The following is a 72,089-nucleotide window of genomic DNA, read 5'->3' as shown; positions in this document are numbered from 1 at the left end:
AACTTGAAGAGATTATACTATCGCATGAGCACAAAACATGAGACAGAGGCAAGATAAGAATGTATAAACAATTCGCACATTCAACATTTTCTCAAGGATTCTACCCTCATAGATAAAGAACAGAGGAAACTATGGATTACCAAGAAAACATTTTATGTTCTTTATCTTCTCGGCAAGAATCACCAAAAATGGAATAATAATTTCGCATGAATAGAGGCAATACTTATTATTCTCATTCAAGGACGGATACTTCTTATATTTCTAGGATTGAATATTTCTTATACTTCATCAAAGATACTTCATGCTTCTTATACTTCTTCAAGGATACTTCATACTTCGCATACTTCAAAAGATGATACTTCTTATTTACTTCGCAACATTCCGGAACTTCACAAAAGAATAGAGGAAAGTACGTACTTCTCAAGTCCAGTATTCTTTCGCTCATTCCTTTATCAACAAAGATCAAAGACTACTCCAACAACACGTATCTCTCTCCAACAACTACAACAATGAATTTTTTTCCTGAAAATCGCTCTTCAAGCAGTATTCAAGAAAAAAAAGGCAAGATGTAGGATCACAATTTCACGACAACGATACGCTCGCGAAATTGTTAACAACGCATTACAAAAATGTCGCAGAGCACTTTGAGAAACGATACAATAGGTGATATTACCTTAAACATAAGAAAAATGTAATAACTTTGCGAAGATTAGAAGATCTGCGAAATTAACATTTGTAAGCTTGCGATATCATCGCAAGCCAAATCCGAAATTAGGGGAAATCTTAGATTATATGAGCTGTCATCCACTATGTAAACACCTATATAAAGAGAAGAGCAAGAGAGAGACACATTTTAGAATGAGAGAGGGAGACACAATTAGAGAGAGAGAAAACAGAACTTGTATGATTATTATCTTCTTATTCTTCCCAAAAAACCAGAGAGAGAGAGCTCCAAATACTCATTAATGGAGTCTCAATTGTAATTCATATGTAATTACAAACAATCATGGTGAAACCTAACTCCGTGGATGTAGATCAAATTGATCGAACCACGTAAATCTTGTGTCTTATTTTCTATTTTCATTATTTTTATCATTATTTTCATATCAAATAAGTTTAGATCTAGAAATTATAGTCATGATAATACAAGGGGTGTGTTGTGGGATTTCCTGCAACTACAAGCAACATGGAAACTCGGGTCAATTTGAGAAAGGACCTCATCCCTTGAAGCTTTGTCAACGAGAAATTCACGTAGAAGCTTTCTTAAAGCAGCACAGGAGCGAAGCCTGCAAGGATCATCAGTTAAATATTGGGCAGAGTTGATGACATCAGATAGAGTTTGAGCAGCAAGTTTTACACTATCCAAAGCTTTTTTATTCAAACGAAAAGAATTTAGTAAGGAAAGAGAAGAAGGAGTAGTAAAATCTCTTGGGACGGGGGATTTCTTTTGAGAAAGATTCGGATGAGATCTAGAGATAATGGGTGAAGGAAAAACTTGATTTGAATGCGATGGAGTCGCAGAGGCAACATGAGGAGTGTTTTTTATTATTTGGATAAGAGAAAACTCCTTATTCGCAGGAGACTCTTTAAAAATTTCGTCATAAGTAACATAGGCATTCTCATCCATAAGAGGATTTGTTGGTGAAGGAGTAGCAGGAACATTCTTCTCAGAAGCCTGGGGAGATATATGGGTAATAGAAACATCTTTTTCAAGAGTTTGACTTATTGTCGGAGTGATAGGAGGACTAGTATGTGAAGGCTGAACTGTGGATACAGGAACAACATCTATAACACTAAATTCTTGAATAGAAAGATTTTAAGAGAGTGGTATGTGTTTTCCAGACCTTTTAACTTTATGCTTCTTGCCATCAACCATCTCAGCATCGGAAGCTTGCGAAAATAAAGTAGATAAGAAATAGAGGCAACAATATTGTTTTAAGATAATTGGGTATTTCTTACTTCTTTATTGTGCGAAGCCTTCCTCTTGTGAGATTCCTTATTTTGAGATTCATTATCAATGCTTGGTTTCTTCTTTTGCGATTCTTTATTTTCACTTGAAGAAGAGTTGTATTTTTGCATGATTCGAAGAGCGCTAATGGAAGAGCTTTTTATGCGAAAGTACGGGAATTAGATCATAAAAAAAAAAATTAATGGTTAAAATCAATAATCATCATGAAGAAAATAAACAAACCTTGATTCATAGTTCATGGTGGAAGAACAATAGAAGAAGAAATCAGTGGCAGCAACAGAAATGGGTAATAGCAGATGAAGATGAATAGCAACAAGAGAGAGAAGATAAATGATGAAGAAGGAAGAGATTCTTGTGGAAAAACCATTGAATAAGCGAAAATAAGTAACCGGTTAAAGACGGTTCAAGCCGATAAAAAGTAAGAAAATCGACACGTGTAGAGAGGAGCTTGAAACCCGGATAGCTGTCGACCAAGTAAAATGGAAAAAGATGGGCATGTGGGATTTGCAAATGGAGAATTTCTCATATCGCTCACTCTAAAGAATAAGCAATATGAGAAGAGGCAAATGTAGGAGTTAAATATCGCACACGTTAATAACTACGCGAAGGGAAGAATACAACATACGCGAGGAGCATCGCACACAGCAAAATTGAGATAACGCACCAGATGACGTCAGCAAAATCACGAGTAAAGTGTGAAGAATTGTACGAAGAAGTAAGTTATGCGAAGATGAGCGATTGTATATGAGAGAATATGTCGCATAGTGATCCCGAAAATAAAGGGATTCTTAGCTGTCATCCACTATGTAAAATCCTATATAAAGGAGAGAGTCATTGTTTCTGGGAGAATTTTAGAGTAAGTCTTGATTAACAAATAGGGAGAGAGAGAAAGTGAATTTAGGTCTCAAGTATAATTATTGTAATACTTGAATCTATTTTGTAAGCAATCTTAATCTTCAGTTAATAAAACAATAGTTCATAATGATCACCTAGAGATTGGATCAGATTGAGTGGAGTGTAGTTGTGATGCTTTTGGGTGGTCTGAAAATATTAATGCGGTCTTTGGTTTTGTTCTTCGTAATTGGACAGGAACCTTTAAAGGAGCAGAATCAGGGATCTTCAGGTCCTCCACTGCGGAAGAAGCAGTAGCCCTAGTTCTCCTTCAAGCAGCTAAATGGGCCAAATTACATAACATACAACATCTGGTCATAGAAGGAGATAACAGGGCGAAAATTCAGTATTTACAGGGAAAGGAATAAACTATTCAATGGCAAAGCATTGCAATCCTGGATGAAGTAAAGAAGCTGGTAGAACAAATGGTATCTTTTTTGGGTTTCCAGTACGTAGACAGACGAGCAAACAAAGTGGCAAACCAGTTGGCAAAGAAAGGAGAAAAAATAACACTGCAATTTCTTGGTTAGACCAAGATCCCTTATTTTTTAATTCCAACAATTGCTTTTGACACGTTCAGAGCTTACGAATATTGTAATATAAGTAAAAACCTTGTATCAGTTCAAGAGGAGGCTAATCTTACAAATTCAGTCATCAGCAGGACAACTCTATCTGAGCTTGCTCCTAATGAGACTGAATCAAATGCTTAGCCTTGTCTATTTCAAGTAATATATATCTATTTTCAGAAGGAAAAAAAACTGCCTGGATCCAAAAATGACCCTTTGGGATAGAAATGTGGAACCTTTTTCAAGAGCGGTGGTTCCAAATTAAATGTCACGAAGAAGTAAAAAAGTTCTATGTGAGAGGTGGTTTTGGAGTGATTTTAACTTTGGATGAGGTGATCTGTTATTCTGTTTAAATAATTAAAATGAGGCACATCCTCCTATATTACCAACAAGTACCGAATAGCTTAATTGGACGAGCAACTTCATTAACTTCTCATGAAAACTTATATCAAAGTCATACTCTTAATTTTCAAAGAAACTTGGTGCTTTATTGGAACTTCGTTCATCTATTTTCGGAATCAAACTGTAATGATAAATTATTTTCAGAAATTCAAATAAATTGTGACAACATTTTCATGTATATGTTCTGATACATCCAGAATGCAATAATTGTAATCGGTATATTGTTATCCTCTTTTATCACCTATTGAACGTGGGTGGAACATCAACCATCCTTTAGCACCCGATTCCAAGGATATTATAAAAGCAAGTGGTTAATTTGGGAAGTCCATTACTTAGGTTAGCACTCCAATGACGTCAATTTCACGAGACCGCTCTTGACATTTAGCCAAGACTTGTAAAATATGTTATGCGTTGGTATTTGCTATAGCTTGTACTAGAATTAAACAAAACTTAGATAAAAATGGGTTTAGTTAAGTGAAAACTACAAACATACCCATTTAACAGATTCTACCCACTGTGAAACCCACGCTCAGAATTTCTCAGGCGCGCACCCATTTTCAGTGATAAAATTATGCAGAGGCCCATAATTTTGAGAATTATGTTTTTGTTTTTATTCTTTCCAAACTAACCTAAAATCACCCGATTCATCTCAGATCCCATCTTCTCTGTTCTTCTCTTGATCCCAACAGTTGCATCACCATCTTAATCTTCAACCTTTGCATCATCTCAGAGAAGATTTCAACCTTCTCTCGCACCACAAACACATGAACATTTCAATTTTCTGAATCACCACTACCATCGTGAGATTGATAGGGTTTACAGTTAAATGAGCTCTACTGATTCGTCGTAGGGAGAGACTGATGAGGTTTCTGGTTGCAATAGAAAGTTTGGGTTCGTATGTGATGCTCGAATTCAAGAAAGAAAATGGATTTGCTGTTACGTGGTGTTAGAATTGGTTTTGATATGGTTTTGCTGTTGAAAGAGGAAATTCAAGTTGTTGATGGTTGAATCCAAGATGGGTTTTCCTTGAAATCGAAGTATGGAAGAGGATGATGATTGCGAATCTGGTAATATGGATATTGATTGCTAGACAGAGATGAAGAAGGAATTGCTGTTGTTAGTGAAGATGAGATGCAGATTAAGAATCAGTCCTAGAAATGAATTAGGGTCTGATATTGAGACGGTTTTTGAGCAGAGAAGAAAACCAATTGGAGAGTGGTGGTTTTGACCAATATTTGTGCTTAGAAGATTGAGGCATTGACGATTAGTGAAGATGAGGCAATGATGATTAGTGAAGTTAAGGTTGGTATTGAACTAAGAACTGAAGATGCTGAGATTGAGAAGGAGATTTTGGAGCTGATGGTTCTGTCTCTAGTTCGAGATTCAGTGTACACAGAAGAAGAAAAGAGATGGATGCTACTGATAGCAGATGGGTTCAATAAGGCTACATGAGATAGTGATTATCATGTGTTGTTTCTGATGGTGGTGTTGTTTTAATGGAGTTACATGGTTGAGTTTTTGTTCTTGAGAAAGTGTAGATGAATTCTTGGTAGTTCCAGTTGATTGCAGGTGATGGATGTGAAATGGATATGCTTGTAGAGGTGTTAAGAGTCTGCAATGAAGTTAGAGATTGTAAGAGATTGCAGGTAGTTTAGTGTTGATGTTGAATTTGGGTTGAAGTTGAAAGGCTTAAAGCATTGCAGGTTATAGTGCAACTGCAGTTTGAATAGTAAAAGTGTTGAAGTTGGTGGTGTTGTAGCTCAACTTGTAGATGCTGGTTTCCTGAGAAAGTGTTGTTCTTGAGAAAGTGATGCATAATAGGTTATGCATCTACAAAATTTGTTGCATAACTTTTTATGCATTCTCGAAATTGTTATGCATCTACTTTTTTCTTAGTATTGAAATAAGCAAAAAATAAGGTTGCATAACTCGTCATGCACCTACAATAATATCTACATAACTTGTTATGCAGTCGTGAAAAAGGATGTATAACTTGTTATGCGTCCAAAAATATGACTGCATAATGCATTATTCATCGAGAAAATTGTTGCAAAATCTTTTATGGATCGAGAAAATAGATGCATAACCTGATATGCATCCGTATAATGCATTATGCATCAATTGTTTTTATGTACGCACTAAAATCAACCAAAACAATGACTACATAACTTGTTATAGATGCATAACTTTGTTATCCAAATGCATAATTTGTTATGCAGTGGAGAAAATGGTTGCATAATTCGTGATGCGTCTGCATAATGCATTATGCATCCTTTTTGGTGGCTGCATAATGGTTATGTATCAAGTTTTCGAAAATTTTGCTTAAAATGATGATCACCTCCGATTTTTTCGTGAAAAACAAAAATTTGATATTCTTGTTTGTACTTGTTGCGTAGCTCTCTTAAAAAGATTTCCAACGATATAAAATTTGTAAAATTCCAAGACGCGGATTTTTAGATATGTTATATCCAAGTTGCGTTGCCAATTATGCCCCTGATGCATAACCTGTCATGCGGATGTATAATCACTGATGCGTACATTTTTAATAATTTCTTATAATTATGGGTGTCAAGGTACCTAAAATTAATTGTGGGCTTGATAATAAGAATATTATTTTTTTCGGGTCTCCCCCTAATTTTCCCTTTAGTTAAATAGACTCGGGATCAGGTTAGGCCTTAGAAAGACCCCTACTTGGCCAACTTATAGTACTAACTAATATTGGCACCGGCCCGGGTCATGATCAGGTTAGGCCTTAGATTTACTCTGTAATTTAACATGATAATAGAGGTAAATGAAAGGTCGATATAATCTATTTTCTCAGAATGATTTCTCCTCTCAAAACCATTTCTATTCCGTAACCTAAAAATTTAGGTGGTCTTCATTTTATAGATCATAAAGTTGATCTTCCAGTTCAATTTTAAGCTCATGATGAATTTTGATCTTAAGGGGTCTTCATTATCTTGATCTTATAGTTTATGTTTTAATCGAAGTTCAAGGTTATGATTGGTGGTGACAGGCTGCAAAATTAGTGGTAAACTGGAATGGAACATATAACTGGAATCTGTTTAAGTAATTGTAAAATTGAATGGGTTAGCTTTTGGAATTTGAATGATTAATGTGTTATATTTCTTCATTTAATCTGTATGGTTAATTTTCTTCTTTCCGGAAGAGAATGAATGTCTAGGATAAATGTTAGCTAGTACTAAAAATTGTAACCCATGATTAATGGCTTAACCCAAAATCTACCAAGTGAATTAAGCCCTAGTTCATGAACACAAACTCAATTTTGTGATCTAAGAATTTACATCTGATAACTCGGATTAGGGAAACGAGTTCCTGTCTCGCATTTGTTGACAACTGACAACAATTTTTATTACCCCATTGGTGGTGCTGTATCGAAATATATATTTGCACCAAGTGGTCTAGGTATGCTTTTATTTGTACATCTGTGGTACTTTGCATCATTGCGTGGTATTTATTTGTTACTTGATTGAAAAACAAGAATAAGTAAAAGCTTGAGATACTCCAGTTGATAATTTATGTTTTTTTGTTTCTTGTTAACCAGTTTATATACATCTTCTAGATCTAGATACAAAACTCATCATACATCAAAATAAGTAATCATACATAACAAAAAAAAAAAACAGAATTGTCCACCATAACAGTAGAGATATAACAGATCTCCTCCGATATTCATCAACTACCCCTGCTAAATAGTATCTATCTCTTCTAATTCTTCTTTCCTTTCTTGTTCTTCAAAGAGTAAAAGTTAAATAACAAAGAATACCGGTTCAAATCTACCGCTGTTAATTAACATGGAATTTTGCATTTTGAGAGGAAAAATCATAGTGCGAAGACATTTTGTTGTTGTTGTTGATGTTCTGTTGAACATTTTCTGCCATTATTTAGCTAGATGGAGAAGCTGTCGTTGTTTGTTTCTAGGGTTAGGTTTTGCTCTTTTTTTCTCTCTCTACCGAAACGAGAGAGGCGCGTATTGGATATCTAGGGTTATGAACAAGTAGAAAACTTTTACTACTTATAAGGGCGAGAGATCTGCCATCGGTTTTGGTATTCGCTTATTATCGTTGATTTTAATTTGATTACTTGATCTACCGGTTGAAATGTAATCCTGTGGCTGACCGGATTTTTTGGATTTGACCGGAGTAGACGGTTCTAATTATTTTTTTGGCATACGCGGTGGATTTTAATGGTACTTTGAGTCAGTCTAGTAGTGCATGATTGGACAATATCAAAAAATGAATGGTAAACTGTCCAAAAGATCACTTCGAAACTGGCTAGATCAGAAAACACATCTTTGGGATCGGAACGTTGAACCTTTTTCTAGAGATATGGTTCCAAATTGAATGTCACGAGACACTAACAGAGTATGGGCGAAGCGGCCTTGGAGTGGTTTGAACTTTGAATGAGAGGGTATGTTAACCTGTTTTATCAGTTAAAATGAGGAACATCCTCCATATTACCAACAAGTATCAGATGTCAATTCATATCGATAAAACACAAAATTTGTTAAAAAAACTAAAATCAACAATTCCTGGGTGAAAAGGGCATTTAGATTTTGATACTATTTAAATGGACGAGAATATAAAAATAGTAAGATGTAAACAGTTTCATCCTACCCATTTTCAAATATTTTTTTTTATTTTTAATTTACATCAGGATGCATCCAGTTTCATCCTCGCTCTTTTTTAAATTTAAGTTAGGATGAACCCAATTTCATTCTTGCTATTTTTTGGTGTCCATTTCACCCATACTAATTTTTAATCGTCCATTAAATATTTAGACAAATGACCCATTTTCCGAAAATGAATGGTAAACTGTCCAAAAGATCAAATGGTTAAAAAGTCCAAAATCAACAATTCCTGGGTGAAAAAGACATGTAAAAATTTGATACTGTTCAAATGGACGAGAATGTAAAAATAGTCATGATGTAACAGTTTCATCTTACCCATTTTCAAATACTTTTTCTTATTTTCAATTTACATCAGGATGCATCCAGTTTCATCCTCGCTCTTTTTTAAATTTAATCCAGGATGAATCCAGTTTCATTCTTGCTATTTTTTTGGTGTCCATTTCACACATACTAATTTTTAATCGTCCATTAGAGCCATGTTTTTAAAATATTTGGACAAATGACCCATTTTGTGTTTATTATTCATCGTCATTACCATCAGGTTAACCATGTGGAATTCCAGCATTAAAGTGAAATATTTGGATAAATGTCAAAATCCACCTAGAATACACATCCATTTTTTCTAAAATCATTTTCCAACCCTGATGTCTTAAACCAATGTATAAATGACTTTGGGTAGACATTGTCAAGGTGAATGTCTAGTTTTAAACAATCCCTTTGATATTGTCTACTATGTTAGTCAGCTTTTACTTAATTGAATTGACTTGAATATATTAACTAACTATTTTTAACTCTAATAAAATCTTAATTATGGAAAATAAAATTTATACTAATTAAAAGAAGATGTTACATGCAATCCTGTTAGAGATGGATTTTTTTTTCTCTCCCCAATTTTAAGGAAAAATAGATTGAGGATGTATTATTTGTGTTGCCACATAGGAAGCACACATAATGACCATTGGAGATCCTCTAATAAACCACCTTGTATTTTGGAAATTTGAGATATGTGTATGATTCTTATTATTTTTTACTATGGTTTTATAATTATTTGAAATTCTATATTAAATGATGTATCGCCTGTAAAAGCAGATATTATCATTTGTATAGGTGTATAGGACCCGACTGATACGATACCGATACGCGATATTAACTACCATGGTAGTGATAAATCTCACTACTACACCCCTTAGATAATCTATCTAACAAACTAGGAATTCATCATGAAGAACACATGTATGAATCTTATTAAGTTTAGAAATCAATACAGAAAAGAAGAAGATAAAACCCTAACTTGGGGAGTAAATAACTTTCTCTCTCCTGTAGTTCTACCTCAACTCTCAAAAAGATCTCCCTCAACACAAGGTTGGTTGGTCCTATATATAGCAGTTTTACATAGTGGAGGACAGCTAATAAAGCCCCTATTTTCGGATCTGACGTGCGATGTGTTCGCACCCATGTATCAGATCTTGTCGCACGTACTCTTGAACTTCGCACTAGCTAATAAAGCCCATATTTTCCATAATTAAGATTTTATTAGAGCTAAAAATAGTTAGTTAATATATTCAAGTCAATTCAATTAAGTAAAAGCTGACTAGGATGGTAGACAATGTCAAAGGGAATGTCTAAAACTAGACATTCACCTTGATAATGTCTACCCAAAGTCATTTATACATTGGTTTAAGACATCAGGGTTGGAGAATAGTTTTAGAAAAAATAGATGTGTTTCCTAGGTGGATTTTGACATTTATCTCCACACACATGTCATTGGAGAAGCTCTTAGCCAACATTGTGATTGTCGTCCCATTATGCCAGTAAATCTTTTTTTTTTATCCTTCATATTTATCTTTCATATTTCTCCGCCTTGCAATTGAAATACGGTTTTCATCTTATATCCTGTCATATAGTCATTGATTTTATATTATAAATAATTAAATACATTACGGCTTTTTACCTTCTCCAATTGACGTTGTACTTGTCTATAAAGACTAGATGCATGTTGATGAAAAAATTGTTCACGAAACCGATATTATCGGTGTACAAGTAAAACCGATATATCGATCTGTAACGTCCTGTACAACCGATAATATCATTTCGTCTTTTTATCGCCGATATTTTCGATATCGTATAGGCAATTTCCGATATCCGATAAAAACCCGTAATATCGGTCCGTACAACCGATATTGACTACCTTAATCACTACTACAGATGATATGCTCTTGACATTTCTGTTTTGCGCCGATATTTGCCATAACTTGTATTAGAATTCAACAAAACTTTGATAAAAATCGGTTTAGTTAAAGACTTAGGTGATTGGGTATGGTAAACATTAATGAACTACTAGGCCCAGCTTATAGTACTTGCTAATATTGGCCCTGGCCTTGGCTCTGTCCCTGTCCCTGATCAGGTAAGGCCTTAGGGTTTAGAATACTGACCACTATATAAATATCTCTCTATCACTTTCTTGTTCTCTCAACTCAACAAACAAAAAACCTCGCCGTCTCCACTTCTCGTTTCTCTGTCTCTTTGTAGATCTACTAATCTTGTCATTTGAATTTTTGCTGTGCAAAACGATCATAGAAATGAATGAGATCTTGATTTTATATGAAGAAAATCCTCCATCACACATACAATATAATCCGTTTCTCACACGATTTTTCCTCTCAAAACCATTCCTTTGTTTTCAATGTAGCTTAAACATTTAGGTGGTCTTCATCTCGTGTATTTTCAAGTTGATCTACCACTTCAAGTTCCATCTTGTAAGCTTGGGGTCCTCGGTTACGGATGTCTCCGCTATTGCCTATTGTAGGGTTGTGCTGGAGAGGTAGTCGTTGATACAAGAAAATACATTAAGCTCAATCCATAACGGTTGACTTGAGATTTGAAAAAGGTAGTATTACTAATAGACTCTTGATTGATTGGCTGCAGAAAGAATTTTGTAGAAAATTTTAAGATCTGTGGTAATCTGGATTTGAACTATGTTATTAGTATATGTAATAGGAATCAATTGAATGGGTTAACTTCTGTGATTTTGTATTGTGAATTTGTTGTAATGAAAATTCAGGACTTATTTTCAGCACCGTTCTCCTATTTCCGGCATTGAATGGAAAGACGTCAGATTTAAGATTTCCGTTGATTAAACAGGCAGTAATTTAAATTATGAAGTTATAATTGTCTTGTTGACACGTATTGCAATTGTGACTAAATTTTGTAATTAGACTAAGATGATATTATGATGTTATATTTTTTAAGTTCGACGGTGATGAGATTAGGAGGACAATGGTGATCGGAGATTAACTACAGTACCATACTCACATGATAACTTGTTATGGGTCCTCCTGGAAAAGGAAGTATTTTATTTTCTTGATTTATTTTTGGGGGTCACATGCCCCAGATTTCCTACAGTCTAAAAATGCAAATTTAATACTAACCTTTTACCAAAACATGTGAATGATCATTTGGTCAAAAAAATTTAATACTTCCTTGATCAAAATGGTGTACTTACCCGCGCCTGGATGTTCTACGTAGTGTTAGCAAGTATTTATAAAATTTAATACTTCCTTGATCAAAATGGTGTACTTACCGGCGTCTGGATGTTCTACGTAGTTACAACTACACTTCACTAAAACTGATCAATTTCTAGGTGATCATTATGAACTCTTGTTTTATTAATCAGAGATTGAGAATGCTTACAAGACAGATTCAAGTATTACAATAATTATACTTGAGACCTTGATTTACTCTCTCTCTTTCCCTATTTCTTTACTAAGACTTACCTTAGAATTCTCCTAAAAACAATGACTCTCTCCTTTATATAGGATTTTACAAAGTGGATGACATCTAAGAATCCCATTATTTTCGGGATCACTTGGCGACACATTCGCTCATATACGATCGCTCATCTTCGCATAGCATACTTCTTCGCATACTTCTTCACACTTTACTCGTGACTTTGTTGACATCATCTGGCGCGTCATCTCAACTTTGTTGTGTGCGACACATTCGCTTAGGTTGTATTATTTACTTCGCGTAGTTAATAACGTATGCGATATTTAACTCCTACATTTGCCTCTTCTCATATTGCTTATTCTTCAGAGTGAGCGATATGAGAAATTCTCCATTTGCAAATCACACATGTTTGTCTTTTTTCATTTTACTTTGCCGACAACTTTCCATATTTCAAGCTCTCCTTATGTACGCGTGTCCTTTCAACCACTCATCTTTCGACACGTCCTTTTTAACCGTATGTTTTTATCCATTCGTTTCTTCGTATTAATGAGAATAAATCTTGAAAAACGGGCCCCTCTTTCCTATATATTCTCTTCTACCTTATTCCTTTTATTTCTTTCATTCTTCTTCATCTTCTCTGAAATTTATACTTTTCATTCCCATTCTTTAATCACTCCTGCTGGTAAAAAGATGGAGATCGAATTTGACAGAGTGAAAACTGACTTCAATCAGAGGGGTTATGAGATCTCCCTTCCTCCTTCATATAATTTCGCATCCAAACTCAATCTTGATCTAATCAAATCTGAGCAGTGGAATAACCGAAGAATCATCGTTTCGTTAGGTCAACTTCAATTTCTGCCAATTCCTCTTTGGCTTCTGAAGAAGAGGTATTGATTGATTCGTATCGTAAGAAGTTATCCGATATTTTTTCTGGAGATGCTCTTGATACTCTTGAAGATGTTGAAACGCAACGTGCTTTCAAGATGGTCTCAAAGATCTGTACTGCTTCTGATTTGGGGGATCGATCTCTTCGCGGATCTGCCTCTGCAATAAATCCAGATTTTCAATTTGCAATGAATGGCTTGGTAATATTCTGCAACATTTTACTTTTATCTTTTCCTTATTATTTCTTCTTTTTCTTATGATGTTTTTATTTCCATAGATTGCCCGCATATCTTATGCAATTTCTTTAGACAATGAGAGAAAACTTCGCAACTTGCAAGATGAGAATACTACACCGAAACATGAGAAGGCTATTCTTTCAGATGCGAATACGAATCTTACAAGAGAGAATACAAAACTTAGAAATGAGAATTTAACTAATTCTCAATTAATTCTCCAAGCTCGAGAAAGAAATAAGGAACTCATTGGTATGTAACTTATACTTCCTCACTCCTTTTTTTTTATGCGATCGTTCGCACTTCTTACTTAGTTACTTTTGCAGACCTGCATGACCTTTCTGATGAAGCGGATAATCTTCCCGATGCTGATTATTTTAGAGCACCTCAATTCCTCTTTAAGTAATTATCCTACTGGAGGATGTGAAAACCTTAGCTCGGAAGAACTAAGATTAAAATATACTACCCTTAGAGAACGCCATAAAAATGCATTATCCGCTGCTAATAATTTCAAATGACGTTTTTATGAGGAGAGAGAAGCAATTCAAATATTGGAGGCGAAGAAGAAAAAACTTATCATTGAGAAAGATGAAATCGTTTTTAGGGTTTCGAAAGCACTAGAACAATTTCAAGAATCCATTATTGAGGTTAAGATAGAACGTGATTCAGCTTGTCGTGAGAGAGACATTCTTATTGAGGAAAGAAATTTAATTCGATCTCAACTCCTTATAGAAAGTGAAGCTGAGTTTAAGTGGGATGCTAGAGTTCTGAACGATGCTAGAAATAATTTAGGTGTAAATATTAGCCTTCACACTGAGCATTATACACTGGTCGCAGACATTATTTCCAATTATGAAGGTCATTTGTTGTTCTTTGATCTTCATTCATATTTTGTAAGAATAATTGTCTGTTATCTTAACTCTTCTGTTGATGCTTCGCAGAGAAAGAAAAGGAATATCAAAAGAAAGTTTCAGAGCTAGAAACTCGCTTGGCTGCTAAGGAAGAAGAATCATACGCTCGTAACTCAAAATACCAGCAATTGAAGGAAAATTGGTTTAATTTAGTCAAAAACAACAGTAACGATGCTAATCGCTCTCGCGAGGCTGCTGTTAAAAGAGTTTGTTTCGAGAATGGTATTCCTTTGTCGAAATACAGCTTTCCAGCGATTCCTGAAAATGTACCCATTCCTGATATCCAAGTTACTGATCGAGAAGAAGATTCTGAAGAAGATTCTGAAAAAGAAACTGGTGATTCTGAGACTGAGTGAAATGAGAGAGATGAAAATTGATTGCTTCTTCTTGTTGTAATATACTTGTAGTGATGGTGGTTTTAGACAAGGGGTAAAATCGTAAAACCTTACGCATAGCATGACGTCACCGGTGACGCTAAGCGTATTTATTAGAACATTTAATGCACTTATGTAAAAGATTACCAGGGTATCTTTTTCAAATGCTAAACTAGGGTTTCGACACACAAAACCCTAAGTCGCACAATCGCTGCGCATCATGGCAAATATGCCAAAACAAAGACGAATACTCGCTGCGCATCACGACAACTATGCCAAAACAAAGACGAATACTCGTTGCGCATCACGACAACTATTCCAAAACAAATCCGCATACTCGCTGCGCATCACGACAACTATGCCAAAATAAAGCCGCACACTCGCTGCGCATCACGACAACTATGCTAAAACAAAGCCGCACACTCGCTGCGCACCACGACAACTATGCCAAAACAAAGCCGCACGCTCGCTGCGCATCACGGCAACTATGCCAAAACAAAGCCGCACCATCGCTGCGCATCACGACAACTATGCCAAAACAAAGCCGCACACACGCTGCGCATCATGGCAACTATGCCAAAACAAAGCCGCATCATCGCTGCGCATCACGACAACTATGCCAAAACAAAGCCGCATAATCGCTGCGCATCATAGCAACCGTGCAAAATTCGAGCCGCGCAATCATTGCGCCACACGCGCCATTAGCACATGCCAAGCGCCGCTTGCAACCTAGCATGCCAAACCGTGCAAACCTAGGGCCAAGCCACCACACGCGCCATTGGCACATGCAAAGCGTCGCTTGTAACCTAGCATACCAACCCGTGCAAGCCGAGTGACATGTCGCCACACGCGCCATTGGCACATGCCAAGCGCCGCTTGCAACCTAGCATGCCAAGCCGTGCAAACCTAAGGCCAAGCCGCCACACGCGCCATTGGCACGTGCCAAGCGCCGCTTGCAACCTAGCATACCAAGCCGTGCAAACCTAGGGGCAAGTCGCCACACGCGCCATTGACACATGCCAAGTGCCGCTTGCAACCTAGCATGCCAAACCGTGCAAACCTAGGGCCAAGCCGCCACACGCGCCATTGGCACATGCCAAGCGCCGCTTGCGACCTAACATGCCAAGCCGTGCAAACCTAGGGTCAAGCCACCACACGCGCCATTCGCACATGCCAAGCGACGCTTGCGACCTAGCATGCCTAGCCGTGTAAACCTAGGGCCAAGACGCCACACGCGCCATTGACACATGCCAAGCGACGCTTGCGACCTAGCATGCCAAGCCAGGAAAACCTAGGGCCAAGCCGCCACACGCGCCATTGGCACATGCCAACCGACGCTTGCGACCTAGCATGCCTAGCCGTACAAACCTAGGTCCAAGCCGCCACACGCGCCATTGGCACATGCCAAGTGACGCTTGCAACCTAGCATGCCAAGCCGTGCAAACCTAGGGGCAAGCCGCCGCACGCCCATTGGCACATGCCAAGCGACGCTTGCGACCTAGCATGCCAAGCCGTGCAAACCTAGGGCCAAGCCGCCACACGCGCCATTGTCACATGCCAAGCGACGCTTGCGACCTAGCATGCCTAGCCGTGCAAACCTAGGGGCAAGACGCCACACGCGCCATTGGCACATGCCAAGCGACGCTTGCAACCTAGCATGCCAAGCCGTGCAAACCTAAGGCCAAGCCGCCACACGCGCCATTGTCACATGCCAAGCGACGCTTGCGACCTAGCATGCCTAGCCGTGCAAACCTAGGGCCAATCCACCACACACGCCACTGGCACATGCCAAACGACGCTTGCAACCTAGCATGCCAAGCAGTGCAAACCTAGGGCCAAAGCCGCTACGCGCGCCATTGGCACATGTCATGCAACACTTGCATTTTGGCATTTCCACCTCCACCCGATGCGCAACGCCTACATCCAAGGCATTCCACACAAGTCATTGGCACATGTTATGCAACCCTTGCACTTTGGCATGCCGCGCCTACATCAAAGGCCACGATTCCTCTCAAGATGCAAAATCTCGACCGTCGAAGGTCGCCACTGAGCCGTCACATTTCTCTATCTCAACTTATCAAATACCAGCGACATGCTACACGTTTTCCACGAAAACACTCGAGACATCAATACATGTCACAAACTGGGGGATGCTCTTTAGGGTTTTGGTTTAGCGGTTTACAGCGTGCGGCATACACAAATGCCCGTTTCAAGACAGTGTATTAAGAATAAAACGGTTAGTAAATGCAGGAAGTAATGGTGAAACGCTATTTCATTATGGAACATCAATTCCATCAATACCAGGCGTTTCCACCTCTTCCCATTTAACTCATCGGTTTCTTTTTCTTACGAGGCTAGAGTACGTTTCACTTAGACTTGTATAAATAGGTCTTACCTATTTCCACCAAGACAACAAGTTTTTGGTCAGGAGAAATACAATACTCAGAAAGGAAACTTTGCTAACTTTCCCAAAATCTTTCACCTTGTGATACAAGTCAAGTACTACTCTTCCAGAACTGTTCTGGTCTCAACACTCTCTTCGCTTCCCACCCTAAACCAGCCCTTCTCCTCCTCTTTGTGACCGAAGCAAATCCGGAACCTCCATTTCTTGGTTTAGGACGGAGTTATACAGATTGATCTCTCGAATCTAAAGTACTCCCGTGCAGTACATTTGTTTAGGATTTAGATTTGTTTCTCACTCACCTACTGAAATTACCAAAATTGGCAGAAACGATATTCACCCATAAAAAATTGGCGACCCCTGTGGGAGATTAATCTTTCGGTTGCAATATCAGATCCTAGATTTCTTTATCTATTCTATATTTCAGAAGATGGTCGATTTTCGGACTGTCTCTACAAACTCAAATCTCGCTCAGGGGAATGACGATCTTTCCGCTCCAGCTAATGGCACAACCAACTGTGAAATCCTAAGACTGGTCGATCTGGCACGAGCTCAGGAGATCCATACCAAAAACATGGACCTGATGAAGGAAGCAATCAACAACATACTTTACTTCCTCATCAGTTTGACGTCGGAATTAAGTGACTCACGCTTCCCAGAAGATCAAGGACCTGGGACTAGTATCCCAAACGAACATTCTCAAATCAATGGTTTTATTACTAACTGGAAGCCAGTCGACCAGGAAGCAACCTCACTTGTGGAGAACTTATGCGAACTGTTGCACCTCTCCAAGGATCAGCGGGTAGAGACATTCTCCGCTATCAATCAGATAGCATTGAATGCGTCTCTGGTTCCTTCACACGTGGGGACTTCGAGAACACCAGAGATATCCATCAACAATATTGTGTTCAATGATGACGAAATGATGGTAGAAGAAGGTCATAACCAAGCCATACACGCCACGGCTCTCGTCAGGAACACGGGGTTCCGAAGGGCACTCATCGACACAGGAGCATCCTCCAATGTCATCATTCTTGGAATGCTCAAGGATTCCAGGGTGCGGCCTGGCGAAGTCATACGACAATCTACTACGATGACAGATTTCGAAGGTAACCAAACCAACACGTACGAGTATATTAACTTGGAGTTGACAGTAGGACCAATCCGATCCAATGTGAAATTCGAAGTGATCGAGAAAGAACCAGATTACAACATGATACTAGGAAGATCGTGGCTACACGACCAAAAAATCATTCCTTCAACATACCACCAGTGCCTGAAAATTGTGCTGAACGGGGAAGTTGTTCGTATCTCCGCATCATTATTTCCCTACGCACCGATATATTGCATAGAGACGTTTGAACCAAATAAGGGTTTACGAGACACGACGGAAAGAGTTCACAGCTTCCTGCTGCCGAAATGGACGTCGCTCAAGGAAAACGATAAGTCGACATCGCTCCACGGAGATGTACGCCCCCCACCATCTCCGAAAGGAAAGTCGCCAGCCTTCCTCTGCCAATCCAAGGCATAAACCGCGCCCTCAACAAACGAGGAAGCACTCCCACCGCAGGTCATGACAAAAAAGGAAAGATCACGTATCGCCGCCACTGTGAACAATTAACAGGGGAGACCACGATCCAGTCTCTCCGTCCAGTAGAATGTTTTCACAACAACCATGAGGAAGTTCCGGACGGGACCAGTTCGACCACGGACGAACTCGAGACTGCCAATATTGGGAGCGAGGAATCTCCACGACCCATCCTGATTATCTCAACTCTATGCTCAGCGGAACGCTCGAAGCTGATCGACCTACTCAAAGAGTATCAAAATTTATTTTCATGGACAAATGAAGAGATGCCTGGCTTAGACGAAAAGATAGTCACCCACCATCTTCACATAATACCCGGATCTAAACCGGTCAAACAATCCCCGAGACAGTTCAGAAATGACGTAGAAGAACAAATTAAAGCGGAGATTCAGAAATTGCTAGCCGCTGGTTTTATCAAACCTATTCTCCATCCCACCTGGTTGGCTAATGTCGTTCCAGTAAAGAAGAAGAATGGCCAGATCAGATGTTGTGTCGACTTCAGAGATTTAAATAAATGCTGCCCTAAAGACGATTTCCCACTTCCAACATCGACATGCTGGTAGACGCTACCAGTGGGCACGACATGTTATTTTTCATGGACGGGTACAGTGGACAACCAGATAAAGATGTACGAACACGATGCAAGTAAGACCGCTTTCCGAACTCCTCTCGGAAATTTCTACTATACCGTAATGCCTTTCGGTCTAAAGAATGCTGGCGCCATCTGCCAACACGCCATGACTACCATCTTCCACGACATGATGCACAAACAAGTCGAGGATTATTTATATGATGTGGTGGTTAAATCAAAAACTCGAGCAGCCCATCCAGAAACACTACGACAAGTGTTTGAAAGGTGTCGCGAATACAAGCTAAAGATGAACCCTTTAAAATGCGCCTTCGGTGTCTCTTCAGGGAAATTATTAGGGTTCCAGGTAACAGCCGAAGGGATTTGATTTGACCCGGTCAAGACGCAAGCTATACTTACGATGCCACCGCCACGAACTTTGAAAGAACTCCAGAGTTTCATGAGTAAAATAAACTACATTCGCCGCTTCATACCGGGACTGGCGCAGATTGTCACTGCATTTACTCCTTTACTAAATAAAGTGGCGAGCTTTGTGTGGACCACGCTTCAACAGGAAGCATATCAGAAAATCCAACAAACGTTGTCCTCCCCGGCCGTCATGAAATCCCCTGTACAAGGAAGACCGTTGTGTCTTTACACCGCCTTCAGTGATACTGTTGTTGGAACCCTCCTCGCTCAAGAAGACGACGAAGGGATCGAACATACCATATACTACTTCAGTCGAACATTAAGAGATGCTGAACTCGGATACCCCAAAGCGGAAAATGCGTGTCTGGCTCTAAATTATTCCATCCAAAAGTTCCGACACTACCTTCTCTCCAACAAGGTGGTACTGATATCCAAATCTGATCCTATAAAGTTTCTCCTCTCAAAACCGGCCCTGATAGGGAGACCGGATAAATGGCTCCTTCAGATGTCAGAATTCGACATAACGTGTGCTTCCCCGAAGGCTATTAAAGGACAAGCTGTTGCAGATCTGTTAGCAGCACTCCTAGGAGAAAATACTTTAAAGTTACTTGAGGGTCTTCCTGGAGATCCTCCAGAAGTTTTTCTAGTCAAAGAAGAGGCATGGCTACTATTCTTCGACGGCTCTTCCACCCCTAGTACTAACACCGGAGGAGCAGGCGTGGTTCTGGTATCCCCTGCTGGTGAAGTCTTCTCGTATTCTTTCAAGCTATACTTCCCTTGCACTAACAACTCAGCGGAATACGAAGCCTTCCTCATAGGACTATCACTGGCTAAACAAGCTGGGGCCACACGTCTGGAAATAAGAAGTGATTCCAAACTACTCGTCAACCAGATGAACGGAATCTACGCGCTAAAGGAATTAACACCGGCGTCATATAGGGCTGAAGCACAAAAACTGCTAAACTACTTCGTTGATGTAACCATCACACACATCGGACGTAATAGCAACAAGCACGCTGATTGTCTAGATACACTATCATCAAAGCTGCAGTTCGAAGGATTCGAAGAAACCCTGACAGTGAAAAGGCGAACCATAGCTTCCACGTGGCTTCCGCTACCTAAGAAGGACGGAGAAGATGACTGGAGAACTCCTATTATCCAGGAACTCAACAGCTCACTTTCCCAGGGTAAGGTCAGTCTCAAGACTTTGCGAAGTTTCTTTATGCTTCAAGGCGTTCTATACCATCGAAACCCAGACGGCTCCCTGTCGGTATGCCTCGGAAAGGAAGAGGTGCAACATCAACTTGACCGCGTCCATGACGAGGTATGTGGGATAACATCGGTAGTAACCCTCTATCGTCGTTTACAACGACTTGGTTACTACTGGCCAGGTTACTACTGGCCAGAGATGGAGGCTCAATCCCGATCGCTTCAGAAAACATGTTCCAATTGCCAAGCACCACCGCATCAGTCAGAATTCTTCAATATTAATCTCGCTGGGGACTGGCAGAGGTCGTACATCAGCTACCTCTGCGATGGCATACTCCCTACCAACAAAGAAAACGCGTCCAAGATAAAAGACGAATCCAAAAAGTTTGTGTTCCATGACAGGATTTTATATCGCAAAAGTTTTGGAGGAAGTTTACTGCGATGTTTGAATGAGGCGTAAATCCCGTTCATGCTCAGAGAAATGCACGAAGGCGAACACCAAGGGAAACAAAAGTTGTTTCTTCAAATACATGAGAAATACTACTGGCCGACCATGGAAGATGACGCAGCTGCTTTCGTTCAGAAATTCCTGGAATGCCAGGTCCACGAGAACCTTATCCACGCGCCTCCAACACCCCTGCACTCGATAAGTAGTCCATGGCTCTTTTACAGCTGGGGACTTGACATCATCGGGAAGATCAATCTTCCATCTTCAAAGCAGCATGAATACATAATAACCGCGACCAAGTACTTCACCAAATGGTTCGAAGCTATCCCCTTGAAAGGAACCACCAAAGTCATAATCGTGGCGTTCATCAAGGAACACATCATCTACCGTTTTGGCGTACCTAAACACATCATCGCCGATAACGGCACACCTTTTGCTAACAAACAAGTACAGGGATTACTCGAGAGGTACGGTATCAAACAAGTCTTCTCTATCGTATACTAACCCCAAGGAAACGGGGAAGCCGAGAGCACCAACAAGACCCTGATTCGAATTCTCAGCCGAACGGTACACGAAAATCCCAGAACATGGCATGAGCAGCTTCCAATGGCTCTCTGGGAATACCGAACATCTCCAAGAAGCTCCACCGGTGCTTCTCCCTACTCTCTCGTCTACGGTGCGGACACAATCCTCCCAGCTGAAATTAAAATCACGTCTGCCAGAATTGCCGCAACAAGTGGAGTTCAATGGGATGAAGCCGAAACAATGAATGCCAGAATATCGGAACTAGACACCATAGATTCCAGAAGATTCAGCGCAGAAGAACACGCACAGGCATACAGAAACAGAGTTTCCAGAGCATACAACAGAACTGTGAAACCCAGGGTTTTCGAAGCAGGAGATTTGGTGTTGAAGACTGCTAAACACATCCAGCAAGACGTATCTGCACCAAATTTTTCCCCAAAATTGGAAGGGCCATATATAATTACGAAGGCGTATGACAGTGGGTACTACAATATTATCAAGGAAGATGGAGGAAAGCTAGAGGCAGTCATCAACGAGAAATGACTCAAGGAATACTATGCCTAACCACTATCTCACACAGTGCTACATCAGGGCGCGAAAATCCAAGCACCCTTTTCGCTTTCTTTTCATTTCCAATTATCAAGTTTCGATGCAACCTCAACAGATCAATAAAGGAAGGACTCCCTTTTCAAAGACGTGCGTGGAGAAAGGCAGTTGGGCCCGTAATAGCAAGCTTGGCCACTTCCAAAAAACGCACGCACCCTCCTTGCTAGCACCGGTCCCACCAAGCACTCAATCCGCGCCAGCTTCCCAATCCGCGTCAGCTTCCCAATTCGCGCCAGCTGCCAATCCGCGCCAACTGCCAATCCGCACCACACCATGCTTTCCAACGCCATGCTCTTCCAAACGGCCCACGCCCATTCCAGGCTCATTAATACTGACAAGTCCCTTTAACACCCAGTCTATGCTAGCAGCTCCGCCTCACGCTCCAAAGCCTGACCACAAAGGCATGTAAACGACTGGGGTCTATACAAAGCTACCAGAGGCAAGAATTGCGAATTCTACTTACATCTCAAAAAAGGTCAGAAAAGTCTCCTTAACCCCTTTTCACGACTTACTGTCTCAGTTCTGTCCTCGTCTGTCACCAACTTATGCTTACCTTGCCACAAGGCTCCTGTTCCAAGCTAAGCAGGGGACTTAATGTTGATGGTGGTTTTTAGAAAAGGGGTAAAATCGTAAAACCTTACGCAGAGCATGACGTCACCGGTGAAGCTAAGCGCATTTATAAGAACATTTAATGCACTTATGTAAAAAATTACCAGGGTATCTTTTCAAATGCTAAACTAGGGTTTCGACACCCAAAACCCTAAGCCGCACAATCGTTGCGCATCATGGCAACTATGCCAAAACAAATCCGCACACTCGCTTCGCATCACAACAACTATGCCAAAACAAAGCCGCACACTCGCTGCGCATCATGGCAACTATACCAAAATAAAGTCGCACACTCGCTGCGCATCACGGCAACTATGCCAAAAGAATGTCGCATCATCGCTGCGCATCTCGCCAACTATGCCAAAACAAAGCCGCACAGTCGCTGCGCATCCTAGCAACCATGCCAAATTTGAGCCGCGCAATCATGTAGCTACACGCGCCATTGGAACATGCCAAGCACCGCTTGTAACCTAGCATGCCAAGCCGTGCAAACCTAGGGCCAAGCCGCCACTCGCGCCATTGGCACATGCCAAGCGCCGCTTGCAACCTAGCATGCCAAACCTTGCAAACCTAGGGCCAAGCCGCCACACGCGCCATTGGCACATGCCAAGTGACGCTTGCGATCTAGCATGCCAAGCCGTGCAAACCTAGGGCCAAGCCGCCACACGCGCCAACACTTGCATTTTGGCATTGCCACCTGCACCAGATGCGCAACCTACAGCCAAGGAATTCCACGCAAGCCATTGGCACATGCCATGCAACCCTTTCACTTTGGCATGCCGCGCCTACATCAAAGGACACGATTCCTCTCAAGATGCAAAATCTCGACCGTCGAAGGTCGCCACTGAGCTGACACATCTCTCAAGATCAACTTATCAAAAACCAACGACATGCTACACGTTTTCCACGAAAACACTCGAGACATCAATACAAGTCACAAACTGGGGGATGCTCGTTAGGGTTTTGGTTTGGCGGTTTACAGCGTGCGACATACACAAATGCATGTTTCAAGACAGTGTATTAAGAATAAAACGGTTAGTAAATGCAGGAAGTAATGGTGAAACGCTATTACATTATGGAACATCAATTCCATCAAATTCCATCAATACCAGGCGTTATCACTTCTTCCCATTTAACTCATCCGTTTCTTTTTCTTACGAGGCCTGAGTACGTTTCACTTAGACTTGTATAAATAGGTCTTACCTATTTCCACCAAGACAACAAGTTTTTTGTTAGGAGAAATACAATACTCAGAAAAGCAACTTTGCTAGATTTCCCAAAAGCTTTCACCTTCTGATACAAGTCAAGTACTACTCTTCCAGAACTGTTCTGGTCTCAACACTCTCTTCGCTTCCCTCCCTAAACCATCCCTTCTCCTCCTCTTTGTGGCCAAAGCAAATCCGAAACGGCCATTTCATGGTTTAGGCTGAGTTGTACAGATTGATCTCTCGAATCTAAAGTACTCCCGTGCAGTACATTTGTTTAGGGTTTAGATTTGTTTCTCATTCACCTACCGAAATTACCAAAATCGGCAGAAACGATTTTTACCCATAAACAACTTGTAAATTCAGTTTTTATCTTTTTAATATGATTTTTCTTTCCTTCGCTTCATATTTATGACTTCTTCATATGCATATAAGTTTACCAAAATGGGGCAAATAACACTTCTTTTGCATTCTCATTCTTGCCTCATGTTATTTGTCGTATCTTTGATAGACCAAATATAATTGATATCCTTTATCCAAAACTTCTATTGGTGCGAACATATGTGGAACTTTTATGAATAACTCGTTTCTTGTATTATCTATGAGGTCTTATTTGTTCCTTCCTATATAAAGGTCTTATGTTGCCTCTTTTTATGTGCGACGAAATCACAAGCAGTCTTTACACCATAGTGTATTGACCCATTGATCTCATCTTATCATTTCCTCTTCAGGTTATTTCGCATAAATATCACAAATATTAATACTCGTATGAGTTATAAGTATTGTGACATTTACTTTTGACACAATTCAGCTCCCTAATGGAGGTTGTCGTCCTTATCTTCCCCATGATTGCCCTTTCAAGGAAGCTTACCTCTATCGGGTTAAGATTATGGCCCTTCCCATCTAGTTTTTCAACAACCAGTTGATTTCGCAGTCTCGCATACACTACCTATAGGGTTTATGGCAGCAAGACCGCACCCTAAGTGGGGTATCTTCAGACCGAGTGCATCATAGTCAGGACTTGTCAAGAGTGGCAAGGTACGCCCCAGGCAATCTTGACTCAACCGTGTACCTCGGCGCCCTGATCGAGTTTCCGAACTCCTTGGGAGAGCCTTTCTCACCTTAGTCTCTCAATCTAAGATTATTATGTTAGACTGAAAATTTAAGGTATCTCTTCCGGATGGGCATTATCGTTTAATTCTCACCCCAAATATCCACAACTCAAGTTCTGGGGTCGGTATAGCCTTCCCTTGAGTCATGCCTTCTAGGTCTTTCCAATTATGACGTGCGATAGGTCTTACTATATTGCCTCTTTCATATGAGCGAACTAGGGTGCACGTTACATTTGGATTCCTAGCCAATCTGATAATAAATATCATTTTCTGTAGCCTTTTATAAAGGTCTTATTATAAAGATTTCTCTTTGTGTTTTCTTATTATGGATTTACCATATGAAACTAAATTTTCTCATTCCAATCTTTTAACTCGTAGGACTCTAGTACATAAATGCTTTTATTGAATCATCTTGCTCAAAGAAAATCATACACATTCATTCTACACATTTGTCTTCTTCACTTTTGAATCTTCGTAAATTTTCATATGTTTCTCAGAATATATATTCTCATAACCATTCAATTGGTATTGTGCGGAAGTCATTGTGCCTTCCACCTTTTGATATTTTGTCTCCACTTATCTTCTCTCTCTTGTTTCTATTCATATTCATATTTTATTATCCATTTCTGCTGTTTCCGTTATTGATTTCCTTTCCTCATGATGATTATTGATTTTAAACATTCTCATCTAATAAATTCCAGCACTTCGCATACTGGTTTCTCAACTTTGTACACCACGTCAAACATCAACCATTAATCTCTTTGCTCTTTGTCTAGCTGTTGCATACTTTTTCCAATTCCTTCGCTTGGATTCTCTTGCTTCACACCTATCAACATCAATTTCTTTGCAACTTTTACTTTCAACTGTGTCCCCTCTCATAATTCCAACACCCTGAGGTAAAGGAAACTTGATGGACTGATGAAATGTTGATGCAACAACTAGTATACCATGCAGCCATGGTCTTCCAATGAGAGAACTATATGGTGACTCAACATCCACTACACAGAATGTGATATCTGTTGGTAAGCTTTGTAGAAGAATTCTCATAGTCACCTCCCCTTTTGGTTTGTTCGTAGAACCATTAAAACCATAGATTTTGTATGTTGAAGGGATCAACTCATCATCTCTTCCACCCATTGTTTTGTATGTGTGATAAAACAGAATATCCACAGCACTTCCAGTATCTATAAGAATTCTATTTATCGCCCAGGTGTTTTTCTCATTTTCTTCCTCATCTTCTTCTAACGGATTTGGATTAATTCCCAATCACACCACCAATGGACATTCATGTAGTTCTCCTCCTCCTGGTGTTTCATCTGCGTTGAACGATATCTTATGCTTTTGTCATTCTTTCAAGGGTGATACTTTTGCCTGATTAATAATTTCCCTTCCTTCAGCATCTCTTGCATATACTCGACTTAAGACATTATCATGGAAATCTTCTATGTTTCTGAACGAATGTATGATCGAGTTACAATATAAATTCTTTGCTTTCGCTCCCACTTCAATAACAAATGTACTTCTGTCCTTCTCCTTTGCATATGTATTTCCTTGAGGTGGTGGTGGTGGTAAATTTCTTGGATGATTTAGTAAGAAATGGTCCAACTTCCCTTGCTCGATCATTCTCAATATAATATTCCTCACATTTCTGCAATTGCTTGTTGTGTGACCGTGGAATCTATGATAGACACAAAATTCTTTACTCCTCCTCCCTGGTGGTGGCTCTTCGCCTGCATTATGTGGTTCTGGAATATCATCAATTAGGAGAGCATCTTCCCATACTTTATCCACTGTAGTGTTCAACTTTAGCAGATTTACTTGTTCCCACACTATTCTTCCAGCTTTCTTGTTATAATGTGTTTGTTGTTCTGCAGAGCTTCCTGGTTGAATTGTATCAGTACCTCCATATTTTTGAAGTTGCTTGTCTCTGTACTCTTTATCAAACTCTGTTTGATCTGCACTGCCCATAGCCGCTAACTTTTGTTCCATCTCCACATTACTCCTTTCTTGATTACCCTGCGATGTACTCGCAACAACATTTGTGAGCCTCGGAAGTAAACTTGTATTTGCACCTTTCGAATCATTTATTGCAACTGGTTAAGATTCCATATCTCTTTGCTTTCCCTCAAGTGCTATGTATTCTTCTTGAAATGCGCGCAGTTCCGACATTGTGATTGTATCCTTTACTCTGAAGATTTGGGTATATAATAGGTTTGTTGCAAAGACAGTATTAATGAATGCAAGAATAATATGTCTCTCATCCACCCGTCTTCCCATTTCACTACACATTGTTCTCCAACGAGCCGTTAGATGACGCAAAGTTTCATTTGTTCTTCTGCGAAGTCCGAATGCAGTCTCAATCCCTGGTCTTGATAGATTATTACTTATGTATTGCCCCAAAAAGACATTTTGTAAATGATGAAACGAACCAATGGATTCTACAGGTAGTCCTTCAAACACTTCAAAGCTTCACCTGCTAAACTTGCAGCAAAATACTTGCACATTACTGCATCATAATTTTCCCTCTGCAATAAGAATCTAGAATAAGCTTTCACATGTTGTACCGCACATGCACTTCCATCAAATGTACTTGTAAATGATGGTAAACTTCACTTATATGGTATCGGTGCTCTCTGAATTTCTTTTGTAAATGGAGTTTTTCCATCTTCCTCCACTGCTTCCTCTAGTTGTCTTCTTCCATCATTTCTTTCTGCTGTCATCATTTCTATTAATTCTTCCATCTCCTTGAGAATTTCTTTGCTGAATGATTGATCCAAATCTTCTTGCATGGGTCTTTTTAGTCTTGCTTGTCTCAATCTATTCTCATGATTGTTTTGGTGTATTGCCTCTTGTATCTCCTGTTGTTCAGTTTCTTCTCTTCTTCGCCTACGCTTTTCATTATTTGCTTCGATTTATTCTCTATCATGTCTTTCTTCATTACCTATGCGATCATATCGATGTTTTGATATTTCTCTTTCTTGTGGTGTCACTCGACCTTGATCTGTATCCTCTATGCGATGACGCTCGCGTCCCCTTACTCTATTATTAATATGACGCAACTCGCTTTGTAGTTCTCTTTCTTCTAATTCTTCCCTTTTTCTCTGTCTATCTCTCTCACGTGCAATATCTCGTCCGCGCTCATATTCGTTTCTCAATATTTCTCTACCATGTAATATCATTTTTCCTTGCCTTGGATGCTCTTCTTCCCTTTCAAAATTAGTATTTGCCCGACGAAGAAGTTCGCGTGGATGTTCATATCGATTAGTTGCTAAGTCAACTGTACGTCTCCTTTCCCCTTGATCTTCCAAATTTTCGTCTTCTTGCGAGTTTTCTTCAATGACTTCCATGTGTTGTCTTCGCCTATCATTTCTTCGATTAGATGACTCTGTCGGGAAGAACTCCTACTGGATCTTGACCTTGAGCGTGTAACACTTCTTGACCTTTGTTCTTGCAATCTAAGATTCTCTTCTCGTAAATCATCATTTTGACGGATTAAATTCGCACGCTCCTCTTCTTCTCTCTTTCTTTCAATTAGTAATCTTTGTCTAAGTTCTGCAATCGTCATATTTCCTTCACTCGCTGTAATTGGTTCTTCATTATCAATTCTCTGTCTTTCATATGTTGAATCTATCATTTCGGTATGGACAGTCACTCTATCATAATCTATATCATTATTATGTGCTTGTCCTCGCTGAGATCCAATTAAAATCTTTGTTCTTTGATGTTCGTCCACTCTTTCTTCTTCTTGCTCAAGATTTGTAATTCTTCTTCGTTCAACAATTCTGTTACTTCTTCTAGTCGCCATTCCTTGTTCCACAACAGATTCAATCCTTACCATTTCTAAATTTTGTGATCACACTGTTTTCTTTAAAATCTATGATATGCTATCAGGAATTATCATCCAGATCTGATTTCTAGCGCCAAAAATGTAGTTGTAAGAAATCTTACAACTACACTTCACTAAAAATGATCCAATTTCTAGGTGATCATTATGAACTCTTGTTTTATTAATCGAAGATTGACAATGCTTACAAGACAGATTCAAGTATTACAATAATTCTGCTTGAGACCTTGATTTACTCTCTCTCTCTCTTTCCCTATTTCTTGACTAAGACTTACCCTAGAATTCTCCTAGAAACAATGAATCTCTCCTTTATATAGGATTTTACATAATGGATGACAGCTAAGAATCCCATTATTTTCGGGATCACTATGCGACACATTCGCTCATCTTCGCATAGCATACTTCTTCGCATAATTCTTCACACTTTACTCGTGACTTTGCTGACATCATCTGGCGCGTCATCTCAACTTTGCTGTGTGCGACGCCCTTCACTTAGGTTGTATTCTTTACTTCGCTTAGTTATTAACGTGTGCGATATTTAACTCCTACATAACCAATATTATAATATTAAAAGGAGATGTGCAATTTTGTTTTTAATGAAAGTAGTGATACTAATTGGAAAAGGTCGATTATATTTGCGTATCCATGGAGAAAATACACCCATGGCTCCTTTATTGGATTTCCTACGAATGAATTTGTTTTTTTTTTGCGTTGGTAATTTCCATTTTTTTTTTCTTGAAGCAGGTATTAGTTCGGTAGATATTAATGAACTAATAGGCCAACTGATATTAATATTGGCCCAAGCCCTGGTTAGACCTTAGGGTTTACAAAGATGACCACTATATAAACTTGGGAATCTATCCACTCTCATTCTCTCAACAAACATATATGTTACAAAACCTCGCCGTCTTCACCTCTCCATCTCTATAGATCTACTTTGCTCAGCAATACGATGATAGAGATAAATGAAATATTAATCTTATACGAGAGTTCATACTCACATAACAGAATCCACACAATGATAACTCTTCTCAAAAATATTTTCATTACCTTCACAGTAATCTAAAAATTTAGGTGGTCATTGTCTTCGAAGTCTACGAGTAGATCTTTTAGTTGCAGTTCAGGTTATGAAACTGGGGGTCTTCATTTTCTGGATCTTAAAGTTTATCCTCCAAATGAAGTTCGAGGTTATGATTTTGATGATCCAATTAGGTTAGAGAAATATTACTGTTCAACTCTTGAATGGTTGGTGACATAATGCAAAATAATTTATAGAGAATTAATTTTGAGATCGGTGGTAAACTATAATGGAACATGTTATATATTAGTACTAATAATCAGTTTATGTATTTGGAAAATCAAATGGGTTAGCTTATGGAATTTTGATTGTCATATTATGTATGTTTCTTCATTTAATCTGCATTATGTAAATTCTTTTATTTTTGAGCAATCCTCATAGAGGGTCAAGCTTCATAGAAGGACCACGTCTCAGTCAATCAAAATGAGTTATGGTGTCTTCAATTAATCTTTCCTACAATCTGTTTCTCAAAACCCCATTAATCTTCATAGAAGGACCACGTTTGTATAATCTGTTTCTCAAAACCCCAGTTCAAGAAGAAATCAGATTCAGAGAAGCTTCAGATTCATTGTAGAAGAAAACGAAGAAGAAGGAGGAGGAATTGAGATTTTGATTTTGGTTTGTTGATTTGATTTGGAATAAAAATGGTTTAGGGTAGAAGATTGAGAGAGAAAGAGATATTATAAGAAGGTGGAGAGATCGGGGATTGATAGAGGTGGATCATTTGTTGTTGTTAGAAGGATTTCACAAGGATTTGAGAGGCGTGTACTGCTATGGTTTCATTCTCCTTCTGGTATCTATTCTCTTCCTCAACCCTATTGTTTCTTCATTTTTCCATTCGAAAGACTGAATTTAGGATTTTTTTTTTTTGAAATGTTGGTCTTTATTTGATTTCTTTTGAAATGTTGATGGGAATACAGATGAATTGAGTTTTATTATGGAATTTGGTTTTCGTTTTGTGAAATTTGGTGGATTTTGGTTCAGGAGATTGTTTATGTATTATCTAATAGTAGTTCTCAACTTGTTAGAATAGATTTTGAGTGAAATTGAGATTACAAGAAATCTTTGATTTGGTAGTATTAGGTGCTGGATTGTTTGATTCGGTAATGATATAGTAGTGTGTAGGTGGACAGATTAAGTTTTTGGAAGAATGAAAATCTCTGGAGTTTTTGGAGAAACTGGAGGCAATAAACTTGAATTTTATTTAACTACTTGAGAGTTGGAATGGCGAGAAGAAGTGGTACCTTACCTGGAATTATGGAGGGTCTTCAACCTAGGCTACTGAGTTCTCTGTTTGCCAAAAAAAAATATGAAGGGTTCGGGATTTGTTTGTATTATATAGGAAGAAGCTTCACAGTTCTGACATAGAATCTAATCTGCTACCATGAGTGATGAATGTCTAGCTAGGATTACAATGTGGTTAAATTGGGTTTCGACTTGGTAGATGAAACCCTAAGCTGTCAGACACACAATGATTTTCAGTTCGCCAACTGATGATAACTGCCTATATATAATGGGTTGGACCGTTTACATTAAAACTCGGTATGGTTTACTATCGATTAGAAACCCTTTCCTTGAACTGGGATGCTGGATTATAGTGAGAAGACCTAGAACAGGTAGTAGTAAAACTATCATATCCCTCAGATTCTTAGTGAAGCTGGATGGGACCATGAACTGGAAACCAATCTACTTGTATTCTCTATTTAGATTTTGCGGTGTTTGTTTGAACTAAATAACCCCATTTTTTTTAGATGACCGTCTGAGTGAGTTGCCTAGTTAAATTTATACGACCGCCTGTATCACTTACCATTGTAATTTATACGACCATAAAGTATCGTACCCAATTTATTTTTTATGACTTAAGAAAAATATTTTGGCTATTTTGTTGTGCCATTTGATATCTCGACAATATAGTACTCTATATTGATCAGATTATGGATTTTGTTGTGCCATCGGCAGTCCCTGCTTCTCGACAATATAGTACTTTATATTTGATATCAGATTATTTTGTCGTGCAGATTCTACAGTCAATTGTAGCTCGAGGTTCCAATGCAAGAACGGATAGTAAGGTGTATCTGATCAGATTATGGGTGCCAGGCCATCAGCAGTCCCTGCTTCATGTACTCATTCCTGCCTTCTTTGTCGAATAAGTTGGTGATGCCCCGACATCGTGAAACTAATTGATCTAGAATACAGATGGACATGGATGACTATTTATTAAAAATTAAATCCCGATAGATATTTTTATAATGTTTTTTGTTCATTTACTTATCTTCTGTGTTCTTAAGTTCGTCATTTGTAATCTGTTTATTTTACTCTTTATATGCACTTGTATTCATGTATGTTCCCTATGTTACGTCTCCAGTTCTCCTTGAGATTGGCATTCTCCTGTTGGAAGTGCTCCTTATTTTGTGTAAATCGTACTCAAAATCAAGTTTGTAAAGTTACTAGGCTATATCTTATAAAGTTGGTGGTGTATTTTAAATTTCTTTTTTGGGGTTTCATGTCTCTTTAACTTGTTCTTCGGTTAGTTCCCTTGCACTAACCATTTCGATGTCTCAGCCTCATACCTCGAATTCACAAGACACTGCGTGGGTGTTTTGTTAATATTGGGTCGTTTTAAAGAGCTGAGGATATTCCGCCTGTGGAAGATGGCACAGCCAAATTCTTCGAATTTCTCCAAGATATAAGGTAGGCTTCATTTCTAGGTTTTTCTTTGTGGTTACTTGAAAGGCAGAGTTCTTAAAATCTTAGGACTGTGGTTGCACATATTAATATATTGTCTTTTGCTCTTCACTCTTCAGAAATGACGAGCACACTCTGCCTGACTCATTGGTTTATATACAATCCCAGGTAAGAAAATCATCATTAATAATCCTTAATCAATTACCTTATCACCGAGCTCGCATCACTTTACAAATCCTTGTTTTTTGCAGTACAGGGAGAGGTGATGTTGATACCTCGAAAGTGGTTAAAGCCGATGAAGACGGTTTTATTGTGGGAGATTCAGGTTTATAGTAGCTTAAAAAGTTTTATGTTAATTGAGTTGTTGTTGTTAAGCATGAATTTGTACACTCCGATTGTGATGACCAAATATTAGCTTTTTAGTAAATGTTTGCTCGTAAGTTACTTGGACTTAGTATTTGAACATTTTAAAAGAGTTTATTCAAGCTGCAACTGCTAATACTATTAGGTATGGACATGTTGTGGTGTTAAACCAATGTTTGCTAACCACAAATTGAAATTTGAGATCGTTTCTTCTTTATCAAAGTTATTTTCTCTGTAAAAAAGCAGTTTGGAGGAAATGGATATGAAAGTTCAGAATTGAGTGCTGCAGTTGAGTGTTTCTTACCCTTTACTCCTCTTCTTACCAGTCCTACTTTATGCTTTTCAGGAACTTAAAGAGGACTTTGAAGTGGTTACGTCAAGGATATTGCAGGCAACACGAGTTTAAAGCTACTTTCTTTTTTCGGTGTAGTTGAATTTTTTTGCTTCACTCATAATTTTCTGAGTTCTTATGATTTAGGATTTTTGTTACAAGGAAAGCTGATTTGTTCAGCATTTTAAGGGGAAGGCTAATATTATTGAGATTTGTATTTGGCTTTTAGAAATTATCTCATATTACCGGTTTACCCCCGACTAAACCAATATCCTAACAGACCGTAGCAGCCGAGTAAAGATTCATTACGCCCGAAGAAGAAAAACACATGTATTCTTTTGGATGTGCTTCCTTAAAATTTTCTCGTGCCGTTTGATGGCTTAAATCTTAGTTTATTTTATCAACGAAATCATCTCATGTGATTTTTCTATCTGTATTATAGCAAATGTTGCAATCAAATGAATATCAATTTTTGCAATCAAATAATTTTTTTTAGTATACTCTGATCTCATCTGCGAGGTAACAAAACCAACTATGTTTCTGAATTCACTCGAATTAAATCCAGAGAAATGTATATTGGACGTTGGGTTAAAAGAAAAATATAGTTTTTGGTATTTGGGATTTCGTTCATATGGATCATCCATAATGGATGTGAAGTTCTCTTTGCATGCTCGACGGGTGTTTGATCAAATGTCTCACATATTTCCATGAGTGATTTTTGTCTGACATGTTAGATTACCTATATCAAGCACTAAATAATTAGATATTCAAGTTTAAAGATTGGGCTATTCATCCCATCACCTGATCACCATCCTAGGAAGCAAGTGAGGTAGAGACGGCAAGAGACTATTGTTCTCTTGTCCTGTGTATAGGAATTCCTTGTTCTCCTTTACCAGTATCGTTCCAATTGGCATCTTTTATCATTCATGTTATTTTTTGTGAAAACTTTTTGGACAGAAAAACGATAGAATTCAATCATGAAAATGATTTGGGGTTAATCATGCATGTTCCATAGCAGATCCAATGTAAGATTAGGTTAAGACCGATATTAAAAAAATAGTAGAGGACAGAATGGTAAACTCATCGTTTTGGTAAGGGGAAAGACATTTTTTTACTCCTATCTTTAAATGATCCAAAATCAAATAAAATATACCATGGTCAAACAATTTTAGCTTTCCCCTTAAACAAATCAGCTTTCCCTATAATAAAAATACGATTTAGGTCGAACATTTTTGTTTGTACTGTTTTTTTCCCCAAATCTTTCTTAGGCAAGTCTTGGGTGTGTGGGGTAGTGAATGCTCCTTGTTGTTTTGGGATTTCAAATGCATAGATAATAAACATGAGTGTGTATCAAATGAACACATCAAACAATAATAAAATAATACTTTCTCTGTCCCATTATTAAGTGACCTAGTTTAAGTTTGCACAATTTCTAAGACAAGCAAGCGGAAAAGTATTTTTAAGCACTTTTTACAATTATACCCTTATGAATAATAAAAAGTGAAATTTTGAAATGCTTTATCTCTCAAACTACACCACGGATGTTCGCAAACTTCGTACCATTGAAAAACATTTTAAAACACCTATGTAACGAATATAAACATGACTATCAAATTAAAAACACCTACGTAACGAATATAAACATGACTATTAAATTACACAAAATTGGTTAAAAAGACCAAAATCAACAATTCCTGGGTGAAATGGACAATTAGATTTTGATACGGTTTAAATGGACAAAAATGTAAAAATAAGCAGGATGTAACCAGTTTCATCGTGCCCATTTTCAAATATTTTTTCTTATTTTTAATTTACACAGGATGTATACAGTTTCATCCTTGCTATTTTTTAAATTTAAGCTAGGATGAAACCAATTTCATCCTTACTATTTTCTTTTTTGGCCATTTCACCCAAACTATTTTTTACTCGTCCATTTGAACCGTGATTCAAAAATATTTGGACAAATGATCCATTTTCCGATCAAATTATGCATATTTCTTATAATCAATTAAAAGGATAATTTTAGAAATATGTCCTTGTTTAGTGATATAGATCATTTAATGGTAGAAATATCTTCTTATTTAGTGATATAGGTCACTTAATGGTAGGAAAAAATCTAAAGTAACTAGGTCACTCATTAATGGGACGGAGGAAGTAAAACTTACGGTTTGATTTGAGCTGAACTTTAGTTCTGTTAAATAATTAATTATAGGATCAGGACGACCTGAAATTGCAGAATAGTCCCTACCTAAATAGCTATCATTTAACACCAGTAGGGTGCCTGCTGCGAAGCTCACTTCTCTATGAGCAAATTAGTACGTATATTCTTTCGGACAGTGTATAAACCGTATTGGGTACCTTACTAACATGGTCGTATAAATTAAAATGGGTACCTTACTTTTCAGGATGCTATAGAATATAATGGGTTAATGACCTTGGCGGTAGTATAAATTAAAAGAGGTACTTGAGGCAGGCAGTAAGATTAAAAAAATGGGTAAATTGTATACACCAACAAAAAAAAATACTGGCAACAAACTAAGGATTTTACAGTTATTACGAGATATTCCTGATATATCTATGAGATATCTCTCCCTTTCCTGATATATCTGTATCTTTGTACATTACTTGTCGTGTAAGCTAAGTTACTTCCTTTTATATCTCTGGTTCTTGTATATAAGACCAGATACATGTAATTCATTATTCACATCTTTACATAATCCAATATACCATGACAAATTCTGTCATGGTATCAGAGCTAGGTTCCTCTCAACCCTAAATCAAATCGTGTTTCCACTGCAACAAACAACAACCAATAATCAGTACTTGAATCATAAAACTCAAACCCTAGTATCACGTATCCTCTTTTATTATCACTTAACATGTCACGTGAAGATTATCAACCCATTACTGTGAAGTTCGATGGAACCAACTACAATCATTGGTCCTTGTTAATGAGAAGTTTTCTCAAGGGAAAATCCATGCGGAGATATATTGATGGAAGAGCCAAAAATCCTGCAACTAGTGTCGTTATCACTGAGAAAGGAAAAGAAGCTGGAGAAGAAACTGCTGAAAGCTGGGAGGTCAACAATCACAAGATCTTAACCTGGATAAGCAACACAGTTGTAACTTCCATAAGCATGCAACTTACAGGTTTTGAAACTGCCAAAGATGCATTGGACTTTCTTTCAAAAAGGTATACACAAATTAATTTTGCTCAAAATTATAAGCTAGAACAAGATATCCGATCTATGAAACAACAAATAGAACAATCTGTTTCAGAATTCCACTCTGAGATGTAGATTATATGGAACTAGTTAGCACTAATGGAACCCAACTGGACAGCTGACATAGAGCTATGGCAGAAATACAAAGAAGAATCACGACTAGTTCAGCTCTTAATGGCATTAAAAGATGATTTTGAGACTGTAAGAGCCTCAATACTACATCGATCACCTCTTCCATCTGTTGAGGCTGCATTGTCAGAACTCATCACTGAAGAAACTCGAAAAAGAATCAAGCCAGATATACCAGCCGTGTTTGCAGCTCCTTCACGTGCAAGACTTTACAATCACTTCAATACACAGAAGACATCTCGTGATTTTTCACAAACTCAATGCTACAACTGTAAGAAATCAGGTCACTTAGCCAAGAACTGCACTGTGACACCACTGCAGAGTGGACCTCACACTTCAGTTTCTCAAAGAATCCAACAAGAATCAAGTTCTCCAATTCAGTGAAACTATTGCAAGGAACCAGGACATACAGTAGCAAACTGCACCTCACCATCTTCCAGAAACATGAGAGAACGAAGAAGGTTTAATGGAACTGGATATGTACCTGCACCATCCACCCATGCATCACCTGCATCTATACCAAATAACCTAGCTGACATACAAGAAATGCTCCAACATGCACTTTCAATGGGCAACAATAACTCTACAGCAGCATCTGCACTATCTACTTCCGCAGGTATCTTCTCAAATGGTTGGTTTCTTGACTCAGGTGCCTCTAACCATATGACATTTGATTCTAGCATATTTGAGCAGAAAAGTCCTATTACTATACCTAAAATCCAAACTGCAGATGGATCTGAACTAGATGCCAGTCATATTGGTCAGATTAAAATCTCTGACAAGATACATATATCTGATGTGTTACTTGTTCCAAAAATAAGAATGAACCTTATATCAATTGGACAACTATGTAATCAGGGATTTAACATTTACTTCTTCTCTTCTGGCTGTGTGATATAGGATCCCAAGACAGAGAAGCTTGTTGGGATAGAACGTAGAGTAGGAAGATTGTACCTTCTCAAAAGAATGGTTTCCCCTAGACTGTCAAAGAGTGAGCTTGCTGCAACTGCAACTGCAGATTCCTTTTCTCCGTCTGTGTCTCCTTTTATGTCATAGCATTCTAATTTAGGCCATGTGTCTTTCTCTCGTCTCACTCATATGATAAATAGTGGATTGTTAGGAACTATTTAGGTTGATAAAGAACCTTATTGCATCTCATGCAAGTTAGGAAAACAAACTGCTCTTCCTTTCAATAGTAGTATAACTCATTCTGTCGAACCTTTTGATCTCATCCACTCAGATATATGGGGAAAATATCATATTATCTCTAAGGGAGGAGAACTATATTATGTTATTTTCATTGATGATTTCTCTCGTTTCACATGGATATATCTTTTCAGTTCTAGATCAGATTTTTTAAAAATTTACACAACCTTTTCTAGAATGATCAAGACCAAATTCAGAAAATCCATCAAGACATTCAGAGCTAATCAAGGAGGAGAGTATATATCAACTCCTTTCAAAGAATTCCTTGCAACAGAAGGTACCCTTCTCCAATTATCATGCACTGAAACTCCACAGCAAAATAGTATTGCAGAGAGAAAACACCGCCATATCATAGAGACAGCTAGAACACAACTTTTGTCAGCATCAGTTCCATCTAACTTTTGGGGTGAGTCAGTCCTGACTGCAGTCTACACAATAAACCGTATTCCATCCATAGTTACAGAAGGAATGTCTCCATATGAACGGTTATACAACAAGAAACCAAATTACTCTGAGCTTCGTGTTTTTGGGTCAACCTGCTTCGTTCTTCTTACCGAGAGATAAAGAACCAAACTTAGCGAAAAGAACGCTATATGTGTATTCCTAGGATATGGCATAGAACAAAAGGGTTATCGCTGCTATGATCCATAGAGTCAAAGACTACGTGTTTCCAGACATGTTACATTCTGGGAAAATATACCCTTTTGGTCTCTCCCCACTAGTAAATCTCCCAACTTAGAACAGTTCTCCTATCTAGATCCCTTTGAGGATACGTCTCATTCCAGTTCTCCATCAACATCCATTCAGTTTCCCTCCACAGATATTACTCCTCTTGAAAATAGGGAAGCTATACAAGATCACTCTATGGTTAATCCTGACGCAGCTTCTCAAGAAGGGGATCTTATATCTGACAATGTTACTTTACCAACACGAAATCGTCGACCACCAGTCAGGTTTGCAAACTATCATTGTTCATTATCGTCGATTTTATTTGTGCATGCACCAACTTCTTACAGGGAAGCATCTGTACTACCAGTCTGGCAACACTCTATGGACGAAGAATTAGTTGCACACAAAGAATCTCATACTTGGGATATGGTTGTACTACCTCCAGGAAAGTCTGTTATTGGAAGTAAATGGGTATACAAAATTAAAACTGACTCAGACGGCAAGATAGTTAGATACAAATCCCGTCTAGTTGCTCAAGGATACACTCAGGAGTATGGTATCGACTATGAAGAAACATTTACCCCTGTTGCTCGTATGACTACAGTTCGTACTCTTCTTGCTGTTGTTGTTGCTCGAAAATGGAATCTACATCAAATGGATGTGAAAAATGCCTTTCTTCATGGAGATCTTCAAGAAGAAGTGTATATGCGACCTCCACCTGGAATGTCTCACTCTCCTAATCAAGTATGTAAGCTTCGTAAACCTCTCTATGGACTCAAACAAGCACCTCGTGCTTGGTTTGAAAAGTTTTCCAATGTTGTTCTACGATTCGGATTCACTCAAAGTGCGTATGATTCAGCCATGTTTACTCGCTCCACTGCAAGGGGTATGGTTCTTCTACTCCTCTACGTAGATGATATGGTCATTACAGGTGATGACATGAAAGGCATTGATGTTCTTAAAACTCATCTTAGTTCATGTTTTGAAATGAAGGATCTAGTCTCCATACATTACTTTCTTGGTTTAGAAGTTTCTCACTCATCTGATGATTGTTTCATCTCTCAAGTAAAATATGCCTCAGATATTCTTCAACGTGTTGTATTAACGGATAATAAAACTGCAGCCACACCTCTTGAATTGAATAACAAGCTTAGTCCTTCTGATGGAAAACTCCTTCCTAATCCTACCTTGTACCGCCAGCTTGTGGGAAGTCTAAGCTACTTAACTATTACTTGACCAGACATCAGTCATGCAGTGCATATAGTTAGTCAGTTCATGGCAGCTCCGCGATCCACTCACTATGCAGTTGTACTCAGGATCTTACGTTATATCAAAGGGACATTGTATCAAGGAGTTACGTTTTCGTCCACTTCTGATCTCTCCCTTCGTGCATATTCAGATTCAGATTGGGCAGGAGATATTACAGATAGACGCTCAACTACAGGCTATTGCATATTTCTGAGTAGTTCATTAATATCTTGGCGTAGTAAGAAGCAAAATGTAGTTTCCCGATCTAGTGCTGAAGCAGAGTATAAAGCTCTTGTACAATCAACCTCAGAAATTGTTTGGCTGTGATGGCTTCTATGGGATATGGGAGTTAATCTGTCAGAACCAACTCCACTGTACTGTGACAACAAGGATGCTATTCACATTGCTCACAATGATGTTTTTCATGAACGTACCAAGCATATCGAAATTGACTGCCATTTTGTATGTCATCAGTACAAGAAACGGATTATCAACTTATCCTTTGTTTCTTCTGAGCTCAATCCATTGATGTAATTCCTTGTTCAGTTTTAAGCTGTACATTACTACTTCCTACTACATTCTTTTTAATCCAGTGTAAATCAGTGAAGGCCACCAAAGAATTTTTTCCCATAGTCTTGGCCACCCAACAATCACCCAGGCATCCCAACTTAAACAATTAACAATTACTTAACTGAAAATTACATTGAACCCTAATTAAGGTTTTTTGATAATTCAATTTTTAGGGGAATCAATTTATGAATCTCAAGTTTTCAGTGTTAAAAAAAAAACTGAAAATTTAAGCGATTGTTAAGTAAGAATCAGTATGCAGTGCAAATATTAAACGGAAAAATATTCGCCATAGCCAAAAGAATAAGATTAGTACCTGAATTCACTTGTGTAGTTGCTGCATGAGCAAGACTCACTTTTCATGATATAGTTATCTAGAAGAGTACCTTGAGAACATAAATCAGCTCCATCCTCTCATACGAGAGACCCAGAATCTGATAACATGACTTGTTGGAAAAAAATTGGTTTCACAAATGATGAATGACACAGAGAAGAAAGTGTTGCACTCCAAAACTTTCAAGGCTTGTATAAATTTATTTTAGACAAATATTTCTACCCTCCCAATAACAATTGGCGATTACAACAGGTATGCGAAATATTGCCTTCAGGATACAATGAAAGCCCTGCAACGAAAACTGAATTCAAGGTTTGTACCCCTTGATTCAATCAAGAACACACAAAGAGATTTCTGATTTCTGATGATGCTTTTTGAAATAGAGAAAACAGATTGATTTTTCTTATATGTTAAACGAAACTGGGAGAAGCTATTTATAAAGGGTTTTGCACCTGTTGGGAATAGGTTTTTTTTTATTCGCCAACAGGTTTCTATTCACGAAACGTCAGGTTCCTTCATCAACAGACATCAATGGTGTCTTTTGGATTCGAAATTTTCGAACAGGCTTTTATCGGCCAAATAAAACCTTCAGTTCAAAAAATTCTTCCGGGGGCGTTGCCCCCTTGAAACCCCCACCAGGTGCAAAATAGGATGGTTTTGCACCTGTCGACCACAGCCTGGGGGGCGATGCCCCCAAGGACCCCCCTTTGGTTAGCGGCGTTGAAAATATTCCAACATTCTCCCCCTATTTTCAAAAACCATAAAACAAAGTTAAAACTTTTAAATCAGAGTGACTGCATCACCGAAGTGACTGCCTACGTACCCGAGTGGGATCAAGCCAACGTAGTTCAAGCACAATTGAGACTAAGCATCATCGTTGAAATCAACACATAAATGATAGGTATTTTTTGGATTTGAACCTTCACTTAGTGTAAGAAACTCAAAGCCTTATCGAGGTTCTATGGTGAAACCAGTCTTGAACCAAGTACCCCTTATGATAAAACGGAGTCTCCACACATATTGATTTCATAAAATCATGTGTTCTGTAGCCAAGCACGTTAATGGCCATGTGCTTATATCCTTGTTCATGAGTCTTCTTTAGAGAACGGTCTTCTTCTCTTAGGAAACGGCCTTATTTCCATACTCATATAGGTAAGTCTCGAAGGTGTTTCTGCGATACACCTTTTACTAATCATAGACTCATTAAGGATTTACATCCATCCTATTTTCTTGCAGAAACCAGCACTAATAAGAAATGGGAAGTTTTTATATTAGTGCTCCATAATCCACATCCATAACTTGTTGGTACCACATTGAACCTTGTTTATCCTTTTCAAAACATAGGTTGGGTTTCTGCTATGGGAGATCAAACTTCCTTCACAGACCTTAGTCCCATTTCTTTCCTTTTTATTGAAACCACTGAACTTGGTAGATTTTTCGTAAATGGGTCTGCCAAATTCCTCTTTGATTCAATAAAGTTAACCGTAACTACTCCCCTCTTGAGTAGTTGCCTAACCATGTAGTGTCTAAGACTTGCATGTCTAGACTTTCCATTATAAGTCTTATTAGAGACATTATAGATTGTAGCTTGATTATCACAATTAATCAAGACCGCCGGAGTTGGCTTCTTCCAAAAAGGAATTTCCATAAGTAGGTTTCTAAGGCAATCTGCCTCCTTACATGCATCAGTTAAAGCTATCAATTCTGACAACATTGTTGAATCAGAAATACAAGTCTTCTTCTTGGAACTCCAAGACACAGCAGCACCCCCTAATGTAAAAATCCATCCAGAAGTTGACTTGGAATTTGATTCTACATTGTTCCAGTTAGCATCGCTGTACCCCTCTAGTGCAGCGGGATAGCCTTGGTAATGCAAACCAAAATTTATTGTTCCTTTCAAGTAAGCCATAACTCTTGAAACTGATTTCCAGTGTTCATATCCTGGATTACTTGAGAAACGACATAATATTCCCACGGCTTGGGCTATGTCCGGTCTTGTGCAATGCATAGCGTACATAAGACTCCCAATAACACTAGAATACTCAAGTTGAGCATGAGTACGGCCGGTGTTCTTCATTAACTTGATAGTATGGTCTAAAGGAGTAGGTGATGGATTGTCATCAAAGTGACCATATTTCTTGAGAAATTTCTCAATATAATGAGATTGAGTTAAAACCAACTCATCTCCCTTTCTTAGGATCTTAATTCCCAAGATTACATCAGCCTCTCCTAAATCCTTCATATCAAAGTTAGAACTAAGAAACTTCTTTGTTTCTTCCACAACAGATATGTCAGACCCAAAGATTAACATATCATCAACATACAAACAGAGAATCACACAACCAGAACTATCATGCTTACTATAGATACATTTGTCCGCATCATTCACCACAAAACCATATGACAAAACTACTTTATCAAACTTCTCATGCCATTGCATAGGGGCTTGCTTCAAACCATAGAGAGATTTCACTAACTTGCAAACTTTCTTCTCTTGGCCTGGTAATATGAAACCTTCAGGTTGTTCCATATATATCTCTTCTTTTAAATCCGCATCATTCACCACAAAACCATATGACAAAACTACTTTATCAAACTTCTCATGCCATTGCATAGGGGCTTGCTTCAAACCATAGAGAGATTTCACTAACTTGCAAACTTTCTTCTCTTGGCCTGGTAATATGAAACCTTCAGGTTGTTCCATATATATCTCTTCTTTTAAATCCCCATTTAGAAAAGCAGTTTTGACATCCATTTGATGCACAACCAACTTATGAATAGAAGCAAGTGCAATCAAGCAACGAATGGATGAGATGCGGGCAACAGGAGCATATGTATCAAAGTAATCAATACCATGTCTTTGTTTATAACCCTTGGCAACTAGCCTTGCCTTAAACTTATCAACTTCACCATCAGCTCTCAACTTTCTCTTGAATATCCATTTACTTCCTATTGCTTTAGCACCAGGAGGTAAATTTACTAATACCCAAGTCCCGTTAGTCAAAAGCGAATGCTTTTCATCATTGATGGCTTCTTTCCAGAAATTTGCATCTCTAGAACTCATGGCTTCAGCATAAGTTTTAGGGTCATCATCAGTATGCATAACATACTGGTTAACACTAAGAATTCTATTCTTATTTGCCTCTACAAGGTAATAAATAAAGTTTGGATCAGGCTTTTTCTCAATCCTTCCTCTCTTACTCCTTCTAGGTTCGATATCTTCAGTAGGCACTGAAATATCATTGTCATGAGTAGGAGAGGGATTTTCATCATTGTTATCAATCTCCATAGGTTCTAGATCAGGTAACAATGGATTCTCCATGGGTTGCATTTGAGAACTGTTCCTATTTAAGTTCTCAAAGAATTCCACATCTACAGATTCTATAATCTCAAAAGTGTCAAGGTTTATAAATCTGTAGGTGATACTATTAAGTGAGTATCCCACAAAAGCACATTTATAAGCCCTGTTTCCCAACTTTGGTCTTTTGGGATCAGGCTTTCGAACATATGCTAAACAACCCCAGACTTTAAGTCTTCTCAAGTTTGGTTTCCTCTTAAACCACAACTCATAAGGAGAAACACTCTTCTTTTTCAAAGGAATTCTATTCAAAATATAACATGCAGACAACATAGCTTCACCCCACAAAGAATTAGGCAAACCAGAACTTATAAGCATGCAATTAACCATATCAATCAAAGTTCTATTTTTCCTTTCAGCCATACCATTTTGTTGAGGTGTGTAAGGTGCAGTACGTTGATGAACTAAACCATGCTCTTGACAAAAGGAATTAAATTCAGTAGGAAAGTATTCACCACCACGATCAGAACGTAAAATCTTAATTTTGTGCTCTAATTGTGTCTCTAAAAATTTATCAAAGACTTCATCCTTAGATTTCATTAAATATGTATAAGCATATCTAGTACTATCTTCTATAAAAGTGACATAATACTTATTTCCACCACGAGTGGCAGAACCATGCAAATCACCCACATCACTATGTACTAATTCAAGTAAGGAAGAATTTCGTACTACAGACTTATGGGAAATTCTAGTTATCTTTGCTTGCACACATATTTCACATTTAGAAGCATGATCAAAATTGCAATCAGAAATCAAGCCTAATCGATTCATGTTTCTAAGAGAACCATAATTCACATGCCCTAATCTACCATGCCATAAATTAACAGAGTCAACAATATAAGCAGAACCATTATTTATTAAATTAAGCTTAATCATCCCATTACAAGCATATCCTTGTCCAACAATCACACCATTTTTGGACAACACAAACTTATTAGACTCATAGGTCGTCTTGAATCCAGCCTTCATAACAAGGTCGCCGGAAACAAGGTTCTTCACGATGTCAGGGACATGTAAAACATTAGTAAGAGTCACAGTCTTTCCCGAAGTAAACGAGAGTTCAACAGTGCCTTTCCCAATAACTTTGCTGCGTTGACCGTTTGCGGAGACAACATCGTTTCCTTCTCCACTAACTGGTTCGTATGTCTTGTAAAGATTTCTATCCTTACAGATATGGATGGTTGCACCATTGTCGTACCACCATCCACCCCAAGTTTCAGCAACAGCATTGGCGGCTTGCACCACGATCACAAGTTTGTCATCGACCATATTTGCCTCCTTTTCTGGTTCTGCTGTTGTTTCTTTTTGAGACGACAGTCACGAGCAAAATGGCCGGGTTTGTCACAGAAGTAGCAAGGGCCGCCAGCGCCCTTCTTCTTACTCTTCTTGTTGGGATGCTTCTTAAACTGAGTATCATTCTTAGGTTTCAAGGAATTCGGTGTTTTAGATTCTTCTACGCTATTCACCTTAGAATGGTTTTCAGAATGTGGACTATCCTTAAGTTCTCGCTTACGAGAGTCCTCTTCTATGCGAAGATGACGTTGTAAGGCCTCTAAATCATAGTCAGTCTCAGCATGCTTAAGTTTCTTCTTATAACCATTCCAAGAAGGGGGGAGACGAGAAATAATAACCCCAACAACAAACGCAGAAACAAGATCAATTCCAGCATCCTTAAGATGATTAACTATGAGTAAAAGTTCACTGACCTGGGCAATGATTGACTTACTGTCAACCATCTTAAAATCCATGAAATTGCAAATCAGGAATTTCTTGTTGCTTGCTTCAGAAATCTTGTATTTGTTGTCAAGCGCAGTCTACAATCCCTTTGCAGTCCCAATACTCCGATGTGCATTGTACACATGTTTGTCCAGAGCATTCAAAATATGACCACGACACATGAAATCATCTTCCTGACGCTGCTTTCGTCTAGCCTTCAATTCCTCAGTGTCATTGTCAGTTGCAGCAGGAATTTCCTCCAATCCATCTTCAAGTATGTACCACAACTTGATGGTGATCAGGAAAAACTTCACAGTCTCTTGCCAACGGGTAAAACCTTCACCATCAAAACGTTCCAATCGAGTAAAGATTTGGTTCATCACTTACAGAGATTGAGCAGTAGCATTCGAATTCGAAGATTCACCCTCCATTGCCAGAAATTATTTGTCTAAAAACTGTTGGAAAAAAATGGGTTTCACAAAGGATGAATGACACAGAGAAGAAAGTGTTGCACTCCAAAACTTTCAAGGCTTGTATAAATTTCTTTTAGACAAATATTTCTACCCTCCCAATAACAATTGGCGATTACAACAGGTATGCGAAATATTGCCTTCAGAATACAATGAAAGCCCTGCAACGAAAACTGAATTCAAGGTTTGTACCCCTTGATTCAATCAAGAACACACAAAGAGATTTCTGATTTCTGATGATGCTTTTTGAAATAGAGAAAACAGATTGATTTTTCTTATATGTTAAACGAAACTGGGAGAAGCTATTTATAAAGGGTTTTGCACCTGTTGGGAATAGGTTTTTTTTTATTCGCCAACAGGTTTCTATTCACGAAACGTCAGGTTCCTTCATCAACAGACATCAATGGTGTCTTTTGGATTCGAAATTTTCGAACAGGCTTTTATCGGCCAAATAAAACCTTCAGTTCAAAAAATTCTTCCGGGGGCGTTGCCCCCTTGAAACCCCCACCAGGTGCAAAATAGGATGGTTTTGCACCTGTCGACCACAGCCTGGGGGGCGATGCCCCCAAGGACCCCCCTTTGGTTAGCGGCGTTGAAAATATTCCAACATGACTGATATAGCATGTGGAGAACCTAATCCAGTAATCTGAAAATCAAAATTGAAGGATAAAAGATAATGAGAAACTTATAAATCAAGAAGGAATGACACCTTCCACAAATCGAGCTTTAGGTGATTTACTAAGTGAAACTACATAGTTGGTGGCAGTCCATGTTCCGTTTTTCCGGGAACATGAGTGAGTGTTTATTTTTCTTCGCTATTTCCCGGTGCCACTAAGAGTAGGGCTATTAAAACAGTCTAGGAGTATACCTTTCTTTCGCTCTTTAATAAGAAAGATACTTCATTCAAAAAGGATTAAGCTGACACATTGTTCAAGTCCTGCTGTACGGTTTTAACCATCCAGTTAGGGACTTCATTAAACCAACTATCCCTGCTACAAGTAGCAATTGCATGTTTTTGCAAGGGTGCTGCACTTATAGAAAGAAATTTGCATCCCTAGCACCATTTATAGTCACTTATAGCCTGATGAACAAAGTTACTCCTATTATGGAAGACAACGTATATGCAGTTTTGGACAAGTGAGTAGATGCACTAACCAAATGAAATCGAAAGACAAGCATGTGTAAATCTAGAAATACGAGTCTCAGGACAAGGCACCATTGGCAATGGCCTAAAAACTCCCGCCAACGGAATAATTAATTTGATTACAAGTTATGGTCTGATCATACCCATTGGTGCTACACCAACACCATTACACTCATTCAACATGTTGCTTCAATACCTTAATCTAAAAAAACCACAATTTGAAACCATGGACTGGATCCAATAAAAAAACCCAGCAAGATAGAAAAAAATAATTTGTAGTAACTTACCATGACATTCTTAACTGGTTCCTCTTAGAAAATCTGTAAAACAGGTTCAACAAAATATGAAAATTAGGTCAATAATTTAAACTCAATCGAAAACTCTTGCAGCAGCTAAATAAAAAGATTTCACCAAATCCTGGCAGTAGCAAAATCTAATAATACCAACCGCAATTTAACCATTACCAAAATAACAGAGGTCAGACACAACCGCCGTCGACTCCAACAACAATAAAGTACAATCAACAACGCCTACCAACGAAGAAGAGTAAAAAATGAGGGAGAACAGAGAAGAAAAGACGTAAAAAACGAGGGTTAGCGAAGTTGGATATCGAGTTCCCATTCCCGGTTTGGTTAAGTTAACCATTCAAAGGACTAAAAGGTCATTTCCGACCGATTTTGTGCTAACCAGGATAACCGATTACATTCTGTCCGTCTAGTTAGGAAAACTGAAACTTAGTCCTTCTGCTAGGGAAACAAAGAACCTTAGGATTTCTAAGAGGATTGCTCTTTATTTTTTCATTCTAAACGATTAGACTAAGATATTATGATGGTAGTGGAAATATGAGATGGGGGTGAAATGCTTCAAACTTCCTACCGTCTATCAATGCAAAAAAATATTGCTGGAAAATTGGCCGGGAACCAAATCCAAAACCTGAACGGAGGGCCTCCGACCCAAAAGAGGGGATTTGCTAACGCTGCCTAAACTTTAACTCAAACAATAAATAGTAACACATGATAGAAAGTGACTACAAAATCTAAAACCTGTCATTGTGAGTTAAATTTTTTTAATCAATATTTATGACTAAAAATAAATTTGAGGTGTGATACGAAAATTGGCTTAGACAGTCTAAAGTGCTAAATTATCACAGCCGTGTGCTTTCTGACTGTGGAGTGTGTACATCATGAACTAGGACACTAAGTTTCCGCTTGAATCTTTGCCTGTGGTCAAATTTTGACTAGACAGCAGATATTCTTTACAGGGTGTTAGTCCTCAAGGGAGTTGGGGGAGTTGGGTGTAGTTGTGTTTTTTCCCGTTAGTCGTGAGGGAGTTCGAGGGAGTCTCTTAAAATCCCCGTTAGTCGTGGGAGAGTTTAGAAGAGTCTCCCCAACTCCCTAGAAAACCCCGTTAGTCGTGGGGGAGTTTGAAAAAAACTCTTAAACTCCCTGTTAGTGGTAAAAATTAGAATGACAGGGAGTTTGTTTTTTTTGGGGAGTTATGGGGAGTTCTAGAGAGTTTATAGTGTATTTTTGCCTCACTCCAAATCTCTCAAAAAAGTAGAGATTTTGGGAGAGTGTCTCAAACTCCCTACACTCAACACACCAAACTCTCTCAAACTCCCAATACTCTCTTACACTCACTCAAAATCCCCAAGATTCAAAATACATTAAACTCCCTCCAACTCACTCGTGGACTAACCCCTGTTAGTCTTTACTGAAACCCTTGGTTTCTTACTTTCCCATTTCATTAGGTTTGACCACAGGCAAAGAGTCAAATGAGGTTATGACCGTTCATTGAAAAATAATTTTTAGAGATAAAAACCTACTGGTTTCTTACTTCCCCATTTCATTTCCTCCCATAAGTATAAGATTTCGCCCTAGCTAGGGTTCTTCATATCTTCGTTCTTGCAGGTACTGTCTAAGTCTCACGCATCAGTTTCTGATTTGTTTTGATTTTTCGATTTTGGGTTTGATTTCTGATTTGCTTTGGATTTTCGATTTTGGGTTTGTTTTTATTTTATTTTATTTTAGAATAACTGTTTTTTGATTCATTGCAGGATGAACCTACCATGGGATATCCTGTCAGACATTTTTATTCGGCTTCCTCTGAAATCACTCGCACGATTCAGGTGCGTAAACCACTCGTGGTACAGTCAATTAAAATGCCCCAAATTTCTTAAAGCGCGAAATGATTATGCTGTCGAAATGGGCAAATTCAATCTCATGTTTCATAATCAAAATCATATTTATACCTTTAGTTATGATACATCATTATCTACATGTGAAAGAACTAGTCATATCGAATACCCTGATGAATCTAACGAGAAGGAAATTGAGGTTTTAGGATGTTGTAATGGTTTGGTTTTGTTAAGGCACATTGATTTGATGGACGATGCATCATTGTCCTATGTTATTATTATCTTGTGGAACCCGACTACGAATGAATGTAAGAGATTACCGAATCCACCTATTGGAAAGCAGGTTAAGGATAGGAATTATGTAGAATATGGTTTTGGATATGATGAACAAATTGAGGATTTCAAAGTGGTACATTTGACACAGGCTTCATATGGTCGCTGGTCTAGGTGTGAGGTATATGTCTATACTCTGAAAGCAAATTCATGGTCAAGAGTTGATAGCGTTGATATAGATGGTTTGCATTATCCAAGATCATGTGATATGGGTCGATGGCCTGTTAATGGAGGTTTTTATTGGATAGCACAACTGGAACGGAGAAATTTCTTGCACGTCTTTTTTCTTCTTAGATTTGAATTCGAGACGGAAGAGTTCGATGCGGTGCCACTGCCGGATTTTGATGAAAATGCCATAGTATGTTTGTGTGTCTTAGGTGGATCACTTTGTTGTTTTTGTTATGGTACTGACGTTATAGGTTTGTGGGAGTTGAAGGACAATGGGGAGGAAGAGGAGGAATCATGGACCAAAGTTTTCATCATTCAACTAAGAGAACATTTTGGGAAAGTATCTAGTTTTATGCCCTTGCAATTTTTGAAGAATGGAAAGATTGTGTTATTGTTAAAGCTGGCTGATAATTGTTTACATATTGTTCATTATGACCCAAAACATTCTACGTTTGGAACTATTTATGCCCATGATGAATCTCTAAGGGCTTCCGCTTTCAGTACATCTGTCTATGTGGAGAGCATATTTTCACTTGGCACAGGAACTTATTTAGGGAAAGTACAATGGGAGGCCTCCCACGAAGAAGATTGGAGTAACTCATCAGAAGAAGATGATGACAACGAAAATACTGATGGTGGTGATGGTGAAGAAGATTGAAATATCGAGGAGAAAAGCAAGTTAATGGGAGTGTTGCGCGCCTATCCCCTAGAATCAAGCTGGGATGTTCTTCCTGTTTTATTTTTATTCATGTTTTTGGTAGTTCTCTATTAGGAAACGTTATTGCTCATTTGTTTAGTCAGATCTATCATGGTGTCCTTTTTTCTTCCCCCTGAAATGTGGTACTGAAAAAGGATGGAAAGGAGTTGTATTTTTATGGTCTTAGCCATAGCAAGATTCGTGTTTCAGGTTTATTGTTTCTGTTAGGTGTTTAAAGTTTAAAGCTAAGTTCTAGCCTGTTTTAGTTATCTTTAGGCTGCTGTTTCAATACACAAGTTTAGTCTATTGCGGAATTTCTGAAGTGCAGCTCAAACTCTTGCAGATATTGCTTCACAATGAGTCTATTAGTATTAATTTTTTAAGTACAGGGTACCTCTGTTTCGCTACTTCTTCTACGTGCCTGAATGAAACTCAATGTGTAGGTTTTTGTTTCTTCACTTACCAATATTTTTAAACTACAGCCGTGAACAAGAACCAACCTAGCTCTCACACACTCCAAAAGTGAGAGCCTGTGACGTTTTTCACGATTCTTGCGCCATTGAATCGTAAGATGGTTTTTCAGTACATAGCAACTGAAACATTAAGTTTCACTACAACTTCAAAAAAAATCAATATACCTTGGAAGGTATTTTATACAGGAAGGAATAAGAACAAAAACAAACACAGTCAGAAGAACAAATGCAACAAAGAAAGTGTAAATATGCAACCAAATCAGAATTTGTGCTTAAATCAAAGGCCTTCAGACCCCCCACGCAGTCAGACTCGCAGACGCAGACAATAACACAAGTAAATCAAACGTGAACCTTAGCGTCAATCGGGCCGCTCAAGTCGACTGTACTTTTATCTATGCAACAGCCACAGGATGAAGTTTGTGGAGATTTATCGTTATCGTAGACACATTCACTCTTTAATCCTGTCTTGTCGTTCCTTACAGTATTTCTTACTTTCGAGCATTTCTCATCACAATCAAAACTACTCAGGCAAGACTCTCCGTGAAACGTAGCATCGAATTCACGTACGCGGTAATAAAGCAAAGTATCCATCACGTAACCTGCTGGTGCTGCTGGACCCTCTTTAAATCCATCTTTTCGTAGAGTACTGATGGCGGCACTATCCGTCATGAGTGCCTTCCTCCTATCTGTAACTTGGCACTTATACAGAAATTCTGTACGTATGGCTAAAAAAAAAAAACCCAACAAGTTAGCGAAATTAACCAGCCTAAATGATATTTGAGCACTTCGAATAAACTGTTGTACAGGCAAGTAAGTACTTGAATTCAGCTTCAGCTAACCCAATCATAACCGACTTCAATTGAATTCGATTGTTTGATTTGATTAGCTTTGGACAACACACCGGAGGTGGAGGTGCGTGATATTAAAAATGAAAGAAATCAAAAACGAAAGAAGTCGCACAAAAAATCAAGTATATATTACGTACCAGCATGACACATTAGAAAAAGACTAGCAACGGAAATAAGAACAATGGCGCCCATTCTAGTACTGCAACTTCCAGCCATTGCTAACTTTGGTATCGGTATATAGCAGGAGATGCCCTTTTTTTTTTCTTCCAAGCTTTTGCTTAAGTTGATGAAAACAAACATGGGATGCCATTTATAGGTTGGAGTTGCAAATTCAATATTGGAACTTGCTTATTTTCTTAAATTTTCTTGAATTAAATTAGACAGCTAAAACATACAATCGTGATGAGCACTAATAATCTATGTTGTAAAAGGCGAGCGCCTTTGGCGCTCTAAGCTTAGGGCTGGCGCCTGGCAAAAAAAAGGCCCCCAGGCGCCAAATTATACTTGCTTCAGGTTTTTTTAAAATTTCAAGCGCTCGCCTGGGGTGCCGGGCTTGGCGCCTCGCCTTGCTTACTAATGTATGATGTAAATATTTATTCCTCTTACCACATACTGGAAAAATATTTGATTATCTACCGTGATTTTTATTTAATATAATTTATTTACATCAAATATTTATCTATCCGTTAGTAACACCGTCAACAAAAAGATAGGTGGACAACACTTTTAGGAGAGTTTCAACCTAAATAATTTAGTTACACCGAGTATATACCGAATATTTAATTGGAGGTCAGTAACACGTGTACAATACTTCCGTCAAACGGGTATGACATAATTTTTCTCTAAATTCGGGTACGAGGGAAAAAATTTCCCATGCTAAAAATTTAAGATCTAAAAATTATAGTGAGGATCAAAAGTTTTCTTTCTGTGTTATTAAGTTGCAACTTAGATTGGATGGATGATTCTTCCAGGTTTTATGGTTTTATAATTGATTTCTGATAATCTTTTCAGGTTCTTCATGCCTAATTAGATTTCATAGCAGCTATCTTAAACATCTGACCAACATGCTTCTTCGTTTTAAAAACCCTAGAATTTTATAACCGTCTGATTCAATTGACCCTAATTCGTTTGTTGTCTCGACGTTGATAGATATTTTATGGAATCCTTTAAAACAACCTCTAGATAAAAAGGAAATTGATCCGAATTTCTTTGTTGTCTCAACTTTGATATGTATTTTATGGAATCCCTTTAAACAACCTCTAGATAATAAGGAATTAGTGTTTAATTTCTTTAATATAATTATTACATGTCATGGTAGGTTTGTCAGTATCAAATTCTGATACACAAATTGTTCTTCAATTGCGTCAAAATGTGGGTCTAGGCCCCTTGCTGCAAATAATGGGGATAACTATATCCAGTGCTTTAAATTTGGAGATGGTATATATCTCACCTTTTGCTTTTTGTTTGTTTAATATTGAACACAACGTTGCTGTTAATATTGAACCCAATGTTGCTCAATTCAAACAGTAGGTTTTAATTAATTTGATGTGTGCAGCATTATTTGGCAGTTAAGGAAAATGGGAGGTGGAAAAGACCAGCATAACTCAAGTGACAAGGGGTTGATGTCGAACCTGGGCTCATGGATCAGCTGGAGCTGCAGGAGGACATGGAGCCTGGAGGGCATTCAAATTACCCTCCCGGGAATTATCCTCCCCAACAAGGGGGATACCCTCCGGCACCAGGTGGTTACCCCTCAACAAGAGTACCCTCCTGCAATCCTTCAACCAGGTGGTTACCCCTTAAGTCTGCCTATCAGGTAGATACCTTAACTACCAGCAATCCTTCTTTTCCTAGAAAGAGAATTTGGTCCAATGCTTGGCCTCATAAAATTGGATTTTTCCTTTGGCAACTTGTTCTTGATAGTCTTCCTACCATTGACAATCTGCAGCTTAGAAATTGCGCTTTGTCTGTTTTTGGAGGCTCGTCAGCAACAAATTTATGTTCTCTATGCAATAATGTGTTGGAATCTGGTACTCACCTCTTCTGGAATTGTCGGTTCACTCATCAAGTTTGGGCTTACTTTTTCGCTCAAGCATATGTGCAGTTTCCTACTTTCTCATCCATGTTAAACTTGTTTAAGAACTGGTCATCTGTGGCCACTCAAAATAATGGGAAGAAGATATGGAAGAGGATCCCTGTCAGCGTTTGTTGGAACGTTTGGAACGAGAAAAATGCCCGCACTTTTAATGGCAAGAAACGCACTGTGGAGGCTATCATTGCTGATTCTAAAATCGGCGTTTTTCATTAGGCTGCTAAGAATTTAACCTGTACAAATCTTTTGCATCATGATGTGATTTCCAACTGGAAAGGTCTGTTCTTTGACCCTCCCTAGTCTTTCCTTGGATTTTGATTTTCTTTGTTGTGTTTTCTTTTACCCTTGGTGGCTTCTACTTTGCAGAGTTTGTAAATTGTTTTTTTCTTAATATATTTCTATTTACCGAGCAAAAAAAAAAAAAGAGTACCCTCCTGCTGGATACTTTCCACACCACAAGTACATACCCACCTGCTGGATATCCCGGTTCATCTGCTCCATATCATGGAGGTATGCATATATAACTGGCAGACACTTGCACATTAGTTAGTGACACGTACGACTTACATCGGTTAATTGTATGCTCAGAAGTATTTTGCTGTATCGTTGGGTAACTTAGGTTGCCGACGTCTACTTCTATTATGACTATACAGACTATGGACAGTGGCAGTGGAAGAATGGGGGCCATGAGAGGAATTCCAGCTGAGGGTGCTGCAGCAGTGGCTTCTGCCTATGGTGCCCACTGCCCACCAGTTGTCGTAACATGGTGCTTCACATGGAGAACACGGTGGTTTCGGTGATGAACACAGTGTCGGTGGTTATGGTGTTGGGCATGGTTTTGGCGGCAAGCACGGGAAGCATGGGAAGTTCAAACAGGAAGAGCACGGCAGGAATGGGAAGCACGGAAAGCATGTGATACGTACGTCTTTAACTTCCACAAAGACAAGAAATCCTGTCATTGGTTTGTGGAAGTAGTACAGCTGACACTAAGAAATAGCATAACGTTGAACATATAAGCCCTTCTACGGTCTTCATATGACTACCGGCTCCACCTGCTCTTAGAGATATTATCCCATCCAGTGATGATCGTAGGTTCAGAAATCACTTTGTTAGTATAACGTTGAAGGACTTATCACATAAAGGTCAGGGCCACAGGTGTTCGGAGTTGGGTCGACCGACCGGAGGGAGTTCTTTTATGACCACATTTTTGTCAAACGGATCCTAACAATTTGATAAAAAGATTGAAAAAAATTCCGTCTTCAATATCAATATTGTCCATTGGATCATGTCACTTAAAAACACGGGATTAACGGGAGTCGTTCATCTGATAAGAGATCTCTTTGTCCAGATTCGATAGCCTTCGTTGGACGACATAACTTTAAAACAAGGATTCGATGGGAGCCGTTCTTCTATAAGGGTTTCGTACTGTATATAGGAAATTATGAGGGTTTATACTAAATTAAATAAATTTATAAGTACCTAAAGTTAAAAAATTTCATTTCTCTCGATTCTTCGTTCTTCGGAATAGGTTTAGAGTGTTGCTGCGGTGATTTGGGAAGATCTGTTAACAGTTTGCATCTAGGATTTGAGAATCTGGTGCTATGAGAGATCGAATAAGAAAGAAGGGTGTATGAAGATGTTTCTGAATCTGTTGTAAAGAAGAAAATGATGATTAAATTTAGAATTTTAGAAAGTTAAGGTTCGAGAAGAAATCGAGGATTTTCTCGATTTGGAGTTTTGCTGTTGGAGTTTGATTAAACCTAACCTTCATTCTTCTTCAACTTCAGTCCAATCTCTGTTCACAAAGTAACTTAATCATCGACGGAGGTCGAGTTGAAGTTTGAGATGACAATATCAAATTGGGGGTTCTAATTTTTCTTCTCCAGGTAAACTAATTGAACTATTAATTTCAGTTCTTTGTTGGGGAATAACATGTTTAGATCATTCCTTTCAGTTTGGGTTTTATTAGAATCAGTCCAAATGCACTTATACCTCTTTGAATTTTGATTTTACAATCAACTTGATTCACAAGAAGAAAAACTGCAGTTTGGTATTAATAGGTAGGATACGTTCTTATTTGGGATTCCTTTTATTTGTAATTAGTGAATTCAAATATTGTTTAAAATCCTCAGATTCCTGTAATTGCAGCTAATTTGGTTGATTTTTGTTTTCTCGGAGGCAATTGTTGGATCCTACAGTAAAGGAAACGATGAATGTACTTAAAGCAGCAAAGGAATGTGGAGTAAAACGAGCTGTGCTAACTTCATCGATTTCGGTTATAAGCCGAGTCCTAATTGGCCAGCTGATGTACCTAAAAGGGAGGATTGCTGGGATGATCTTGATTATTGGAAGAAAAATGGAGTGAGTTTTAATGTTCACCATGGAGTGTTATGGAACGTATCTTACTTGTTTGTAACTAGTCCATTCAACTTAAATGTCCGATTTAACATGCAATTTAGTTAGGAAAAAGAAAGCATCACTGATATTTGCATCTAGAAACCAGTCTAGTCTTAATTGAGGTTCAGATGCAAATTTGCAACCCCGGAGGTCTAAAGCTGCTTAGATTGATCCTTTATATGTTGTTTAGATTAGAACTGGCCTAGGAAATAGTAGGTTCGGCCATTCCACCGCCAGAAACTAAGTGGATTTCCATTTCACTTTATGAGCTGGATGTGTCTGATTTAGCGCTCATTGAGCTAGATAAACAAAGTACCGCTGATAAATCTAAAACTGCTTACTTGAGGTTTTAAAGTCTATTTTCCGTCCCTCAGGTTTTAAAGTCTATTTGATGAATCACATTCATATGTAAAGTTCTTGTTGTTCTTGATATATTACTGGGTGTTGGTGTATTCGGTATTTATGTTATGGTTCATTGACAGTTATGTTACCTAGCTTCTAAGATAATGGCAGAAAAGGCCGCATGGGACAGTTATGTTACCCAGATTCTAAGATAATGACAGAAAAAGACGCATGGGATTTTGCTAATGAAACGGGGCTATGGAAGTGATCAACCCCGGAACTGTAATGAGATCTATAATTCCCCCCACTGTCAATGCCAGTATGTTCATTCGCCTCACCTAAGGTAATGCAATGACCTTTAGCTTTATTATGCGAACACTTCATTGATTTCACTTTTGAAAAGTTTCTCTTATTAACTTCAGAAATAACTTAGTTTCTCTAGCTTGAATGTATTCTGAAGAGTTACAATTATTATTGCGTATTCCTAAGTTCAGATGCTGTTTTTGATAACAGGGGGTATACAATTATTGTTACAATTATTTGTTTCAAGTGTCATTTGCTAGCATCTTGTTAAATATTGTCGCTTCAAAGGTCCTTTCGATTACAAATCAAAACCAAATGTATTAGTTTGGAACAGAAAGTTCGCAGAATACATTTTGTTTTGTTTCAGGGTTCAGGGTTCAATTTTATATTTTAGGAGGGGACTCAATTTTATATTTTAGGAGGGGACTGTAGACAAAGGGACGAGCTCAAGTATTGTAAGAGTTGTCCTTGAGAAACTCACCAAGGTTGACATCTTAAATAGTAAAATGCAGTACAGTATGGTAGTGCTTATGCAATATAGGAGCAATAGATCAGCTCTCTTTGGCGGAATAGAAGAGGGAGGAATCAGGGCTGCTCCATCATGCACCCATGAAATTGATAAGCGGGGAAATGACAGCGCTATGCATTGACTTCAAGATAGTCCTTTTGTTGAAGCGAGGAAGTTGCATTTAGATTTTACTTTTCAGTTTAATTGCGTCTCTTTCTGTGTGTGTGTCTCGAAAATGTGGAGATCCACTTTGTATAAGTCCGGAGGGCATCATGCAGACATGTACACCAAACTCTTTGAGTTCACTTTTTGGCACAATTTATTTCTTATATAGATACCAAACTCTTTGAATGTTCTTTTTCTTCGGTCGGCCCTCCCCACCGCGGTGTTCTAGTAGGTATAAATATGGGCTCTTATGTTTTTTTTGTTGTTGAACCACTTTCTTAGTAAGAATTAGAGAAATTATATAATGCACGTAAGGGTAGTCTTAGCGTTAAAGTTACTCTCTTTTCTGTTCTTTTTTTCTTTTTTTTTAATTAAACTTACTGTTATTTTTTTGAAGCACGTTAACTTATTGTCATACTTCTAAAGACGTGAATGCCTAGATAAATAAAGCTCACACGTTGAACGGTTAGGAAACTCTCACATCGTATTGGCCGAAACAAGCCTTTCGTGGTGTAGTTGCATCTTTTCTGCTACTACACCCAAGATGATCTTAATCATCAAAACACATCAAGCACACATAAAAGAAGATAGAAGAACACGAATGTAAAGGAGACACATATCTTTTACGTGGTTCGTTCAATGTGACCCGTAGAGCTCTCCCGACATTAAGTAGATGACGATGTTTGCGTTCAACACGTCCATTTTATTGACGTGTATCGACACATGAGGTCTGGAATTCGATACCGTGTTCAGCAAAGTAAGGAACTAATGGTCGAAATTTCGTACCATTATCACGTCAAACCACTTTAACCTGCTTATTAAATTGAGTCTTAACCATAGCATAAAAGTTTTTGAAGATTTGGGTCACTTCAGATTAATGTGCCATTAAATAAACCCAAACACCTCGAGAATGATCATCAACTATGGAAAGAAAATAATGTGCACCACAAGAACAAGAAGTACGATAAGCACCCCACACATCGCAATGAACTAAACCAAATAAATCATTAGCTTTATTTATACTGATTGGAAAAACATCACGAGTTTGTTTTGCCTTGAAACAAACATCACATGGTTCACCACGAGAATTTTCACAATCGCTTTTATTAACACTACGAAGTAGGGAAACAATTTTATTCGATGCATGACCTAAACGCCTATGCCATAAATAATAAGTATTTCATGTAGTTACTCAATTTGTCGTAGCTGGTGTCGCATTCCTAAAAATATAGACCCCGTCCTCTTGCTCACCCACTCCAATCAAGGTCCTCGTAGTGCGATCCTGTATCAAACATAGCTTACCAGTCAATGTCACCGTGCATTTCATGTTGTTAATCAAACATGCCAAGGAAACTAAATTGCAATTAAGGGTAGGCACAAATAAAACATGATTTAGTTCCAAATCAGGCCCAAACACAACATTTCCCTCGCACTGAGCGTGCAAGTAAGTGCCGTTTGGAATTCCAATAGGTGATCCGCTGCAAGTGAAGTAATAAATCCTTACGTCCGGTCATATGTCTCGATGCGCCTGTGTCAAGTATCCACTTACCGGAAAGTTTCTCTTTCGAAATCTCCTTGTTCGATGAGTTAAGGATGTTAGCGATGGCGGTCAATTGAGAGTCTGTGAGAGTATTCATTGCGGTTGCCCGATCTTGTACTGAAATAGAGACACCACCAAAGTTCTCACCTCCACCTGTAGGAGAAATAGTGGCATTATCAACAGCAAACCTTGGCTTTCCTTGACTATTGTTTGATCCTTGTTGTACACGCCCTCCAATTCCTTTCCCATGTTTTTCTAGCCACCAATCTGGATACCCAACAAGTTTGAAATAATTTATTGTTTCATGACCAGATTTTCCGCACACAAAATTGGTTAAAAAGACCAAAATCAACAATTCCTGAGTGAAATGGACAGTTAGATTTTGATACTGTTTAAATGGACAAAAATGTAAAAATAGGAAGGATGTAACCAGTTTCATCGTGCCCATTTTCAAATATTTTTTCTTATTTTTAATTTACACAGTATGTATCCAGTTTCATCCTTGCTATTTTTTAAATTTAAGCTAGGATGAAACTTACTATTTTTTTTTGGCCATTTCACCCAAACTATTTTTTACTCGTCCACTTGAACCGTGATTTAAAAATATTTGGACAAATGACCCATTTTTCGTTTTCCGCAATGCTTACAAGTTGGTTTGTCGACATTCTAGTCTTCCTAGCAGCAGGTCCCTTTGTCACCTTTGGGGCTTGTACTGCGAATCCCACAACTTCCACACGTACATCTCTTGTCCTGGCAATAGTTTGGTGTGTTTCCTCCTGCACAACCAATGCATATACGCGACTTAGTGACGGGAGAGGATCTTGAGCAATTATATGAGAGCGGACCGTCCCATATATCGTATCATCAAGACCCGTCAAGAACTGATGAACACGTTCTTCTTCTCGTTGTTTATCCCACTGAGAAGCAAGTAAACATGTACATTTATTACAGCTGCACATGGGAGGTTTAACATGGTTACTGAGTTCTTCCCACAGAACTTTCAGTCGTCCAAAATAAGCAGCAATCGCCTGTCCATCTTGCCTGCAATTGGCTAAATCTGAACGCAATTGCAACATCCTTGGTCCATTCCCAATCGAAAATTGGTTCTTCAAATCATCCCAAAGATCCTTGGCAGTCTCATAGTAAGTAATAGTTGATCGCATATTCGGCTCAATGGATGTAGCAATCCATCCAACAAGCATTGAATTAACACCCCACCAATCTTAAATATCAGGATCATCTTCCTTAGGTTGGGTAATTTTTCCATCCAAAAAGGAATATTTTCGTCTGGCTCGAAACGCATTACGCATTGATCGAAACCATTCCTTATAATTATCACCATTCAGTTTCACCGGGGAAATAACCATACATGTGTGATCCGAAGGATGCAGGTAGTATGGTGAAGATGAATCAATTTTTCTTTCAACATTAGATGTCGAGTCTTTATCATTATATGCCGAGTCTTTCCCAGTCATGATGCAAAGCTTCGGCACAGACAAAAGAAAGAAAAACTTCGTTTTATAGATTTGATTAATTCGTTTTTGGCTCGGATGCTCACCCAAGACCCACAAATAGTTCCACATCCCTAGTTTCCGCATAATGAACTTAAAATATAATATGGAAGGGCCGCTCCACTCATTGCCAATTGGTTTTGAGTTGGATGCCCGCAGACTTTAACACAATACAAAGGGACTGCCAAATTACAAAGGAAATCCTAGATAAACTACCTAATTCTTACTTTCAGCAGTTAAGATACTGAAAATTACATTTGGAGGTTTATTCAGCCAAATCTGATACCAAATACTAGTCCCGACTAGCTTTGCTAGTTTGAAAAGTAACTTTGAATGACTCTAATTTTTGAAGAAAATCCTGGCACTCTAGAATAGTATTCTGATCTTCCCACTTAAAACTTTCAACACTACCCTTCTAATATTCTATTATCCCCTTCTATGATGACTTTTAGGAACTGCATTTCTTTGATCCAGTGTAAAGCTTTGAGCAGTACCATTGCTTCTGCTTGGTTCACATCTATGATTCTTGTTGAGTAGGCCATCGCTGGCAAGAACCTCCCTGCGGAATCACGAGCAATTAAAGCAAAACCAGCATTAGTATTATGAGAAAGAAAAGAAGCATCAATATTAATTTTTTTCCAATGTGCAGGAGGTTTTCTCCATATCTCTTGGTGATTGATGCAACTTCTAGCCTGGTTTATATGTTGATCTCCTGAACTGATGCAACTTCTAGCCTGGTTTATATGTTGATTTCCTGAACTGCGCATGTGGAATACGCCTTTGGCTACGAAGAGTTAATACTTTGGTACAATAGATCCTAGTTATAAAAAAATATTGGCTAGAGAAAAACCAATTCTTAATTGGGGCTTAGCCACGATTAGCAAAATTTTGGGTATTCGGCGGGTGAACTACAAAAGCTAAAACTGGAAGTTTTAAGGTAGACCCAAACAATTATTTGTGTGTTGCACAAATATCCGATAACTCGTGATTCGAGATACTTTCATTTTAATGTAATCATGTCTATCGAAGTCAGGTCCTCGAAAAAATGCTAACCTCGTAAGTTATATTGATAATGCGGGTTTAGAAAATCGGAAACGTTATAGGATGATTTCAAGAGCATAAAACAATCATACAAATTGTAGTATGCCCACCAATTCTTGTTAATCATATTTATCCCTTAAGGTTTAAAAAAAGTTTGAGAAGACTTTCTTCTCTCTCGTAAAGGAAAGAACCAAACATATAGGTTCAGTATGTATGATCGGTTGAACCTCCATGCATTAATATGGCAACTCTTATGTCAAATTTAGATATCGAAAAAAAATATTGATTTATAGCCTATTAATAAAGTTATCACTGATCTATATTAGATTTGGTATTAAAATCTTAGGATCATCCAAGTTACTTTTGAAGATTAAATATCACACAAAAACATCAGTTGGAGAACTTCATCAATGGTATAAGAACTGAATTTCCCTTTCAGACTATTTTCTTTTCTTTTTTTATCTATATATCATAGAAAAGTCGCATGCTTTATCAAATAATCGAATTCCAAAGAAGGTCCTTGTCACATATTAGCCGTTAAGCTGATGCTTTTCGCTTTTTCGAAACTAAAATCAAGTAAATATTATCTAATAAGTTTTGAAAGTATAGGTTCGCAAATATATAAAAGAATTTTTTTTGAGATTTCAATTTAATTTCTTTGAAATTTCAATTTTATACTAATTAAGTTTGCGAACATATGTTATAAGTTCGCAAACCTAAAAGAAGTAGAATGGTTCCAGAACTCGATATTTGTTTGAGTTTGTGAACCTATGTCATGAGTTCACGAGTTTGGTGAAGAGAGAAAGGTTCTTGAACTAAAACTTACTTGAGTTCGCGGTCTTTGATCAGAAAATTTTCTATTGAAACAATTTATAATTGAGTTCGCAAAACTAAAATCTTAGGTTTGTAAACCTTAAGATAAAAAAAATCCAAAATCTCATTTTTGAAAATTTTTGTGCTTTTGTTCTTTGTTTTTTAAGGAAAACTCTTTACATTCTTACAAATTAGTAATCTAAGATAATTCTTTTGCGAGAAAAGTTATTTTTCTTTCAAAGAGTTGTATACCAGCACAAAAGGTTCTTTGGGAACTAATGTGGGACTTTGAAAGACTTCACTTCAAGATTCGTGAAGCCCAAGTAGAATAGTCTTCATTATAGCTTCAGGAAAAAAAAAATGCTAGGTTCTTGGGGGAATCATGAGACGTAGGTGCACAACTGTAGCATTATAGCCTGAAATGTTTATTCTGTCGCAACTATATTCCAGACCAGAATCATTGTAGTAGGCTAGTACTTGTGATGACTTAATATAATGTGTGTTCAAACTGGACAAGTTCCCGGGGTTTTTCTTCCATTGTATTTTTCCGCGTTCACAAAATTTCTTGTGTCCTATTTTTATTTATATCCTTATTATTTTGACAAGTAATGAGTACGTGCGTTGCACGTCAACAATACGATATTTGTTTTTCTATTTTGCATATAATTTGGTGGTGCGTTGACACCATATTTTTCATCCAAAATGGATTGTTGATTGTGTGCTTTTGAATCAATCAATTTTATTTATAGAATTTTTCAATTTATTCTTAAACCACTCCCTTAAAATCTAACGGGTGATAAAAAAAAAGGAAATTTAATGATCTAACAATTGACAATTTTGTGATGCGAATCTTTTTGTGACGGCCATGTTTTTTAGAATATTCCTAAATCTAATGGATAAGAATTAGTATAAGGGGATCTAACGGTAATGAAGGGTAATACTTTGATGTTCTCTTGTTGGTATTAAAGGAGATTATCTGTATTCCTTTAAAATTAATGAAAGTTCACGCAAGGAATTGTCAGTTAGGTTTCGAAACGAAAAAGTTGGAGGTGTACTTGGTACCATCCCCTTTTCAAATTTCTATCACCCGCTAAAGATTAGCCCAGTTAGGGATTGCTTTTTTTCAACCAAAAGCACTTTGTAACAAATTTATAACAAAAATTGTGTTTGGTAAATTTTTTTCAAAGTGCTTTTGGAGAGAAACACTTTCATTTTAGGCATGCTTTTAAAAGCTACTCAGCACTAGCTTTTAAATCCACATGATTCGATTTAATTGATTCTCTATTTTAACCTTGTTAATTTATTATAAAGAGAAGTTTTACCCTCAAATATTGTACACTTAACACTATATTTCTAACTTTTATTTTATTTCTCTATTTTTTTTTTATTTTTTATTTAAAATAATAAAAAAATTAAAATTAAAATTAAAATAATAAAATAATTAATTTTCTTTATCCAATAATAAATGAGTAATTCAAAAAACAAAAAAAAATCAATAAATATTAAACTAATAATATTTTAGTAATATTTTCTAAGCAAACCATAATCATAATTTTGTTATTAAATAATATAAATATTTAAAAAAAAATTAAAAATTAAATATTACTTATATTTCATTAAATGTATTAAAATTAGAAATATAATTTATTATAATAAAATTGTATTTAAAACTAATTTTTCAAATAAGTCTATTTTCCTAATTAACTACATCACCAGCACTTTTAAGTAGCAATTTGCCAAACAGAATTTGCAGTTTGTTAATTACACAATGCTTTTTAAATTATAGTTTACCAAACGTCATGCCGATTTGTTTCCACAACACGGCACAACAACGCGCAACACAACAGAAAAGTGCTTTTCTAAAATTCACAGCAATACCAAACTAGCCTATTGCCTCAATGTTTGGTTCACCGTGAAAAACGCGTTAGTAACAAAATAACGTTGCAATTATTCATATTTATTTGATTCTTTGAAAATTCAATTAGTCAAAAATAGTTAACGTAAAGTTCATGTTTCAAACTCCTACCTGGAATAATGTTGTTACCAAGCGTAAGTTCTTGACAAAATCTAGGTATCAAACTATAAAAATATATTTTTCCCTTTGATAATTTCAAAGCAGGATTCATATAAAAGAGTCAATCATCTTTGATGGTGCGAGGAGAATGAGAAATAAAAGAAAGATGAAATCTAAATTAACTAAGATGATTTCATCTTTTTTCATATCGAGTTTAGTTTTCATGTATATCAATTATGTCATGAATAATGTTTCAAGCCTAAAACTATAAACATCAGTACGGAGTGTAATCTTTTCACCATTTTTTTTTCATGTTACTCCATCTCCACAAATTTCCCTTTATGTTACTTGAAAAGACCCATTTAACTACTGTTAGAATACGGCATCCAACCCGAAATCAATTGGCGATGAGTGGAGAGGCCCTAAGAATTATAGGATGCGGGATCTTAGATTAATCAGACAATGTGGGACTAATAATCTCAACACCCCCCTCACGTGTAGTCTTTCTGGATCTAACACGTGGACAATTAAATCGGATGAACCTGGTCATCTATTTAGCGACACTGAAATGAGGTTGCTCCGGTCGTGATTACAAATGAGGTTATGACCGTCCATCGAAACATAATTGTTTGAGATAAAAACCTACTTAAACCCTTGGTTTCTTTGGTCTACTTTCCCATTTCATTTCCTTCCAAAAGTAAAAGATTTCGCCCTAGCTAGGGTTCTTCATCTCTCTTTCAATTTGAAGGTGATTCAGGCATACCCCAACAGTCCCTTCGTTCTTGCAGGTACTGTCTAAGTCTCATACACTAATTTCTGATTTTCGATTTTGGGTTTGATTTTATGTTTTTAATAAACTGTTCTTGATTTGCTTTGGATTTTTGATTTTGATTTTGGGTTTATTTCTTTTTTTAGAATAACTGTTTTTGATTCATTGCAGGATGAACCTACCATGGGATATCCTGTCAGACATTCTTATTCGGCTTCCTCTGAAGTCACTCGCACGATTCAGGTGCGTAAACCAATCGTGGTCCAATCAATTAAAATGCCCCAAATTTCTTAAAGCCCGGAATGATTATGCTGTTGAAATGGGCAAGTTCAATCTCATGTTCCATAATCACAATGATGTTTATACCTTTAGTTACGATTCATCGTTATCTACATGTGAGGAACTTAGTCATGTCGAATACTTTGATAAATCTAACAAGAAGCAAATTGAGGTTTTAGGATGTTGTAATGGTTTGGTTTTATTAAGGCACATTTATATGCTTAACGATACATCATTGTCCTTTGTTCTTATCTTGTGGAACCCGACTACGAATGAATGTAAAAGATTACCAAATCCACCGGTTGGAAAGCAGGTTAAGGATAGGAATTATGTAGAGTATGGGTTTGGTTATGATGAACAAATCGAGGATTTCAAAGTGGTACATTTGACAGAGGCTTTTCATGGTCGTTGGTCTCATTGTGAGGTATATGTCTATACTCTGAAAGGGAATTCATGGACAGGAGTTGATGAAGTTGACATAGATGGTTTATATTATCCAAGAATAATTGATATGGGTCGATGGCCTGTTAACGGAGCTTTTCATTGGATAGCACAGATGGAACGAAGCGATTTCTTGCACAGCTTTTTTCTTCTCCGGTTCGAGTTCGAGACAGACGACTTGGATGCAGTGCCACTGCCGGATTTTGATGAAAATGCCATAGTATGTTTGTGTGTGTTAGGGGGATCACTTTGTTGTTTTTGTTATAATACTGAGGTTATGGGTGTGTGGGAGTTGAAGGACAATAGGGAGGACAAGGCATCATGGACCAAGCTTTTCACCATTGAGCTAAGAGAACACTTTGGGGAAGTTTCTAGTTATATGCCCTTGCAATTTTTAAAGAATGGAAAGATTGTGTTAGGGATAGTGCTGGCTGATAGATGTTTGCATATTGGTCTGTATGACCCAAAACATTCTACATTTGAAACTATTAATTCCCATGATGAATCTCTAAGGGGTTGTGCTCTCATTACATCTGTTTATGTGGAGAGTCTCTTTTCACTTGGCACGGGAACTTATCTAGGGAAAATACAATGGGAGGCCTCAGAAGAAGAAGATTTGATTGACTCCTCGGAAGAAGATAATGAGGACGGTAATACTGGCGGTGGTGGTGGAAGAAGAATAAAGAATTGAGGAGAAATATCAAGCTAGTCAATGTGAGTGTTATGCGCTTATCCCCTAGAATATGTCAAGCTGAAATGTTCTTTTTGTTAGATTTTAGTTGATGTTTTTTTGTATTTCTGTTATAATTTCAAGACGTTATTGCTTATTAAGTTAGTCCGGTCTATCATGGAATTTTTTTTCCTGATTTGTGGAACAGAAAAGGATTGATATTTGGTCTTGGCCAGACCAAGATTCATGTTCCAGGTTTTTATTTTATGTTGGGTGTTTAAAGTTCACTTACATCCTATTTTACCTATATTGAGGCTGCTGTTTCAAGCTTTATTTCAATGCACAAGTTAGTCTGTTGCGGAATATTAGAGGTGCAGCGCAAACTCTTGCCGATTTTACTTTGTATTAAGTCTTCGTAATGAGTCTATGAGTATTATATTTTCTTAGTATTACAAAGGTGGTTGGCAACTTCTACGCAGTGCCTGATGAAACCTAAATGCAAAGTTTATTCTGTTTTTACTTGCCAATTGTCAATTACACCCGTGAAAAAGAACCAAACTAGCTCTCAAACCAACAATCTGAGCAAGCTGTGCAGTCTTGCTCCATTGACTGTTTTATCCGTAAGCATTGATCCCAAGTCCCAACTGGTGACTACTTGCCGTTCGGCACTCTTGTTACCGTTATACAAGTTCACTGTATTGTGGGCTTAGAACTTTTAAAGTATAAATAGCCCATCCGCATTTGCTACCTGGCCCATTTATTGTTTATCCAATAAAACTGTCAATACATTTTTTTTTGCCGGTTTTTCTAGAGTGTCAGTGTCGGGTTATCTCTTCTCTGGCAGTGATGTATTCAAACCAACAATTTGAACAAGAATTAGTTCAGTCAATATAGCATTTACCCAAGACAAGAGATGCTGAGCGTTAACAAACAAATACAACAAAGAAAAATGTATCTATGCAACGAAATCACACAAAGTAGAACAACTATATTTCCCCCTCACAGACGCTGACAAACACACTAAGTAAATCAAACGTGAACCTTAGCGGCAATCGGGCCGCTCACATCAACAAAGGATTGATTTCCCAAGTTTTTGGTTAAGAAAGGCGCCACCACGTTGTTCCCAATGTAGCTTAGTTTAAATGCTGTTTCATTTATTTCATCTCTTGCAATGCAGACATATGGCCACCCAATTGCTAGGGTGACATAATTAATGGTTTCACCAATCACAGATTAATGGCCAATCTTACACAAGAAAGAGCAGTTTGCTTTTTCTACATGGAACCCGCAACCTGTTAGCATTACATGGCACTGAACCCTGAAAAGTTCTTGTTCAAAAAAAAATAATAAAAAAAACAACTTAAAGTTACTCTTTACCGTTTCAATATATGTATGTATGATGTTTCAATGATGCTATATCTAGAAAAACACCTGGAATGTTATACTACACAATATGTTGATGTCCTAACCGGAGAATACATTAAAAAAAAACATGTCAGTAGCAGACGTGCTACTAAGGTAAAGTGGTGCCAGACATACCGTGAAAGCTCCCGAACGGAAATTTAATGATCCCTGCAACGTTCTTAACCTTGGGATCTATGAAGCATGAATACTTCAAAATTGATGACGTATCCGTATTGACGCCGTATCAGTATCGGATATTTAGGGATATTTAGGGACACGTATCGGATACTCCAAAGTGTCACCTTTTTTTAATTGCAAAAAGGGTAGGGGATACTCTGGGATACCTCTCAGATACTCTCCGAGGGGATACTTCATATAATCTAACATTTATTTTGTACAAAATCTATGTATTTATAAATGTGGAAATTTATGAGGAATCCAAATTTGGCTCCTCTCTCTTCTAAAAACCCATCGTTAAAATGACATATATTTGTTGCTCAAAAAGATATGATCTACGGTTAAGATAATAGTTTAAGATTAAATTTAAAAATCTCATATTTTCAGATGGACTAATATAACCTTTATTAACTATGAACATTAATAATTAACTCTTTTAAATGTGATCTCATTAATAATCGGTCCATCATCATTAGTTATGGGCGTTATTTTAGATTTGAGATGAGATGATCGAGATTAACCAAAATATGAACTCCGAAATATACGCTTCCTACAGTTTAGATCCGAGTTTTAAGGTAAATATTGAACGAAAAAATTAGCTGCGGCTTCCTTTGTTAAGAACTTCAATTTTGTTAAAGCATTCACAAGAACAATCTAATCATTAGGATCAAGAAGGATAAGAAGCCAAGAGGTAGGGAAGAGATCAGAATAACATTCTTGAGACGTAATGGTAATTACAGCTTAGTCAACAAGGATAAATATGAGGTTCCTTGATCCAGCAGCCTAGGATATAGAATTGATACGTATATGATTCTTCTTTTTCAGTGTGTTTTTCTCTTTTCATTTCGTGGTCGGTACAATTGAAATTAGGGTATCGCCAACGACGAGCACTAAGTTCATTTTTCGGTATCATATCAGTGTTTTTTCCTTGTCATCAGATTGAGTTCTAAAATTAAATCATGTGTTCCTCCTCTCTTCATTTCACTGATTGGTCTAGTTTTGTTTTGCATTCAAAATATACGTGTATTATCGTGTAAATGTTATCTTAGCTCAAATGGTAGACCGAATACTATAGATAATTGTTGTGTGCTTCAAAGTTACGGTGCTGGCTACATGCATATTTATTAGAAAACTTTATTTTTCATCTGATTTTAGGGTGAAAGAGTTTTTTATCATCCATTTTTCGAGTGAAAATTTTGATTATCACTAAATTGTGAAAACTACAACTTTCAAATTTCAATGATATAGATTAAATACAATTTTCACAAAACGTAAGTGAGTGAAAATTTTGATTATCATTATTTGTGAAAATTAAAATTTTCAATAACATTTGATAACTACAATTTTCCGAAAATCTAAGTGTGATTCCAACAAATCATGAAAATCAGAATTTCTGCGACGAGGTGATAATGTAATTGTAAAACTAAGTAACTCCATTATCATCATTAAATTAAGAAAACTGGAATTTTCATTTAGATGTAATAATTGGAATTATCACACATCATTGTCCTGAAAATCGGGATAAACGTGATTATTAGGATTATCACTGCTTATTTGATGAGGAGCCAAAAATATATTTTCAGTTTCTAACTTAAAATAACTTTAAAATAATTTAGGCAAAATAAAAGTTAAGAGAGAGAAAAGCAATCACGGATTCAAGTTGATAGAGTTAGGAGTGAGAAAAACAAACTAAAACAAACTTGGAAACTACTAGATTTTATAGGGAGACTTTTTAGGAATCATAATTTATCACATTTATTTAGCCTAATTTATAGCTATTTTTTACCTGGCGTTTTTAGGGGCCACTCGAAAGGATTTAGGGGCCAACAATAAAACAAAAAAGGTCACCCAAAGGGAAAATGTAGCCAGCCCTTATCTCGCGTAATTCGTAATGGCAAAATTACCCTTATATATTCGGAGGATATGATAACATTGTTATCCTCCGATTGCAATCGGAAGCCAAAATATTTCCCAGACTTCCGATTGTAGTCGGTGCAGTATTAGAATGATTTGTGTTTCATTTTTTCCATTTCTTTTTCATTTTTGAGTTGTTAGAGTTATAGAGAAGAAGGTGAAGGCTGCTATAATCGGAAGGGAATACAACTTAACAACCTACCGATTATAAGGAGCCACAGATCAAACCCTTGTCATATTCCATATGTTTTGAGTGTACACAGCCGGCCATAACCACTTGGTTCGTGTTTTGAATGCAGCGTTAATCGGGAGTTAATTATATTAAAAAACCTACCGATTATAAGTTTCCCAAAATTCAAATTTTGAAAGCTACCATAATCGGTAGATATGCTAAATACAATACCTATCGATTATTGGTTTCTCCACATTCAACTTTCGTCAAATTAGCCGTTGGAGTTTTTGGGAAAAACAAAAAGAGCCGTTGGACCCTAAACCTATATGAAGAAACTCATATCTATCACCCCAATTGCACCAAACTCTTTCCTCTCTTCGGTTTTAATTTTCATAACAAAAAACATGGATATTGCTTTTGCAGAAGAAGAAGATTGTGCTATTTATAGAGCGTGGGTTGTGGTAACTGCTCATGATCGTGTTGACAAGCTCCACAAATCGGAATCCGAAGAGCAGATATGGAACCGTATATTAATGGTATTTGAGGCCTTAGATGGTAATCGAATTCGAAGATCATCCAATGACATTAAGATGAGAAAGAATGCACTCGATAAGGAGATTGACAAACTTGAAGATGAGGAACGGTTTGTTAGGAACGCTTTTCCTTGGTGGACGTATGAAAAACGAGTAAGTATCTCTGTAACTCCAACTCACATTAACAAAAGTTAGTACTAACTTGTTACTCATTCGTAATTTCAGAGAAATCTTGCGGATCGCCGGTATGTGGACCTCTACGGGAAACGATTTGAACATGAAGGATGCTACAAAATCAAGAGGGACAGTTTCTATGGTCACTGGAAATTATGATCTGTTTTAATACTTTTATGGTCAATTAGGAGTATGGATTTAGGTGTTTTTGACGAAATTGTAAGGTTAAGGACGTTTGAACTTTATGTAATGGATGTAATCGGAGTATTATTGATATAAAAACTAGCCGATTATACGAAATCGGTAGATTATTTTGTTAAACAACCTACCTATTGTAATATTCGGAGGATAATACTTTTGTAAAGTTACGAATGTACGATGGCCCAAAAATCAGAATTTGGAAAAACTTATACTTTTCAAATTTTGTCTTTGAAATAATCGGAAGTTAAATTAGTTACCAAAACGTCCGAATATGGGTTGTCTAACCTTCAATATTG

At 37.7% G+C, this 72,089-nt stretch overlaps 5 protein-coding genes and 1 long non-coding RNA gene across 10 annotated transcripts; all 6 read left to right on the top strand.

Annotated features, from left to right (window-relative positions):
• The first annotated feature begins 19,784 nt into the window (after window positions 1-19,784).
• On the top strand, window positions 19,785-21,263 carry LOC113340625. The gene has a single exon (XM_026585750.1). It carries the CDS (start codon window positions 19,785-19,787, stop codon window positions 21,261-21,263), a length of 1,479 nt encoding a protein of 492 aa, XP_026441535.1.
• Window positions 21,264-30,038: 8,775 nt separating this feature from the next.
• LOC113340496 lies at window positions 30,039-32,719 on the top strand. Its single transcript, XR_003355507.1, has 2 exons — window positions 30,039-31,023; window positions 32,249-32,719. It is a non-coding gene; the product is annotated as an uncharacterized LOC113340496 (long non-coding RNA).
• Window positions 32,720-49,523: 16,804 nt separating this feature from the next.
• Window positions 49,524-51,323, top strand: LOC113340493 (F-box protein CPR1-like). 2 transcript variants are annotated; one of them, XM_026585635.1, is made up of 3 exons: window positions 49,524-49,587; window positions 49,734-49,805; window positions 50,239-51,323. In XM_026585635.1, exons 2-3 carry the CDS (start codon window positions 49,746-49,748, stop codon window positions 50,971-50,973), a joined length of 795 nt encoding a protein of 264 aa, XP_026441420.1. In that variant the 5' UTR covers window positions 49,524-49,587; window positions 49,734-49,745; the 3' UTR covers window positions 50,974-51,323. The 2 variants fall into 2 exon arrangements, with proteins under 2 accessions (XP_026441420.1, XP_026441419.1); XM_026585634.1 differs by having other exon boundaries at window positions 49,527-49,587; window positions 49,734-51,323.
• A 1,907-nt stretch (window positions 51,324-53,230) lies between these two features.
• On the top strand, window positions 53,231-55,161 carry LOC113340491. Of its 3 annotated transcripts, none has more exons than XR_003355503.1 (4): window positions 53,231-53,770; window positions 53,889-54,121; window positions 54,282-54,935; window positions 55,079-55,161. XR_003355503.1 is itself a non-coding variant. In XM_026585633.1 (4 exons), exons 1-3 carry the CDS (start codon window positions 53,645-53,647, stop codon window positions 54,460-54,462), a joined length of 555 nt encoding a protein of 184 aa, XP_026441418.1. In that variant the 5' UTR covers window positions 53,231-53,644; the 3' UTR covers window positions 54,463-54,935; window positions 55,079-55,161. The 3 variants fall into 3 exon arrangements, 1 of the variants encoding a protein (XP_026441418.1); XR_003355502.1 differs by having other exon boundaries at window positions 53,889-54,149; XM_026585633.1 differs by having other exon boundaries at window positions 53,902-54,149.
• A 10,577-nt stretch (window positions 55,162-65,738) lies between these two features.
• Window positions 65,739-67,574, top strand: LOC113340477 (F-box protein CPR1-like). 2 transcript variants are annotated; one of them, XM_026585614.1, is made up of 3 exons: window positions 65,739-65,847; window positions 66,000-66,071; window positions 66,393-67,574. In XM_026585614.1, the coding sequence occupies exons 2-3, from the start codon at window positions 66,001-66,003 to the stop codon at window positions 67,237-67,239; spliced, it is 918 nt and encodes a 305-aa protein (XP_026441399.1). In that variant the 5' UTR covers window positions 65,739-65,847; window position 66,000; the 3' UTR covers window positions 67,240-67,574. The 2 variants fall into 2 exon arrangements, with proteins under 2 accessions (XP_026441399.1, XP_026441398.1); XM_026585613.1 differs by having other exon boundaries at window positions 66,000-67,574.
• LOC113340624 (F-box protein CPR1-like) lies at window positions 66,148-67,239 on the top strand. Its single transcript, XM_026585749.1, has one exon. The coding sequence runs from the start codon at window positions 66,148-66,150 to the stop codon at window positions 67,237-67,239; it is 1,092 nt and encodes a 363-aa protein (XP_026441534.1).
• Window positions 67,575-72,089: the final 4,515 nt, after the last annotated feature.

Source organism: Papaver somniferum, unplaced genomic scaffold (genome assembly GCF_003573695.1).
Source record: "Papaver somniferum cultivar HN1 unplaced genomic scaffold, ASM357369v1 unplaced-scaffold_22, whole genome shotgun sequence".
Taxonomy (NCBI): domain Eukaryota; kingdom Viridiplantae; phylum Streptophyta; class Magnoliopsida; order Ranunculales; family Papaveraceae; genus Papaver; species Papaver somniferum.
This window is presented reverse-complemented; position numbering and strand designations above follow the sequence as displayed.

Bases quoted from the DNA above. Each gene is read 5' to 3' on its own strand.
- LOC113340625 (XM_026585750.1), top strand. From the start codon at position 19,785: ATGAAATCCCCTGTACAAGGAAGACCGTTGTGTCTTTACACCGCCTTC.
- LOC113340493 (XM_026585634.1), top strand. From the start codon at position 49,735: ATGAACCTACCATGGGATATCCTGTCAGACATTTTTATTCGGCTTCCT.
- LOC113340491 (XM_026585633.1), top strand. From the start codon at position 53,645: ATGGTAGGTTTGTCAGTATCAAATTCTGATACACAAATTGTTCTTCAA. The intron at 53,771-53,901 runs GTATATATCTCA...ATTATTTGGCAG, and splicing joins GTGCTTTAAATTTGGAGATG to TTAAGGAAAATGGGAGGTGG. The intron at 54,150-54,281 runs GTAGATACCTTA...GACAATCTGCAG, and splicing joins CCCTTAAGTCTGCCTATCAG to CTTAGAAATTGCGCTTTGTC.
- LOC113340477 (XM_026585613.1), top strand. From the start codon at position 66,001: ATGAACCTACCATGGGATATCCTGTCAGACATTCTTATTCGGCTTCCT.
- LOC113340624 (XM_026585749.1), top strand. From the start codon at position 66,148: ATGGGCAAGTTCAATCTCATGTTCCATAATCACAATGATGTTTATACC.